Source organism: Peromyscus californicus, unplaced genomic scaffold (genome assembly GCF_007827085.1).
Source record: "Peromyscus californicus insignis strain IS unplaced genomic scaffold, ASM782708v3 Scaffold_3__1_contigs__length_106647218, whole genome shotgun sequence".
In the NCBI taxonomy this organism is placed as follows: Eukaryota; Metazoa; Chordata; class Mammalia; order Rodentia; family Cricetidae; genus Peromyscus; species Peromyscus californicus.
Genome location: NW_026294551.1, coordinates 36,829,527 through 36,899,853, shown reverse-complemented (window position 1 = coordinate 36,899,853; position 70,327 = coordinate 36,829,527). Strand labels below are relative to the sequence as shown.

At 49.8% G+C, this 70,327-nt stretch overlaps 1 protein-coding gene and 1 long non-coding RNA gene across 4 annotated transcripts; one reads left to right on the top strand and one right to left on the bottom strand.

The window, feature by feature from the left end:
* The first annotated feature begins 29,172 nt into the window (after window positions 1-29,172).
* Tbx4 (T-box transcription factor 4) lies at window positions 29,173-53,764 on the top strand. 2 transcript variants are annotated; one of them, XM_052758304.1, is made up of 8 exons: window positions 29,173-29,364; window positions 29,984-30,078; window positions 37,673-37,792; window positions 38,793-38,940; window positions 50,053-50,205; window positions 50,864-50,952; window positions 51,032-51,267; window positions 53,148-53,764. In XM_052758304.1, the coding sequence occupies exons 1-8, from the start codon at window positions 29,173-29,175 to the stop codon at window positions 53,762-53,764; spliced, it is 1,650 nt and encodes a 549-aa protein (XP_052614264.1). The 2 variants fall into 2 exon arrangements, with proteins under 2 accessions (XP_052614264.1, XP_052614263.1); XM_052758303.1 differs by having other exon boundaries at window positions 53,145-53,764.
* Window positions 51,152-56,347, bottom strand: LOC128122668 (uncharacterized). Of its 2 annotated transcripts, none has more exons than XR_008222460.1 (3): window positions 56,110-56,347; window positions 53,685-55,502; window positions 51,152-52,237 (listed from the first exon to the last, which is right to left on the bottom strand). It is a non-coding gene; the product is annotated as an uncharacterized LOC128122668 (long non-coding RNA). The 2 variants fall into 2 exon arrangements; XR_008222459.1 differs by having other exon boundaries at window positions 51,152-51,457.
* Window positions 56,348-70,327: the final 13,980 nt, after the last annotated feature.

Sequence of the window (70,327 nt, the reverse complement as noted above, 5' to 3'; positions counted from 1 at the left end):
TACGGCATCCCTTATACTGCAGGTAGCCATTTTGTTCTCATGAGTAAAGCCCGTCCGTCCACCCAGAAGATGTGTGTTGATGGTAGAGAGACAGTGAGGGAAAGAGTGAGTCATAGCCAGAAGTCACTTAGCACTGCAGAGTCAGCAGCTAAATCCTCTGTGAGGACTGGTGGAAGGCGCCCCAGATGACAGGCTTTTGGCAGGGGGACAAATATTCAGATTTTTTTCCACTAACTACCCCCAACCCTTGAGTACTGGGGATTGAATTTGGAACCTTGTGTAAGCTAGCCAAGCCTTCTACCAGGAAACTGCCCTTAGCCCAGGATTTCATGTCTTTGATGTCCTCCTCTCCCATAGAAGAGGACAACTGTCCTCTAAGTGCATGTCAGAGACCAGATTTTAAAGTCACCAGTTAGAACATCACCCGATGAAGAATTCCTGAATTGATGTGTAGTGTTTTGAAGCCTTCCATCTGTGTGGTTCCTTCAGTTACAACTTCAACCAATGGCAAATGGGAAACATTTAGGAGAAAAATGTGTCTACACCGAACATATTCTGACTTTACCCTTATCATTACTCTGTACACAGTCCAGGATAATAAAGCTGGGCATGGTGAATCACGTTTGCAGAACTTGGGAGGCTGAGGCAGGCGGAAGGTGAGTTTAAGGTCAGTCTGGGCTACATGGTAAGACCCTGTCTCAAAAAGCGAAATAAAAATAAACCAAGGGACTGGATAGATGGTGGTTAAGAGTGCTTGACGGGCCGGGCGGTGGTGGCGCACGCCTTTAATCCCAGCACTCGGGAGGCAGAGCCAGGCGGATCTCTGTGAGTTCGAGGCCAGCCTGGGCTACCAAGTGAGTTCCAGGAGAGGCGCAAAGCTACACAGAGAAACCCTGTCTCGAAAAACCAAAAAAAAAAAAAAAAAAAAAAAAAAAAAAGAGTGCTTGATGGGCGGTGGTGGCGCACGCCTTTAATCCCAGCACTGGGGAGGCAGAGGCAGGTGGATCTCTGTGAGTTCGAGGCCAGCCTGGTCTACAGAGTGAGTTCCAGGACAGGCACCAAAACAACACAGAGAAACCCTGTCTCGGAGATCCCAGCACGCGGCAGTTCACAGATGCCCGTAATTCCAGATCCAAAGGATCTAATGACCACCTCTGGACTTTGTGGTCATGTACATGTACATGTGCACATGCACACGCATACTTATAAAGTATGGAAAAAACCCCAAGCCCTCACACTAATTTACATAGTACCCACATTGTCATAGGGAGCTCAAGCAATGCAGGTGTGATTAGAGGTATACAGGAGAGATGTGTAGGATCCATGCAAATATGGCCCCATTCTATGTAAGACACTGGACGCTGTAGATCTGGGTGTCTCTGAGACCCTGGAGTAAGCCCCTATTGTAGAATACAGCTTTCCCAGCAAAACAGCTCTTGTCTCCATTAGCTGGGCTGTGCCTGCTGCTGGCAGGTGTCCGTCGTGAGGCTTCTTGACGGCTGGCATCCTCTAGAGCAGCTGAGTGTGACTCACTGGATCCACACCTGAGAGTCCAGCCACTCCTCCCAGCCACTTGTACGCAGCCTTGCCAAGACTGCACTGGCCTGCATTGGGTGGGGCGGGGTAGGTGTCTCGGGAGGTGTTAGATGCAAAGGCTGGGGAGGTTACCAGAAGGAGGCTCCATCTGTGCAGCTATGAGGAAGGCATCCGCTGAGTGGGGTGGAGACTTGCCAGTGTGGCTGCTTTGGGATCACTTACTCTTCTCTCACCCCTGCCCCGTAAGGAGTCACACTAACTCATTGATTCCCTAAAATGAACTCCGATGGAATTATACTTCGGTGGGTCATTGGAACCTTAGGAGGAGAGGGTAGACATTGTTTACACCTTCCCAGGTAAGGAGTGTCCTCAACGGTTCCCCACGGAAACCAAGGGACAGCGTGTAAATAAGTCAACTCTTAGTATGGATGGATGAAATTACATCCCTGGAAAAGAGTACAAGTAGGATAGATATCACGCCAGACCACCTAGAGCAGTGGTTGTACCCGGGGTGAGATGTGGTTCCCCAAGGGACATTTGACTGTGTTTGGAGACATACTTGGTTTTCACAACCAGGGGCAGAGGCTACTTCCGGCATCTAGAGGGTAGAGGCCAGGGATCTTGCTGAACTTCCTGGAATACACAGGACGCCCCCACCACATAGGATCAGCACCCCAAACACCTAAGTGCGTCAAGATCGACAGTGTTGCGCTTGAGAAACCCTGGCTCTTGGGTGCTGCACGGGCCCCTGGGTGTCGGTCCTGGCATGGGTGTTCGCACACTCCTACGGTGGTCTTGGCCTTGATGTTGCTGTTAGTGAGGAGGAGATCCAGTCTCCTCAGCCAGTTGTTTCTTCCTCCCCGCCCTTCCCCCTCTCCCTCCTCCTCTCCTGGCTCTTGTGTTGGGGATTGAACCCCACTTCTTGCACATGCTACACAAACCCACCAGCTGCATTTCCTTCTTTATAGACAGATGCAGAGACAACCGCCTCAGAAGAGCTTCTCGGGTCTCTCCCCAGGCCTGGAAAGAGGTCTTGAGGGAGCATCTTCCCCAGAAGAGACCGTGTACAGCCTGGTGTACGGGGAGAGTTCCGTTCAGAGGAAAGGCTGGCTGCTTCTGACTGGTCTCTTCCTCAGTTGCCTTCTTTGTATTTAGCACATAGGCTCCCAGCCTGCCTCAGAGGCCTGTTGTGCGGCTCAGGGGGGATGAAGGTTGTTGTGGTGAGGGGGCTGGAAAACAAAGATTGAAAACATCAGCTGCCAAGCCTCGATGTGGGTGCCGGCACAAGGTTCCGGGGTGGCCGGGCAGGTTGCAAGGTCATTTTGAACCAAGAGAACAGACACGATAACCCATTCTGTGCTCGCTGTCCCTGTAGTGACAGAGACCAGTTACAGGTTCCAGTGTGACCAGTCCAGAGAGGAGCAGCAGGCTGGCCACTGCTGGGCAGCAGGTGGAGCCTTATGCTTGGGGATGCTGTTCTGCTTTCTAGCCCCGGGCCCAGGGAGCTGAGGTGTGTGGTCAGGACACCTCCCCTGTGGAGGTGAGAGCTGCAGAGAAGGGCTGGAGCATTCAGGGCCACATGCTGACTGATCAGTGGGGGTGGGGGTGGGGGTGGAGGGGGAGCGGGGAAGCCATAAAGATACTTTCAGTTGTGGTTTTGGAAGTATTAGTGTTTTTTATTTTCTTGTGAAGTGGTTCTGGAACCTTCACGTGCCTCTGAACATTTCTTCTTACCTTTTTCAATGTGTTTTAAACATATTTTAACATTTAAAATATTATTTTTATTTATGTATATGCATGTCTGTGAATGTATGCTACATGTGCACAAGTTCCAGTGGAGGCCGGAAGAGGGCATCTGATACCCTGGACAGGAGCCACAGGCAGTTTTGAGCTGTCAGACATGGGTCGTAGGAACCAAACTTGGGTCCCCTAAAAGAGCAGGGAAAGCTCTTAAACACTGAGCCACCTCTCCAACACCCCTGGCCCCAGTTTGTTGTTATTGTTGGTGTTATTGTTGTTATTGTTGCTTTTTTGGGGGGGGATTGTTTGTTGTTTTTGAGTCAGGGTCTCACTATGTAGCTTGGCTGGCCTGGAACTCTCTATGTAAAGCACGCTGGCTTGAAATCACAGAGCTCCACCTGCCTCTGCCTCACGAATGCTGGGATTAAAGATGTGCCCCTTCCTTTTTATCTTTTTTTTATATTTTTATTTTACTTTTTTATTTTATGTGCATTGGTAGTTTACCTGCATGTGTGTCTGTGTGAGAGTGTCAGCTCCCCTGGAACTGGAGTTACAGCTCCAGACAGTTGTGAGCTGCCATGTGGGTGCTGGGAATTGAACCCAAGTCCTCCAGAAGAGCAGCCAGTACTCTGAACCACTGAGCCATCTCTCCAGCTCCCTGCTGTTCTATTTCTTTTTTTTTAAGATTTTATTATTTACTTATGTATGTGAGTGCTTTATCTGCATGTACAACTTTATGCCAGAAGAGGGCATCAGATCCCACTAGAGATGGTTGTGAGCCACCATGTGGTTGCTGGGAGTTGAACTCAGGACCTGTGGAAGAGCAGCCAGTGCTCTTAACCCCTGAGCCATCTCTCCAGCCCCCTTACTTTTTATCTTATAATGCTTTTGTGTAAATTAGCAAAAATTTGGATTGACTGAGAATAAAGCATGTGTCGTAACAAAATAAAATATCTACTAGTGAAGAACTGCAGGAACACAACACACACACACACACACACACACACACACACACACACACACACAGAATTTTAATACCTCAGGAGTTTGAAACTTTCTAATTATTTATGTATTCAATGAATTGCTTTGTGATTCCAGGGAGAGACAGATTCTAGGGCCTAGTGCATTTTAGGCAAGTGTTCTGTCTCTGGGCTGTATGCCTCCTGGCCTTGTTTCCTTTCTGTCTGTCTGTCTGTCTTTACCTTAGTAGCCTTATGCATGCTAAGCAAGCATTCTACCACTGAGCTGCCTCAGGTCTTCGTCATTTATTTTCACACTTAATCTTTGACTACGATTTTCTTTGCATGCCCACGTGTGTTAGAAGCCTGGAAGTCAGCAGTGTGGTCCTTGGGCTGCTTTTCAACTTTTCTTCTGCTTTAGTTTGTCATCTGTAAAGGGAGGGTAATAGTGACATTTTATACAAGGGACACAGAAGCCAGCCGGAAGAGCACTTAATGGCCAAAGACAGAATAACTCAGGTAACAAAATAAATACCAATGTACCGGACTATAAGTCAAAGGATAAAAGATTATCCAAGGCTACACTGCTATAAATTAAGTGACCACAAAGATAGTCATGACGGAGAATTCCAAATGTCTGCACAGACTTCCTTCACACGAGGCAGGGTCACTCTCTCACCTTTGGGCTGCGCACAGTGACGTCTCCCGATGACAGCGATGTTGAAGCAGGTGCAAGCCTGGCAGATGGTGGCACAGTCGGGCTCTCAGACTTTTGCTAGGAGGGGAAAATGATGCATCTCTTCCGGGATCTTCTTCCCTCAAAACACAACAGAGATCCAACAAAACCCCCAACCAAGGGACATTCTCCAAAATATGTGGCCAGCACTCTTTAAAATTGTCAAGGTCATCAAACTGTGCACTTGGGAGGTGGAGATAGGAGGAGCAGAAGTTCAAGGTCATCCTCAGTTTTATAGGGAGTTGGAGGTCAGCCTGGGCCACACGAGATCCTGCCTCAAAACAATCAAAAGAAAAAAAATCAAAGACAAGACAATCTGAGAGACTGTTTCAGGCAAGAGGAGCCCAAGGAGACATGGTTACTCAATATGTGGTCTCTTGGGCAGGAGGTTTTGGAATATTTGTGTACACTGTGCGAAGATGTGTCACTGTGATTGGTTTAATAAGGGGCTGAATAGCCAGTAGCTAGGCAGGAGAGATTAGGCAGGACTTCCAGGCAGAGAGAGGAACTTGGGATGAATCTAGGTGCTCCAGAGACACCAGCAAGACACTGAAGAAGTTGGACATACAGTATAGAGGAGAGGTAACAGAGCCACATGGCAGAGTCAAGATTAATAAAAACAGGTTAAGTTATAGGAGCTAGTTGGGGGAAAAGCCTAAGCTAAGGCCAAGCTTTCATAACTGATAATAAGCCTCTATGTCATTATTTCGGAGCTGGTGGTCCCCAAGAGAAAGTCCAACAAAAAGTTTGCTACAGTAGGATACAGAGAGAGAAGGAGCATGGCTAACTTTGTGTACCATCTACAATTTATTTTAAAATTAGATTTATCTTTAGTGTCCCCAAATCTTTATTATCATGTGATTCATTCTCTCTCTCTCTCTCTCTCTCTCTCTCTCTCTCTCTCTCTCTGTCTGTCTCTCTCTTTCTGTCTGTCTCTCTCTCTCTCTGTGTCTCTGTGTGTGTGTGTGTGTGTGTGTGTGTGTGCATGCACACATGTGCCCATGCACCATGTCACCCATAGAGGTCAGAGGACAAGTTTGTAAATCAGTTCTCTTCTTCCACATGTGTGAGTTCCAGGAATCAAACTCAGATGGTCAAGCACCTTTATATAAATAGATGTTTTTTTCCCGACTGCCAGCTCCCAAAACCACTCAGAGGCTTAATATTATTATAAATGATTGGCCAATAGTTCAGGCTTGTTACTAGCTAACTCTTATGTAGTTGGAGTTTTCTCCAGTCCTGCATGGCCCGTGGTCAAGACAAATCTCTCTCACCCACCAGTCCTGCAGCCACTCAGACCCAAATATACACACACAGGCTAATATTATCTAAAATTGCTCAGCCATTAGTTCAGGCCTACTACTGACTAGCTCTTACACTTAAATTCAGCCCATTTCTGTTAATCTATATGTTGCCATGTGTTCTGTGGCTTTACCTGTGTGCCTGTTACATGTTACTCCCTGGGTGGTGGGCTGGCGTCTCATGACTCAGCCTTCCTCTTCCCAGAATTCTCTTCTCTGCTTGTCCTGCCTATACTTCCTGCCTGGCTACTGGCCAATCAGCACTTTATTTATACAGAGTGATATCCACAGCACTCTTATACTTAAATTAACCCATAATTCTTATCTATGTTTAGCCACGTGACTTGGTACCTTTTCTCAGTACAACATTCTCATCTTGCTTCTCTGCTTTTGCCAGCAACTCTCTTACTCTTCCAAAATTCTCCTAGCATGACTCTTGAGCTCAGTCTCTTCCTGACCAGCCACTGGCCAATCAGCTTTTTATTAGTCATTGAGAGTAATACATATTCATAGTATAGAAAAAGATTGTTCCACAGTACCTTTATCTGCCATACCATCTTGCTGGCCACCCCAAAGTCTTTTAATGTAAAGTCCCTCGTTAGATTTTATAGCTGCTGCTAGCTGGATTGCCTCTCTCTAGAACTCCCAGCCCTTGAGTGGATGTACGGTTTGGCTTGGATGTGCCAAATGTCAGGGCTTTGCTGAAATGCTGGGTCATATCTGAGTTCTTTCAAGGCTCAGAGAGCAGGATGGTATTGCAGACCTTGGGCAACTCCAGGAGCAGTTAGTGGAAGGTGAGTTGTCCAGGGCTTGAATATGTTGGGTGTAGGTCTACTCTTACTGTCTGGGCTCCTCCTGAACTGTACACTGTCCCTGACCCACAGCTGTTCTCGGGGCGTTTACCCACCAACCCCACAGCTCCGCAGAGTTTTCTTGAGTGCGAGCAGCAGGAAATATAAGAAGGATTTAGATTGTGGAGATGAACAGATAGAAAATAAAGGATAGCCTCGAGAGGGCCTGGAACCTATTCCAACGGCCCCGACTGTCTCTGCCCCAGGGTTTTTATAGAGACGCCAAGGGGTGGAGCAAAAGACCTCCTCCCCCAGCACAGCCAAGTGCAGACCATCCCAGACACCTGCACTCAGGCCCATTTCAGACACCTGCACTCAGGCCCGTGGTCCTAATCATCCTCTATTCGGACCTGCTGGGTAAAGCCACAAGGAACGTGAAAACGGGCTCCCACAGTTGTTTTATTTGGGGACACAGAGTCTCTCCTTTGGGTTTTTTGGGGACAGAACTGCAGCTGGTAGGTTGATGTGACACAGACAATCTTTCCCAAACAACCTGGTTGAAGGTGGGGCTGGTTCATCTGGTTTATCACAGGCCAGAACCCTGTGCAGATCTGCCAGGCATCTAGGGGAGAGATTTGTGTCTAGTCTTCCCAGCCCTGTCCTCGCTGATGGGACTCTTCGTGATGGCGCCTTCTGCTTAGTCAGGTTCAGAAAGGGTAAACATTTCTTTTTAAGAGAGATGACACTTAGGAGGCAAAGGCAGAAGGATCACAATTTGAAGGCCAGCCTAAACTACCCAGGGAGACCCTCCCTCCGAAAACCAGATAGTGGTTTTCCCAGCAAGATTCCAGGTTCAATTCCAGGTTCCTCAAAAAAATAGAGTGTCTGCTGCATTGGGCAGGGGAGCTGGATCTAGCGTTTCATTCACTAGTGTATGTAGGGGATTAATGTTAGCTGCTGTTAGTCATTATGCTTCCTGCTTCAATTTTTCTTATCCACATAGCATCTACTCACTACAGAAAATTTACAAATGAGTCAAAGAAAAACAAAAGAACAAAAGAGAAATCAGCGAGCCTCCCGGGAAGAGACGCCTGTCAGTCACACCTCCCTATGGAGCCCTGCAGAGGTAAGATGAATTTCTCATAAAACTCCGATCATTCTGTACATTAGCTTGGTGAATGGCCATAATTTAGGTTGTTCATACATTATTTGGTTTTCTAATTGTTTCTTTTTTTTGCTCTTACAAAGAGCCAACCAGTGTGTCTAGCCTTTTGACACTGTGGCATGACCTTGTCATCTATAAAGTTCAAGCTGGAAAACCCAGCAATCCAGTTACCAAAAAAAAAACAAACCCCCATAGATATATATACATGTCCATGTATATATAAACATACATATGTATGGCTTTTCTCCTTATATGTATGTAAATTTATCATGTTGTGCTACCTGGCACACTAACTTGGAAGAAACAGGAAACAGCCCTGAAAAGTTGAAGAAGCTGCTCACCAATGCTTAATATACGCACAGAGTAGAGCCGGCACTCAGTCCAAATGACACACTTGGAAATTCGAGGGTTGGATGTAGGGAATGGAAAAAGCCCTGAGCGAGTGGGGACCCGAGTCAATGTGTGTTGTTGACATGAGCCAGGCATGTCAAGGACCACAGAGGCTCAGACCCTTGAGGAATGGCAAAGGCAAGTGTGGATGTTGAGAGTGTGTGCAGAAAATGTCCGCCATAGCTTCCTCTCCCCGGATATTTATGGCCTGAAAACTGCTCCCCTGTAGAGATGGCTCCTTCCCAAACCTGTCTCCTTGATCCACTGTACACCATAAACCCTGTGTAATATCCCCACTCCTTGTTCAGCTGTATGCACTAACCCTACCTCTCTCTTCAGCTCTATATAATAAGCAAGCTGAGCTTCTGGGATGCCGCACTCTCTCCGTCAGAAACTGAAATCCACCTGACTCCCAGCTTTCTGTCTGTGTGTCCATCTGTCTGTCTTTTCTTCATTCCCTCACTACCCCAGTCAGAGCTGGTCTCTCCCTGGACATGGTGCAAGGACACAACAGTTGGATTTTACTAATTCTGTTTTGTTTTATAGTTTAAAAAAATTTTAAAAGCAGAGAAAAAGAAATAGGATCTGTAAATTTCCCTTAGAAATATACTTATTTTGTTCACATGTGCCTGTGCACATATACAGACATGTGCGTGCCACGAGCAGTCAGAGGACAGCTTGTAGGAGTTGGTTCTTTCCTTCACCATGTGGGTCCTAGGGAACAAACTCAGGTCATCAGGCTTGGTGGCAGGTGCCTTCACCCGCTGAGTCCTTCCCCTGGCCCCGTAATTTCAGAGTATAAGCTCTCCATTTCTCTCTGGTGATGAGAATGGCAGAGAAGACATAAGACAGATCAGTGGAGTTGGTGTGGACTCTTCTTCCTACTCTGCATTCTATTTTAATGAGTTGTTTTCTTTTCTCCATTCCAGGCAAGTGCACTAACACTGGTCACATCCATAGCTATATTTATTTATTTCTAAAGTGTCGTTTTATTTTATATTTCTACGTATTTCATCATTTTGTTTATTTGTCTTTAAGGACAGATAGGGTCTGTAGCCTAAGCTGGCCTCCATCTCTCTATACAGTCCAGGCTGCCCTTGATCTCACTACGTAGCCCAGGCCAGCCTTGATCTCACAGTGTAGCCCAGGCTGGCCTTGTAGACATTTTCTTTCTTGAGTCCACTGAGTCCTGAGATTGTGTTGGTATGTGCCATCATGCCCAGCATATCGTTCTTTCTTTTGTTCTTTTAGAGATTTATTTATTTATTTAATGTATCTGAGTGTTTTACCTGCATGTATGTATGTGACATGTGTGTATGCTTTGTGCCTGCAGAGGCCAGAAGATGGCATCAGATCCCCTGGAAGTAGAATTTTATTATCACCATTTTCTCCCTCCTCCTCCTCCTCTTCTTCCTCTTTTCTTTTGGGTTTTTCTGTGTAGCCCAGGCTGTCCAGGAATTCCTCTGTAGACCAGGCTGACCTCGACAGAGATGCCTGCCAAGTGCTGGGATTAAAGGTGTGCACCACCATGTCTGGCTTTCATTCTGTCTCCTTGAATGGTGTGTATGGAAGGCATACAGTACATATAATGAAATATATATGTATATATAACGAAATACTCACTACAGTAAAGCTAATTAGCATATTTATCACCTTACATAGCCATTACTTGTGTGTGTATGAAAACCCTTAAGATCTACCTTTTTTGGGGCTGGAGAGATGCACCTACATGGCAGCTCACAACTGTCTGTAACTCCAGTTCCAGGGGATCTGATTCCTTCTTCTGGATTTGGCATGCAGGCAAAAAACCCACACACATGTTAAAAAAATTACCTTCTTTGCAAATGTCAAGCATACAATACAGTAATGTTTCCAAATCATGACACACACTAGAGCTCCAGAATATATTCATCTGGCATAGCTAAATTTTGAGCCCTTGACCAGAATCTCCCCATTTCCTCTCCTCTAGAGCCTGTTAACTGCTGTTCTCTGCTTCTGTAAGTCTGACTCAGATTCCACTCATTAGGTGAGATGATACAGTTCATCTTTCTGTCTGGCTTATTTCACTTAGCATAATGCCCTTTCAGGTCTATTCATCATGTTGTAACTGATACGGTTTCTATCTTTTTAAAGCTACTGTTTTGTTGTTTAGATATTCACGTGTACATGGTCACATCTGATTTATCCACCAGTCTGTTGATGACCAGTGAACTCAGGGGTGCAGGTGTTTTTGTCTGTTTGTGCTTCTACAACAAATACTTGAGACTGGGTGACAAAGAACAGAAAAAAAAAATTCACAGTTCCGGAGGCTGGAAGCCCCAGCTCAAGGTGCCTGCAGAGTCATTGTAAGGCCTGTGAATGGTATAAAGAACCGAAGGTGAAGGTGGAGATAGGCGAACACTGGCTCATGTGATAGAAGAGCCAGAGAGGGCCAGCCCTTTGATAGGAGCCATCTGCGAGGGCTGAACCCCTATGATTTAATCCCTTCCCCTAAGTCTCCACTTCTTTTTCTCCTGCTTCGGCTACCAGAGGGCTGGGAATTCAAGTGGGGACCCCCATGTGGAGACCCATTTCTTAGTCCTACCACGGTGGTCTCACATGGAGACCATAGCCACAGGGTTCACTTTAAGGTCTGATTTCAATCCCTTTGGATGAGTACTCAGAAGTGGATCACTGGATCTGAAGAGCATCCATACTATTTTTCATAATAGCTGAACCAATTTACATTCCCACATGGTATAAAGTTTCCCTTTCTCTGTATCCTCACCAATACTTGATATATATTTTAAAAATACCATAAACTGGGTGTGGTGGTGCATGCCTGTAATCCCAGCACTCAGCAGGCAGAGGCAGGTGGATCTCTGAGTTCAAGGCCAGCCTGGTCTACAGAACTAGTTCCAGGACAGCCAGGGCTACACAGAGAAACTCTGGCTCAAAACAAAACAAAACCAACCAACCAAACGTAGAAGTTCAAGGTCATTCTTAGTTATAATAGTGAGTTCAAGGCTAGCCTGTGCTACAGGAGTCACTGTCTCAAAACAAACAAAAAATCCTGAGCAAATAAATTAAAGCCATTCCCACAGGTGTGAGGCGATACCTCATTGTGACTTTGATTTGCATTTCTGATGATTATTCTTGCTAAGCAATGTAGTTATCCATTCATTTATCTTCTTTTTTTTAAAAGTCCCAGTACCCGAGTGTGGGGGCCAGGGGACAACTCTCTGGGAGTCTCTTGTTTTACCTTGTTTCTGAGGAAGGCACTCTCTTCTCATTTCCGCCTCTGCCGACTTGAGCTTATGGAAGATTCGCCTCTCCTCTGGCTGGGAATGCAGATGTGAGCCACCTCATCTGGACTTTTAGATGGGTTCTGCTGATGAAAGCGAGTGAGGCCCAGGGCGAGGACCTGCACCCACCGGGCTATCTCACTGGCCTTTGTGTATCTTCTTTGTAAAAGTGTCTGTTAGCTCTTTTGGCTAGGTTTAAAGCCATACACACACACACACACACACACACACACACACACACACACACACACACACACACATATATATTGATATTGGTTTTTCGAGACAGGGTTTCTCTGTGTAGCTTTGTGCCTTTTCCTGGAACTCACTTTGGAGACCAGGCTGGCCTCGAACTCACAGAGATCTGCCTGGCTCTGCCTCCCGAGTACTAAGATTAAAGGCATGTGCTACCACTGCCCAGCTTAAAGCCATATTTTTAAAAGTTTGCTATTGAGTTGTTTGACTTTATTATATATATCTATATATTTTGTATTAACTACTTATCAGATACGGTTTACATATATTTTCTCCTGTTCTTCAGGCTGCCTTTTTAATTTTTATTGTTTCATTTGTGGTGTAGAAGACTTTTAACTTTGATAGAGTTCCACTTGTTTCTTTTTGTGTTGGTTGCCTCTGTATTTGGTGATGCCTCCAAAGAAATTGGTGCCACTATTAACGATTTCCCCTGGGTTAACTTCTAGGTTATCTTTGGTCTCATATCTTACACTTATGAATTTAATCATTTCAGTTAGTTTTCAAGGTTTTTTTTATTACATTTATTGTGGGGGTACACACACTATGGTGTGCATGTGGAGGTAACTTCGGGGAGTCAGTCAGCTCTCTCCCTCTACCGTGTGGGCCCCAGGATTGAACTCAGATCACCGGTCTTGGTAGCAAGCGCTTTTACCTGTTAAACCATCCCACCAGCCCCCAAAATTAGTTTTTATACATGCTGGAGCAGAAGCATCCAGTTTCTTTTGTGTGGATGCCCAGTTTTCCTAGTAGCTTTATCTTAGCTTCTCTATTGGGTCCTGGGTTCATGACAAAACCCCTCTGGGGCCGGTGAGGACTCCAGAGATCTGCAGGGGTCTGCTGCTAAGTCTCAGCCACTGCCCATGAGGGCAGGGGAACAGTATTGTCACGACAGAGCTATAGCACTTTCCAGAAGTCCAGGAAAACCTAGAGTGCAAACCTCTCCGACGGTGGCTGATCCTAACATTTGGTGCATGAGCATTTGGTCCAGCGGTGTGGGAAGGAGATTAACTATGCTCCCCCCCCCCCCCCGCCCTCCCCCCGCAGTCTGCTGTTCATGATGCTCCTAGCGCCCACTAATGGTCCCCTCCCCTAATTGGATGCACAGCTCTCCTTGACACACCATCCACTATTTTACAGGGTTGACTTCCTCCCTCCGCAAAACTGCATTCTCTCTCTCCACCCATCTTAACGGATTCTTCTGGTTTCCTTTTCTTTTCCACGTCTCCAAAGAGCTATTCTTGGTGTCCTTTTCCTCTTTCTCCGAATTCTCCCTTAGTGGCCCCTGCATGACCAGTATAAACTCCTACCGTGTACTTAAGTGTCTTAAACCAGGACCCACAGTACCAACAGTTCTAACTTTAGTCTCGCGGTCACCGATATGAAACTTCTCTCTGCCCACACTCAGTTTTTCTCCTCACTTAATGCCGTCATGACCAGGTAGGGTTCTGTTGTCAAAGCTCTGCAGATGTCCTGGTTGACCTTAACAAGGAGGGATTTGTTGGAAGGATGAGGCTTCAGGCCTGGAAATGGAGGGAGCAGGAGCCTCAGGTACACAGTTTCTTTAGGACTCACACAGAGAAGACTACGGTAGCAGAATGCTACTGACCACACAGTATTTGCCAAGTTTAAACTGATGGGTTTAGCCAAAGGAGGATGGCTCAATTTCTGTTCTCAATTTCTGTCCTTCACTCTTTCTGTCCTAGTGAAGGAGATCAGAAATCTAGGAAGTGAACATGTGAGTCATGTGTCTTGACTGGAGGCTGGGCAGACTTCCTGCACTGATGGTCTCACCATACTGTACTCCATGGGAACACTTTTCTCCCTTAAAACTATACTAGGTGTGTCAGTGACTTTTCTATTGCTGTGACAAAGCATCATGACCAAGGCCACTTATAAAAGAAAGCATTTAATTGGGCTTATGTTTTTAGAAGTTCGTAGACTGATGTCTGAGCAGCAGGAACAGATGAGAACTCACATCTGGCTTGGTTTGGAGGCAGAGAGGGAACACTAGGAATCACAGGAGTCTTTTGAAATCTCAATGCCCTGTGACACACCTCCTCCAACAAGGCCACACCTCCTAATCCTTCCCACTGGGGACCAAGTATTCAAGCATGTGAGCCTAAGGGGGTATCCTAGTTGGGGTTACTATTATTATGATGAAACCCCATGACCAAAAGCAAGTTGGGGGGGAGAGGGTTTATTTGGCTTACACTTCCACACTGCTGTTCATCACTGAAGGAAGTCAGGACAGGAACTCAAACAGGGCAGAAACCTGGAGACAGGAGCTGATACAGAGGCTATGGAGGGGTGCTACTTGCTGGCTTGCCCCTCCTGACTTGCTCAGCCTGCTTTCTTACAGAACTCAGCACCAACCAGCCCAGGAATGGCACCACTCACAATGGGCTGGGCTCTTCCCCATGGATTACTACTTAAGAAAATGCCCTACAGACTTTCCTGTCTCTATAAGAGGCGTGTTCTCAATTGAGGTTCCCTCCTCTCAGATGACTCTAGCTTGTGTCAAGTTGACCTAAAACTAGCCAGCACAGGGGCCCATTCTCATTCAAATCACAGCAGAGGTTTGAACTGAAGAAGGGGAATAGACCCTGAATGTGCACAATTCATTACACCCCACTTCAAAATTCTTTCTGGCTGGGTAGTGATGTCGCACACCTTTAATCCCAACACTCGGGAGGCAGAGAGGCAGATGGATCTCTGTGAGTTCGAGTGCATCCTTGTGTACAGAGCAAGTTCCAGAACAGCCAGGGATATACAGAGAAACCCTATCTCAAACAAACAGACAAAAATCTTTCTGATACTTTCTCTCCTTACAACTTGAGGGCAGTTCCCATGCACACACATACCCACCTTACCAACAGAGGTTTTCTAAAGTACAAATCTAGTTTTCTGAAGGTTTTGCCTCTTCTTCCTGGCTAAAAATTCTTCATGGCTTCCTCCTGCTCCTTAATCATGCCCCTCCCTGTCTTTGTGTCCCCTTATGTCCTTGTTCTCTGTCTCAGGGGATCCCAGTCACATGACCATCTCTCAAGAAACCTTCCTCAACCAGCTATGATGAGCCGGTTCATCCTTCTTCTGGACTCTCATCAGTATGGATTTGATTTTTGCCTTGAGCTGCATAAGCTTATCAGTCTGTCTCCTCCTTGAGACCCGGAACTGCCCTAACTGTACAGCCCACCTGTTTTCCCCTGCTTCGAGTGCTCACCACTGTGAGAAGCATGAGGTGTTTGGTGGTTCTCCGGTGAGCTAGCCAGACAAGGATACTGAAGCGCTAAGAGGTCAAGTCACACACTTAGGGACCAGCAACTTCTTCCGTGGAAATGGATTCTGAGTTAGGTGGTGTCAAACCAGATTGTGTATGTAATAACCTAGGCAGCTGGTAGAGACTGGAGGTGAAGGGTGGTCACCCACCACCTTCTTAGTGGGAAAATAAGGCTCCGCTGACTCCAGCTCCGATGGGGGAGGAATTTCAGCTGAATAAGGGGAAGAACTTCTTGTTCCTGGGTCTGGTAGACAAAAGAGTGCTTGGGGACTTAGCCTCTGGAGGCTTTAAAACCCAACCAAGATGGTGTATATCAGCGTGACTTCCAAGTTCTATTAGAGGTAGGCAAATCTGGGGAGCCGCTGGCCTTTTGAGGTGGTCCACCAGAAGCAGAGGAACTGGCTGAGGACTCTGAGTTTCTAGCCATGTTCCCATGGAGCTCCACACTGCTTGGGGGAGGTGGCTCAAGCCAGGGAACCCGGCTAATTAAGCCTATCCCCACAAGCGAATGTGAGGCTAATAAGGCGGCCCCGTTTGCAGGGTCCCTCCACACCAACCAGCCGGGCTGCCTGTTTATTGCCCGTATGGAGATCATTAATGCCTCCTGACACTGGGGTCACTCTCGGGGTCAATCCCAGAGCCTGCGCTGCAAGACAAGGGGAAATGAACTTCCCAGCACATGTGGCCCAGGCGTGACAGGGAGGGGGGTTTTCAGTCACCCCCACTCTAGGACAGATCGGCACCCCCCAGTCAGTGAGACCCTCCCCGCCCCCAAAGCAATCCCTTTGCCCGACACTGGTCTGAGAGTGGGGAGTCTAAGGAAGGGAGCAATGGCGACCCTTGTCTGGCCGGGACAACCCCCACTGAGGCTGTCCCCACCAACAGACGGACACTAATCCCCTGGCGACGGGCTGGGGTGGCGTCTGGGAGCTGCAGCTGCAGCTCGACAGGGGCCAGACTACCAGCCGCAGGTGGCGGGAAGGCGCAGGCTTGGGGCCACGTGGTGGCGCACTACTGGGGCCTGGCCCCGCCCTCGCTGCGGGTTTTCTCCGGGATTGGGTCTCTGGCCCTGCCTGAAGGATCAGGGCTGTGATTGGTGAATCTCCGTCCCTTTGAACTGAAGGACAGACTCGGCAGCCACTGAGCGCACGCCTGCTGGTGGCGGTGGAGGGCGGCGGCTGCAAGCTGGCTCCCCTTCTCTTGGGTTTGAGTAAGTGAGGGCTTCCCTAGTCCGCCTTCTGAGGGCTGGGAAGAGCAAAAGGGAAAACAGGAACCCCCAGATAGTCCTCTGGGCAGACACCTTCCTTAACCCAGGATGTCTTCCGCGGTAATGATCAGAACTGGGATTCAGTCTCCCAGGCCAGGGAGAAGATGGGAAAACCTCCAACTATCTTGGAGGAAATCAATAGGATTATGAGGTTAATGCCCGAGCAGGCTGAGTGACAGTTACCAGATAAATGATCCCAGAAGGACATGGTTGAGGTTAAATGAAGCCCAATAAATAAAGGGACGTGTTCAAAGAAAGAACTTCAGAAAATGCAAAGAGGCAGAGTCCAGCCTGGGCCTCTTTGACTCTCTTGGAGAAGTCATAGTTCCCAGCCTGCAACCCAGAATCTGTATCCTTGGCAGTGCCAGCATTGACTTAGCTTCGAGGCATGGCATTCCTCGGACAGCTCCAACCCCCCACCCCCACCCCCACCCCCCAGCTTCGGGATGGCATGAGCGAATGGAAACTCTTACTGTGGAAGTCTAACCAGCTAACAGAGCTCCAGCTCGCCGCCGCTGATTCCTTAGAGAAAAGACCGACAGCAGCGAGAGGAGCTGGAGCTGCATGTTAGAAGGCATTTCCCAAACATTAGATGGATGAAACTTACGGATCTTGGAGCCAAGGACCATTTTCTCTTAGGCTTCCAGTTCAACGACTCGACATCATGCAATATGCTACAGAAAGGTGTCCACTGAACAATGAGCAAGAGCCCTTTTCGATTTCTTCCAAACCTTCCCATCAATGTTCACATCAAGCATCCTAAGGGTTCCTTCCCTTGCCTAGGATGAGGCTCAGACAGGTTCTGTAGGTGAGTAGGTCTGTCGTCTTTGTGATAGCTGGTCAGCTTAGAGCAGGGACAGGAAGGTCAGAGCTCTGAGCCCTGTGCAAACCTGAGTCCCTCCAGGTCTAGAGGTGGATTTCCTCTGGGGCAGTGGGGATATATAGGGTGTGGCCTTCAGCGGCCCATGATGAAGGATTCAGTCTTCCCTTGCTTGTGTTTAGTACAGTAAAAATTTGAATTTCTGGGTCAAGGCTGATGTCCCATCTAGAAAGAGCCCCCTCCACATCGTCTTTCCACCTGAAAGCTTGATGTAGAAGGTGTGTGTTAAGTTCTCCTGTCAACAGGGCCTGGGGAAGGAACAGCCTGTGCTTTTGAACAGCTAGCTTGCTTGGTGGCATCATCAATATATAGAACAAGACATTCACTGGGCGGTGGGGGCGCACGCCTTTAACCCCAGCATTCAGCAGGCAGATCTCTGAGTTCAAGGCCAGCCTAGTCTACGAAGTGAGTTCTAGGATGGCCCAGGCTGTCTCAAAAAACCAAAACCAAAAATAGGACATGACACTCTTGGGATTGTGAAGGATGATGGGGTGGTTCTCTCTCCTTTATTTTATGTTTCATTATTCATATGGAGGTCAGAGGGCAACTCTGTGAACTTGGCTCTCTCCTGTATTTACATGGGATCGAACTTCATACCATCAGGTTTGTGTAGCAAGCATCTTTACCTGCTGAACCACCTTGCCAGCCCCAAGAGGTGGCTCTCTTTTTTGTCTGAAAGGAGAGGAAATTAAGTTTTTGGTCTCTGGGTAGATATATTTTTTTTAATTAGAGAATTTAGCATATTCAGGTGTGAGGCTTATACCTGTAATAATAGCACTTGGGAAGCCAAGGTAGAAGATTGCTAAGTGCTTGAGGATAGCCTGGGCTACATAGTAAGTTCTGGGTCAGCCTGGGTTATAAAGTGAGACCTTGCCTCAAACTCCAAAAGAAAAGGAAGAAAAGAAAGTTTAGTATCTACAAAGGCCTGAGTTTGCTCCCCAACACTTTTAACAAAACAAGACATGTCTAGTTAAGTTAGTAGGTTAAGCTGTGGTTCTTGACTACTGTGAGTCAAGAGGCCTCTTCCCCTGAAACCTTGGGCAAATCCTACTCATAATAACGATACTGGTGCCAGAGAGCTCCTGTGTATCAGGCGCTCTTACCTTCTTTTCTTTTTAAGAGATAAAGCCTCCCTCTGCTGTCCAGATAGGCTCTGAGCTCCAGGGTTCAAATGATTCTCCTGCCTCAGCCTCCTGAGTAATCGGGACTCCTGTTACTCTGACAGCAACCGTGTGAGGAAGGTACCACTGTTTCCTGTTAGTATGATTACTGCGTTAAGTGACTGTATTAGTGTTCTGCTGCTATGACAATTCACCCGAGAGAAATGATTTGAAAAGAGGAGAGTTTTTTTTTTTTTTTTTGCTCATAGTCTTGGGGATTTTAGACCATGGTCACTGGTTCCATTGTTTTTAGACCCTTTGGCGACAAGGATATTATGGCAGAGAGGGTTTAATGGAGCAGAGCTGGTCACCTGATAGCAACCAGGCACTAGAGAGGAAGGGAGACAGAGGTGCCTGAGACAAGATAGATGTAGACCCCCAAGGACATGCCCCAGTGATCATCTCAGCCTCCTGTGACTTGACTCACTGCTGGAAGTTTTCATCACTTCCCAGTGATTCCACCAAATTATGAATTCATCAGTGATCCATCCATCGATTAGGTCAGAGCCATCCTGCTCCAATCACCTTGTAATGATTGGCTTACCAGCTGGGGATAAGCCTTCAATGTGTGGGCCATTCAGGGGGACGCTTCCCATGCAAATCATAAAAGTGAGCACAGGGCAGGCAGGATAGCTGAAAAGTATGTGCTAAAGAGAAAGGCTTATTGATTTCCAATCCTGGGTTCATTTCCTGGCTTTCTGACCTTCACAAATGATCTGACCTCAGTTTCTTTATCTGTAAAGTTGGTGACAGTGCCCACGTAATAGGACAGTGGGGGTGAACTGAGACACTGCATCCTGAGTTCTGCCTGCCATGCTGTAGGTGCCCAGGACATGTGAACTATTCGATGAGCCCTCCAAGTACTTTTGTCTGTGGGGTTACCACGGCATCCCTCTGCTGCTCTGTGACACTGTTAGCATCTAATTCATTCCATGGATGAGGAATGGCCTTAAAGATGTTCTGGGTCCAGGTCTCTCTGGAAACAGCTTGTTGAGGGCATCAAATCAGGCTGGTTTTCTTTGTTTTGAGACTGCATCTTACTCTGTGGCCCAGGCTGGCCTTGAACTCCTCAGCACAAGTGATCTGCCTGCCACAGTCTTCCTCAGCCTAAGGCTAAAGGCATGGCACCATGCCCAGCTCTAAATTCTGGTTTTTATTTACTATTTATTTATTGCATCGTTAGGAATTGAGCTCAGGGTCTTTTACTTATTGGGCAGACATTCTGTTATTGAGCTATACCCCTCAGCTCTACATTCAGGTTTTACATTTCTGAGCGCCAGGGCTTTTGAGGCTGTTCATGCTTCAAAACAATGGAAGGAAGGAAGGGAAAAAAAGAAAAAAGAGTTATGTAGCTGGCTGGCCATGGTGGGTCACGCCTTTGATCCCAGTACTCAGGAGGCAGAGGCAGACAGATCGCTGTGAGTTGGAGGCCAGCCTGGTCTACATAATGGGTTCTAGGACTGCCAGGGCTACGTAGAGAGACCCTGTCTTGAAAAAAACAAACAAAAATTACGTAAATCATTTCTCTCAGAATTTTTTAGAACTCACCCAGACTCATGTATTTCAGAGAAGTCTTTTTGGTACAAAGAGAAGGAAGTGGTATTTCAGGAAAATGTGGTGATATGGACAGGGAAGGCTGAGGTCCGCATAGCTCAGGCTCTCTACAGCCCATATTGAGCTTTGCCTCTGCGGTGCGTTTGTGGAAGATCCCAGCGTTGCTGGGGAGCCACCTCACTCCAGGGAGGACTGCCTAGCCTCACTACCCAGCTCAGGGATCCAGCAGTGCAGACCTCCATTTCTTCTACCTGGAAGTTTCCTAATTCTCTCTAGTAGAAGGCCCTGGGGAGACTGGGGTGAGAGGTCAGGTGAGCAGCCCTCATCTAGGGAGCAAGGGGAAGCACCTGCAGCTCCAGCTGCTGCCACCTTCCCCACCCCCACCCCCTAGAGTGGGCTTAAATCCCTGCCCCCACACAGCTGCGGGAGTTTGCTAATCCCAATGGGATCTGGACAGGGGAACCTGGAGCCAAGACCCAGGGCTACTGGGAGAGAATAAAGCCATGGCAGACAGGTAAAGTCCCGTGGCCTCACCCATCCTTTCCTTTGGGGAGGCTTAATAAAGATCTCAGGCCTGAGCTCACAGTACATACGACAGGAACATGGCTGGGAGGAAGTGGGAGGGCTTTGGATCCCGCTGATCTGTTTAGTGATGCCACAAGTGGCCGCTCAGGTAGCTCTGACATCCTCAGCACCATAGTCTTCACGCCCCTTCCTTTAGAATCTCTGAAGTGTGGGGACTCCAAGGACCTCACTCATGAGGAATGGGGGGAGGGTTGAGGGGTGACTGTCTTCACTGTGCTCCCTTCTGTAAGGAAAACAAAATATTTTTCATAGTATTCATTCCTCCAGTCTTCTGCTTAGGTGTCACTGGCCAGTGGAGGTCAGGACTTCCACGCCTGGCTAAGAGTGACAGATCTCCATCCAGGCTTTGCTCACAGATTATGACTCAGTGGGTCCAAGTTGAGGTTGGCATTAGGCATTTACTAAATATTCCCGAAACTTTTTTTTTCTTTTTGAGATGGGGTCTCCTGTAGCCCCGATTGCCTTTAAATTCCCTGCATGGCCAAATCCTTTTGTATCAGAAGATGACCTTGAACTCCTGATTTTCCTGTCTTTACTGCCCACTGAGATTATAGAGCCCAGGGCCTCCTGCATGCTACACAAGCACTTTACTAACTGAGCTACAGCCCCAGAATGGATTTTTTTTTTTTAATTATAATGGCTAACTGGCTGTAACGGCACATATTATAATCTGAGCACTTGGGAGGTGGAGGCTAGAGGATTAGTTCAAGACCAGCCATGGCTACAAGAGAGCCTGTTTAAAAATAAATAAATAAATAAATAAATAAATAAATAAATAAATAAAGCCAAGTAAGGGGCTAGAGAGATGGCTCAGTGCATACACACAGTTGTTCACAGTCATCCGTAACTCCAGTTCTAGGGCATCTTCGGGGTTCCTCAGGCACATGCATGATTCACAGACGTACATGCAGGCAAAACACCCAGACACGTAAAATAAATCAAATGGAAAATTGCAATTGCCTCTTACTACACTACACTGTTAGCTCAAGCATTCTGCCTTGACCACATCTGCCCTAGGCTTTGGGCAGACAGTCATTGTGTGCTGGCTGGGGCTCCCCTGCCTGTCCAGGAACCTCACACTCTCTACAAGTCATGATGTAGGAATTAGTGAGCTTATAGGGTATTTTTTAATGATTTGCAGGTAATTAGTTGGTTAACTAATAGGACCGCTGGTTGGCCTTTCCTCTTATTTGTGAATCTGGCACACAGTAAGCACTGGGTAAATATTTCTTTGGATGAATAAATGCATAGAATAAAGATTAGAATGGAGTTCTAAAACAGTATCAAACAAGAGTGAAGCCACTAACCACTTTTTACCAAGCTCTGTGCAAACAGAAGAATAAACATTTACACGGGAAACAACCTCTTTCAAAACTTGGGTCTGGGAAAGTTTGTTCCTACATCCTTCCAAGCCTGCTGCTGCTGGGCTCTTCTGGGCCGGGGAGGGAGCTCTGTGGGTAAAGTGCTTGTCTTGCAAGCCTGAGGAACTGAATTTGAGATTCGGAACCCCTGCAAAAAAGCCAGGCATACTGACACAGACTTGGCATCCCAGTGATGGAGACAGGTGGATCTCCAGAGCTCGGTGGCCAAGCCTGTGTGAAGAGCCCAAGGCCAGTGAGAGAGCCTCTCTCAAACAACAGAGTGGAGAGTATTTGAGGAAAGACACCCAAGGTCACCCTTCACCCTCACTACGTATGTACATAATCCCCCTGTACACACACACACACACACACACACACACACACACACACACACACACAAACAAACAAAACAAAAGAGAAGTGTTGCTTATACATTTCTTAAGTGGACTAACACCATCCTTCCCCAATCTTCCCTGAGGCTGGTAAGACAGACTTGGTGTCAACTACAGCTCTCCTGCCAGTGAGAGAACACACACTCACTCTCTCCTCTGCCTTGGCCCTAACCTGTCTTCCTGTTTGTGTTTGCACTAGCTTAGGTTTATCATAAAACACCTTGGGCTTTGGGGGAGGAGGGAATAAAGTAAACTTCAGAACTACTGGGAGCTTTAGTAAGCACCCACCATGTCGGGCATTTACATGCCGCATCTCAGCCAGTCCTTACCATAGCCAGTAGGTAGGCTCTGGTCAGTTGATGTGGGTGTTAAGAGACTTGCCTAAGGTCACACAGCTGCTAATTGGTGAATCAAGATTCAGAACCTGGCTGCAAAACCAAGGCCAGCCTAACACCAAACCTGGGGACTTTCCCCTAAAGCCAGCCCAAACCAGCCTGCTAATGCTTGCTGGATACGGTGATATTGTTTAGCTAGTTGAGGTGTAGGGGACGTGTGTGTGTGTGTGTGTGTGTGTGTGTGTGTGTGTGTGTGTGCGTGCGCGCGCGCGCGTGCATGTGTGTGCTTGTGTGCATGCTCATGTGCATGTATTTGGAACTTCTGAAAGTTGTTTTAAAGGAAAAGGGAAGGTAAAGACATTTCTTGTACAGCCATCACAGAGGGCTGTACTTCACCCACTATAAGCTACTAAATTTATGTGCCCACTCTGTTCACTAAACTACAATACAATATTGATGTTGACTATCAGGTACATACCAGTTTCAGAGCAATATAAAAAATATGTGTGTTAGAATTAGTCCATTCTTGTGATGGTGTGCGCGCGCACGTATCATCCTCCTTTTCTCTCTCACTTACTTACTGGCTGGTTTGCAGTTTTATTTTCACTGCCAAAACCTTGCCTGTCCCTTCCATATCTCATGTCTCCACATCATCATGAACCAGTTGATACTGATTTAGAGCATCTCCTGTGAGTCTCCAGAAAGACGTGCACTTGTAGGCAGACCACAGTCTAATTTTTTAAGAGCCGCACTACATGGTGTCATTATGAACTTCCTCCAGTGACTGTCAACAAATGCTTTCCAGGGGCTGGCCTAACTCTAGTCTTCACATGGTACCTGCTAATTCACTCCCGGGGCGGCTCTGTTTGCCAGTTCCACACAGTTGTTTGGTCAGTCTGCCCACTGTGTGGGAAAGATTTCCCTACAGGCTGCTGAAGAAGACAAGGGAGGGGGCTGGGGGCAGGAGCTGAGGTCTGTCATCCAGCTTTCTCCAGCACAGGAAACATGGCTCCCCAGACATTCTCTGAAACACCAGGGTCTTCCCTTTCTTCACTCCAGAAGGAGGCAGGACCGGGGGAACTAAGCCCTTCTACCCCTCTTAGACGGCTTCCTCTCCTCAGTTTGGGACTCTGTGGGAGGACTCTTTAAGGGAAGACGGGGTTGGAGGACTCATCAACACTAGGCATGATAGGGACTCTGGGTGGCAGACCACTGCTGAGCTGGCTGGCTGGCTCCCACAGCAGCTTTTTTTCCTTCTTCTTCTTCTGAGACTCTTGTTTCACCGCCTCCTCTGAGGATATGGAATCCGGAGGCGCTGCTGGCTCTCAGCTTTAAAAGGGGGGCAGACCCCTTCAAGAAAGGATCTTGGTAGTATGCCTTCCCTCCGTGGGTAAAACCTGAAGAGGAGCTGAGGCTGACTGGGGAGACTGATCACTCCAGTGTGGGAGGGATACAGCCCACGCTGAAAACTGAGGACTGATGCCGAGATCCCCCTTGTTATAACAAGGGATTTGGGGACCATTGAAGATGGGTGGGCAGGCATGTTCTTGACCAAGTTTCCTGGGCATGTGGCAGGCTGGGGAGCCCCGACATGCATGGTGTGAAGAGTCTATATACCTGTGAGAGGTCCAAGAGAAAGAAAGGTAAGTGGACCCAGTGGAGACAGGCAGTCTTGAGGTCTAGGCCACTAAGCAGGCCTCACCTTCAGAGCAAAAGGTACAGCCATCTCAGCTTTGCGGGCTGGAGTACGGGCATTGGGTTGGATCTTGGGGACCTGCTGGCCCAAGCCTGTTCCTCGGCTGCAGTTTCCTCAAAGGGTTCAGCCAATCCTGGTACTCCCAAGTCCAGCTGAGGCTAGGTTAGGGCCCAAGCTCCAGTTGAGCATCTCCCTGCGGCCACCAGGCCCAGCCCGGCCACCCGGCCTCCTTCCTACCCTCCTCAGTGACTCCTGGGGCGCTAGGCCAGTGGGGCTCCAGGGCCCACAGCTGCAGGTGCGAGCATGGGGTGGTCAGGGTCAGTACAGGGCAAGTGTGTGCCCTGGGCCCCGAGGACACCGGCTCCCAAGTCCATCGCGGGCAGGCGGGGCTGTGGGAGAGTCCGTGCGGGGAGGTGACCCGGCCAGTGGTCAGGCCCAGCCGTGGGCGCCGGGGAGCGGGCCCGGCTGTCCAGTCTCAGTGGGAACAGGGCACCGCGACCCGGCCGCCCGTCCCCTCTTCCCGCCTCTCTAATCTAAACCATGCGGGGCTCCAGGACTGAGGGAAGGGCACCCAGCTACACTGCCGAGGAGCCCGCGGCCCGATCGAGGCTTGGAGTCGGAGAGGACCGAGGAGTCCCAGGACCCTAGAATCCCCCTCTCCGGGGGGCGGCGGGCGAGAACTGATTGACAGCTGCAACGTCAGCACGGGGGGGGGGGGTGCGGCCCCGGAGGGAGGGAGGACTAGGAGGAGAGAGCAGAGGCCCCAAAGTGCAGCCTCGGAGATCAAGGGCCCGCTCTACACCCGGGATGTGCCGGGCCCCGAGGACGCAGAGGGCAGCGGGACGGTGACCCAGAGGCCCGGGCAGAGCCCCTACGGTCCCACGCCTCTCGGACCTGAGCTGGTTGCGGACCTGGGGCCGCAGGCGCCTCCGCATGCTGCTGTGCAGTTAGGGTGAGTGTGGGCTCCAGCCCGTCGCGGGTGAGCGGGGCGCGGGCCTGGGGTCACCCAGCTCAGGGTTAAGCAGCAGGATCCAGGGGGATGAGCTGAACAGGGGGCCACGGGAGTAAGAGCCTCGGGTTGTCAAAGCCGCAGGAGGACCGCGACCGTGCCTCAGTAGTCCGATCACTGACTCGGCCCCATACCCAGTGGCAAGGGCACAAGTCCCCAGTCTGGAGTATGGGACCAAATGGGTCTAGGGATAAAGTATTGTTGTTTAAGGGGCAGTTTTGTCGGGACAAGAGTGGTGGCCTTGAAACTCGAATTTGCAGAATAAGAAAGGCCAAAGAAGAGGGGTCCAGACTGACGGTGAAAACTGAAAATCCATAAAAAAATGTAGGCAATGAGAACCTTGATGCCACGGACTAGTCAGATTTAAATCAGTGACCGTTACAAAAGTAACAATAGCTCAAAACTGCCAGAATGGGAGCAATTACCAAAGAAACAGAACGAAACGGTTAACTGATATAATATTTAGGATTTTTTTTTTGCCAACACAATAGTCTTTTTCAGGATCGAATGAAAATAGTAATAACAATTTGAAAAGAACTGAAGAAACAATTTGAAAAGTACTTTCAAATACAGAGACAAAGCAACCACCATTGTACCAAAGTCACTATCCATAGAATATAAGGAATAATACTGATTTAGCAAATTACTAAACTGAGGTACTGTAGGAAACATGCTAGGGACAAGATGAACGACTCAAATATTAAGGAAAATTCCTTCAGTACCAATGTGAGACTATTATACGATGCATTGTTGATACCATATCAATATTAAATATCAACCAGAATATTAACAAGTAATTGTAATACATGTAGAGACACAGTGATGAGGATTGCTGGAGTAATGAGGATTTATGAGCAAGTATTAATAGTCACAACAGTATAAATAATGTCTGAGCAATAAGTATTATACCAACGTGCTGAAAAATAATCAGAGTAATAAGGGCTACAGCAATATTACAAATGATGACAAAGTAACAAGCAGCCGTGAAGTGATGAAAAATAACAGGTAAATTAAGATCCATACCGTTGCAAATAATGACAGAGTAACGAGCGAAATATTAGAGGGAGGTGTTGAGTAATAATGCCTAGAGTAACATGAACAACCCTAGCAAAACAAATCATGGCAAGATAGTAAGAAATATTATAATGATGTAAAGAAAATTAACCCGAATATCGGGGCAATACTATTACAATTATGCTAAATAACAAGCTACGAAAATTTAGATAGAATGAAGAGCTCAAGTGGGAACATGGATGCCCAGTACAAGTAAAATAATGATAGATTAATCGGACCAATTGAACACTGTATTTAATGACCGAAATATTGGTAACAGTATTACTATTGTGCCTGGGGAGCCCTGAAGGGTGAAACAGTAACACAAAAGCAACAACGTATTCCATAAGGATACTAAACTCCTGCTTTACCCTTACAGTGTTAAAATCACGAATAATTCCAGAGCTAGGGATAAATATTTTTAATGTTGCCGAACTGACCAGAATTTTACTTCGACAATAACAATTAAAACATTAAAAAATAGTAAATATTTTTTAAAAGCCCCCTAGTGTAAGGAAAATTTTTATTAGTAAGAAAGATGAAAAGAAAAATGCTATCCTCTCCCCAGAAAAATGAGGGAGCCCAAAGCAACCATCCCAGGCGCAGGGACAGCGCAGCCCGCGGGCCATCCCGCGGAGGGTCCATGTGATGGACCCTGGCGCTGAGGCTGGGGCGAGCGCGGGACCCAGGATTCCAGCATCCGAGCGCACTGGGACCGAGAGGAGCGCACAAAAGGGGAAGAGAAAAAAGGGAGTCTTGGGGGCGTCTGGAGAGGTGGCTTAGAGGCAGAGGAAAGCGATCCGCAACCCACTGGAGGGGAAGGAGAGCACAGCCTAACTCCGCCGGCCGCGGCCGCGGCCCTAAGAGGACAGCCCGCGTTAGCGCAGGCAGGGCGAAGAGCCGCAAGGCCGCTGCTCGGCTCTGGGTGACAAGGGACCTCCGCAGGCAGCCCCTGCTCCAACCCTGCGAGCCTCCTCCGCACCTCGGGCGGGCGAGGCCGTTGGTGGGCTCCCACCCTGGTTGGTGCCCAAACAGAATGGAAGCCAATGACCCTGCGGTTTGCGGGAATCCTAGATTTTCGAAGCTCGACCGGGGAACCGGCACGTGGCTCAAGGCAGGGTGCAGGGGCAGGCCATGTCCAGGCAGCCTTGCTTGTTCCCGGCGGGCTGTAGCCGAGACCGGCTGGGCTGTCAGCCTTATCTTTATGGGCTTTTCCCAGCCTCGGCTGGCCCTGGCCCCCTTTTATCTCCTCGGTTGCACTTGGCTTGTTTACTTTGGAGGCCCTGGGAGCCGAAGTCTCAGCCCGGGTGCAGAGGTTGGTGAGCTGGGTAGGTGAAGGGCTTGAGCCTGGGGATGGCCAAAGAGATTCGGGGTAGAACAGAAAGGGTCTGGGAGGGAGGAGAAAAGGGAGAGATTTCCGCCAAGACACACAGAAAGCCCACGAAAACTTGGACAGATCCTGAAGGAAGAGGAGGCTGGTAGGAAGGGAAGCCTAGAACAGTATATGGCTGCACCCCGAGGGATGCAGGACAGGCTGGTCCTTGCAAGCTAGATTTTTCCTTTTGGTGTCTCCAAGACCACAACGTGCACTGGGGCAGGCAGGTGAATAGGCCTAGATACTTAAATTTAGCTGTGCCCGGAGGCAAGGCCAGACTGATTGTGAAATGGACCCGCCCTACTGGCCTAGTGTTTAGCTAAGAAGGCTTTGAATCCTTTGGCCCAAAGATTCCTTTTTGGAACTAAAGAGCGAGTGTGTGCGCCAGCTTGTGTGAATGTGAGGACAGTTTGAGGAGGCCCCTGGCAGAGTTCGGGGTCTGGATCAGAGGGACCCCAAGAGAGAGTGTGCTCCTCGGGTGAGGAGGATGCGGTGTGGGGTTTGGAAGCTTTTGGTTCAGAATGTCTTCACTTGGAGTACCTGGACTGGGGTGCTGGGTGAGGGCAGAAAGCTGAGCACTGGCCTGAAGCGCCCCAGCTCTGGGCGCTTCTGAGGTGTGGGGCTGCAGGAATCTGGGCCTAGCTCTCCTCTCCCGCCAGCCCCGGTAGTGTCCTGAGTATCCTGGACCAAAAATGAGACCCTAGTTATTTCCAAGTGGTCAAGAAGACCCAGGCCTTGTGCTCTAGTTGAGCTGGAGGGAGGAACACAGGGTGTAGCTGAGACTCTGCGGGAAGGCGGTCCTTCCTTAAGACCTACTCATCATACAGCCCCAAGTCTTGGGGGCAGGCAGACCTTAAACTGCACGTAGACCCTCCCAGGTCCAGAACCTGAAGGGAGGAGGCTAGGGTCCTGCCCTCCCTCATGCTCCCTCCCCCAGCTCAGAAGGGGGCGGGGTCCACGTGTGCCTGGGCACCCACTAGAAGCCCCGGGGGCTCAACTCCACAGGGCCGCGGGGCCTCTGGCCAGTGTAGATCTGGCTGTGTAACTCCGCGTGTGCTGTGCCCGCAGGAGATGCTGCAGGATAAGGGCCTGTCGGAGAGCGAGGAGGCCTTCCGGGCCCCGGGCCCAGCGCTCGGGGAGGCCAGCACCACCAACGCCACCAACGCCCCCGAGCCCGCGCTGGCCGCGCCTGGACTTAGCGGAGCAACTCTCGGCAGCCCCCCGGGCCAGGGTGCCGACGTCGCCGCTGCAGCCGCGGAGCAGGTAGGGGCGTCGAGTTGTCTGTGCGGGTCCTCCCGTGGGTAGTAGACAGGACTCCTGGGGTCAGATACTGTCAGCCCTTTGGTTCTCTGCTGGGCATGGCTGGTGCACTCTGCTTTCCAGGGAGGGTCCTTCTCCACTTCGAACCCCTCGGAGCTGACTCTGATCCCTGATTCAGGGGACAAGCCCAAACCCATGTCCATCTCCGAGGACTCCAAGAGGGTGGAAGCTAGAGAGTGGGACAGATTAGGAAGGCCACAGAATAGTTATCGAGAAGGCCGCTACTGCTACCGTACACATCACCACAACCCGCATCCCCAGAGCCTTTCTCGATGTCCCTAGGTCCATCCACAAGCGGTGACTAAGGCCAGCTGTGGAGTGTCGTCTATTCCGGCTCCATCACTATGTGTCCTCTGTAGGGTCATCAGTGGAGGGAGCTTGAATCTCTGATTCAAAGTTTCAAATTCTCCAGTGGTTCAAAAATAATTCTGTGAAACGAAATCTCGAGGAGTGGGCTCTGGGGCTGGCATGTTCTCCGTAGGTCTGCACTCTATGCAGGCTCCGCGTGGAGCCCAGCTGTGGGCCAGCCAGGCAGACCAGTTCTCCTTCCTCCCATCCCCAGACCATCGAGAACATCAAGGTGGGGCTGCATGAGAAGGAGCTGTGGAAGAAGTTCCACGAAGCAGGCACCGAGATGATCATCACCAAGGCCGGCAGGTTAGCGGGGGGAGAGTGACGCGGGGAGAGCGGCAGGTGGGAGTCAGGAGGATGTGTTGGCCTGGAAGTCCAGCAGGGAGTGGACTCTGCAGTCTTCTGGGTTCCTGGTCTGGGGCTAGTGGGAAATTCATCAGTCACTGAGGTCCCAGCATCACATTCTACAGCAGCCGGCTGGACTGACAGCATTTACACCTTCCAAGGACCTGAGGGGGTCGGAAGGCTCTGTCGGAGGGGACAGCTTTATGCTGATGACATGCAAACCAGTGCAGCCACACCCGGAGGCCACCTGCAGGGATGCTTGGCCCTTGGGGCAATCTCTCTGGCCTGATCTGCCGAAGGAACCTTCAGGCGACAGAAGCGATGAGGTTGTGTTTCTCAATTGCCCTAACTTTTGGGGAGTAGCATGAACCCCAAGTTACTTATCCTAGGGCAACACTCTCCTCAGCCTAGGGGAAGGCACCCCTGGGGCCGTGTGTTGTTGGGGAGCCTCCCTAGCTCTCAGTGGCTGCCAGAGAAGGGTGATTTATAAAGTGGAAACATCTTTAAAATGCACCGGTGTCTATGGGAGAGTAGAGGGAGGAGAGAGTGGGAAGAGAAAGACACAAAGCTGTGTGTGTGTGTTCTTGAGAGGTCACATGCCTGTGAGTATGTGTAAAGCAGACATTGCTGTGATGGGCTGGCATAGGACAGGAGTGGCCCGAGAGAGCAGTTGGCAAGCGATAGACTCTGAGAACTCACAGTTTAGGGAGCTGTTGTGGATACTCTGTCCTTCTGCATCCATACACTTGGTTTTGGTCCCTGGGAGCAAACTAGGTAAGATGTCCATTTCCCTGGTGATGAGCCTGAAAAGTGTTGTTTGGAGAAATCAGATCGTAAGCCGCCAGCCGCCGTCAAGGGCCAGGGACGTGGAGTCAGACTACAGGGAGGAGTGTTCTCTTAGCAACTCAACTGTTTCCATCTGTGCAGCCCTCAGACGAGGGCCATGCGGGTCCTCTACCTGCTTCCACTTCACCCACAAGAGAAAAGGTCCTGCTTCCTTCAGCTGTCCACAAAGCATAGGCCAGAGTTTCGTTTCAAAAGAAACAAAAGTCAGTGGGGTGCTGTGTGCAGTGCGTGGATACTGGGGTCCTTCCTGTCGGCTCCCAGGCAGGCATTGTGCAGTTTTTTTTTTTTAAATTTTGTTGAAGATGGAAATATGGATACTTGGCCACCCTCTCAGAAAGATGGCATGGAAGGCTTATCAGGGAAGGAGGAAAGTTGGTTTTAGGGCCCTGAGTTGGTTGCATTTGGGGCATAGAAAAAGAGGACACTTTAGTGTTCTTGGCAGAGGGTGGCCTGGGTTGAATGGGCATGGAGAATAGAGAAAGGGGCTTTACACGTGGGCGAGTAACTACCGTCCTGTGGCTCCTTGGTGCGAGGTGTTTAAAAATGGTAGCTGTATGTATGTCCTTCCTAACTATGGGACTCAAACAGGGGTTCCTGTGAAAGGCACTGGTAAAACATCAGGTGCATTATAGGTGTGGAGACAGGGGGATTGGTCTCTTGTGCCTGCTGACATGGAGGGAAGAACACTCCGGACTTTGTGTTTGTAGATTTAACCTCTTGGAAATACATGATGGGGATGTTCTCTGGATGTATGAGTTTGTGGTTTTCACTGGCTTTCTGTACCTACCTGTGTGGGTCCTCCTTCCTCCCTGCTCCCAGCAGAAGTCCTCACATCCACAAGGCTACCCTCCTCTAAGTCAGAAGCCTGTGCCCTATCCTAGTGATTCTCCCTAGGGGTCTGTCTCGGGGATGGTGCTGATGTCTAAAAATGGCTGTGAGGATGCTGGTCGATTATGTGGCCCTCACATTCTTTCATTTCTCTGGTGGAAAGTTATGCGAAATCTAATTGGAAAAACTCATTAGCCTTATCCACTCCTGCTTCAGAGCTTATGGACCCCATTTCTTCCTGCTCACCTTCCTACTATCTTTTTGGGGGGGAGTTGCTAGGATCCATCCCATCTTACACATGCTAAGCGTGCTGCTAAAGCACTGAGCTACACCCCCAGAACCCCACTGTCTTCAGAGACCACCTTCATTGGCTGGCTCACTGTGCCTAGGCAGTCTGTGGATGCAGCCTGCTTGCTCTGTGTGGGCTTGTGGCTGGCTCTCCCACACCCACCCAGTCAGTGTTTTCCCAAACTGCAAGTGTACCAGTAACCTTCCTGGGACATGTTCCTTTCTCAGCAGATGGCCTGGTACTTTTTCCTGCACCCTGGATCATAAATAACAAGATGTAAAAATCTCCTTGATGGCTTTTTTCTTTCTTTTTTTCTTTTTTTCCCCCCGGATGCCCTGTAAAGTAAAGGATTGATTGGTCCTTGGTCCTAGAGAATCTGGCTGCTTAGGGGCATGATAACTGCTGTCTGTCTGTCTGGGGAAGGATGGGGCCCTGGAGAAGAGAATCAGAATGTTCTCAAGAGCGTTTGAGCTCAAGGTTTCACAAGTCTTCTGCCCATTGGGTTCTTGAAAATCTGAAGGCCAAACGAAAAAGAGAATCAGCCTCATTGGATAGTGCTTTTGACTAAATGCTCAAGATCCCTGGATGCCAGGTATTGCATGAGAGCCAAACCCTCCCTAGTCAGTCTGGACTCCTCAGCCCCAGAGTGCTCTTGTTGGTAATGGCAGGGAACAGATTTCTCTCTTGGCTTCATTTTCCTTCCAAGCTTGATACATGTGAGAAACTGCATTTTTTTCCTCCCAAACACAGATAAAAGTGAGCTCCACAAAAATTTAAATATAAACCTTCCAAAAATGAACATTTCCTACCCATCTGACTGCCCTTCCCCTAGGCCATGGTTTTGCCACCAGATAAATCTCCGCTATCAGACTGCGTAGCCTGTTGAGTTCAATGTTGCTTGTGTTAGTGACAGTGAATTTGCGTTTGAAAAATGAACTACCGATGAGAACTCCTGTTGAACCTGCATTGTTTGTTATTCTGAGGCAAGGATTTGGCCGGGCTTAATCCCGGGCTTCAAAGCCAATTGCCCTCGCTCTGTATACAGAGCGTCAGAGCCCAGTGGCGTGGATGATAAGAGAAATAAGGGTTGAAGACCCTGGGAAAAGCGGGTTGGGGAGAGAGCGCTTTGATCTCGTCTTAAAGTATTTTCTGAAAGCAAAAGTCTATCAGAAGGAAGTGCCTTAAAAAAAAAAAATCCGAGCAAAGCAACTGACCTTCCCAAACAGCATCCATTCCACACACCCTCCCTTCAACCCTCCTCCCCTCAGGGAAAATATGTCTTTAAAAATGCTTTGGGTGTATTAGAACGGCAGGCTCGCTCTCTCTCTCTCTCTCTCTCTCTCTCTCTCTCTCTCTCTCTCTCTCTCTCTCTCTCTGGGTTTCAGAAATCATTTGGCTCCAAAAGGTCTGGCCAGAATATAGGCAGCCCTCACTGCCCCCCCTTGGCTGCTGCCCACCCCTTCCCAATAAGACCCCAGAATTTTAAGGATAAAATGATGTGCGGGCTTTCCAGTGATCCCTGCCTTTCCCTACAGTTCATTTTGCATTTTGTTTCCCTTTAAGGTTCTAAGATAGGAACCGTGTGTGTGTGTGTGTGTGTGTGTGTGTGTGTGTGTGTGTGTGTGTGTGTGTGTGTGTGTACGTGTACATCATTTAAATGTAGATTTCTTCTTTGAAGTGGAATATTTCTGCAAGATAATGTGGGCGCATCTGAAGTTTACAGCCCTATAGAATTAAAAACAAAACAAAAACATGAACCCAGCATGTAACCACCATCCAGATAAGGGAGAACCTCCCTAGTCCCCGTATTCCTCCTCCGTGCCCTCCGGGTCACCACCGCTGCCACCTTGAAAACCACTTTCCACACTTCTCGCCTGCTCCGGGGTTTTAATGCCTGCATTGAAGGGAAGGCACGTGTAGCTGCTGCAGATCTCCACCCTCAGGGAAGTCGGGGACTGCGGTGGGTTGGGTTTGGGGGATTCAGCTAGGTAGGGAGAGTCTGATGAGGTTCCAAGGACTTGACTTCCACTTTGTCACTGGGATGGGGGAGTGTGCGCTAATTCGGCGCCTTGCATTTGACAACTGTAAGACCCAGGAGCCCAGCCATCCCCGAGGCGTCCTCTCCCGGCAGGGAGTTCGCATTTACAGATCTGTAGCCAAAAGCACAACGCCCCCCAGCCTGGGGTCTGCACACAGAGGAAGCTTATCCTAGCAGCTCATTCTAAAGCCATTTCCTAGTATGAAGCAGATAAAGGCTCGGGTCCGGTACCCTTTCAGAGCGGGCTGCTGATCAGAGGGGAGGTCCCGGCTTTCATCTGCTCCCGGCGGGCGGCCAGGCGGCCAGCGTGTTTATTCCCCTGGCGGAGCCGCTTCCGCGCGTGCTGGCCGCCGCAGCTGTCTGGGGACAGCGCGGGTGCGGGGACCCGGGGTGGCGGGGAGAGAGAAGGCACGGGGGCACGCGCGAAGGGGGCGGAAGGGTGCGGGCGGCGTGGGGCGCAGCGACAGTCAAAGCTAGTGACCGTCTCCGCTCCTGCTCCGCCCTCCCCAGCCCTGAGCCTCCAACCTCAGTGTAGGGTGTTGGTTTTCAGGTACGTTTAATGTCGTAAATCAGAAATAACTTATAGCTCACACGATCATTTCGTGTGTTTCGTTAGCGAGGACCTTTACTTTGCCAGTAGAGCGCGGAGGAAGTCACAGCTCCCCAAACTGAGTCTGGCCTCTGCATGGAGGCCTGCTCACCTGATGAACAGCCCTGCAATTTGGGCCTTCAGGTTCCAGCACTAGGGGGAAATGTCTGTGCGGTTGTGGGTGGTACACCCCGTCTTTCCAGGCAGCTGCCCTTCCACCCTGGACAGACAACTGGGTGTTGGGCATGGGATGGGTGACAGCACTTGGGGTCCCCACAGTGTGGTCTGCAGGCCCCTGAAGCATGCCCTCAACAAGCTTGGCTAAGACCTGGCCATCTGTTTCTAAGAGGGTAGTTCATCCTGCTGCAGGGGACCCACACCAAATATTCTGGCTACCCTCTCTGCTTGTGAAGGCTGATGCCCTCAGAAAATGGGAATTGGCGGATAGAAGAAGCTGAGGCCAGGAGGTACTCTCCTTCCATAACACCAGTGTCCCAAGACCTCCTCGAAATGACTCTGGAAGGGGGCAGACCCTGGCCCTAAGCCTTGGGCAGCAGAGTTCAGGAATCTCAGGGGTTTCTGAGGAGCACTCAGTGTCTGCCAGGCCCTCTGAGCTGCTGGGGCACAGTGCAACATGGGCAGGTCAGGGTCCCTCAGTCCCCTTTCATTCCAGGCTGTACACACTGTTGTAGTGGCAGTCAGGCCTTTCTTCCTGGCCTATTGTATGTGGGCCCTGGCCCTGGAAGGAGGCTATGGATGTCCTCTGCTGTTACCACCTGCAGCGACTGACTACCTGGGCCTAGCTAGCCCAACACAGCCAGGGCTGCCCCATTTTGTTGCTGTTTCTGTAGCAGTTACGAAATGGTGGCCTGGAGGGGACAGGGTTCTTGGCTTAACCCCAGGGAGGGCGAGGCAAGGCAGCTGCTGCCCTCCTCTTTTAGCTTTAGACCCACCAGGAGTGAGGCAGGGCCAGGAAACAGGGTGGCACCCACTCCAGCTGTGCCCCTATGCCGGGCAGGGGCCTGGTTCGAAGGAGGAGGCTGGAGTGGGTTCCTGAGTCCTCCGGCTTCCTCCATTCTTGCAGAGGGGGTGGGGTGGGTATTTGAAAATGCTTTCAATTGACATCTGAGACAAATTCTTCCACACAGTTTATAAGTCCCTAGACTTGCAGCTAGACCTGCCCCCCGCCCCCGCCCTCCAGGCACGCATACAGGCACACATGCGCACTTGCCCCACATGCTCATGCACATGCGCCTGGGCCGCCATAGCCGCCCTTTCCCTCTGCAGTGTGTGTACCAGTCTTTCCTGTAGCAGGGAGGTGCGTGGGCTGGGCTAGGCAGGTCCTGGAGGGGAACCAACTCTTCCGGAACCCTTCTGCTCAGGGTCCCAGTTTTCTGCGGGGTCTGCCAGCTTGTGGAGACCAGGTGAGCTAGTACTGATGACAGTAGAGGTGGGGTGTATCCAATCTGTTTGAGGTGTTCAGGGCAGCTTCTTGTGAGGTTCTCGGGCTTAGTGAATGGCTTCCTGGTGTTGATTTGAGCCTCAGTACCACAGTGCAGGGTGGGTTGAGGCTTCAGTCAGGTTTGGACCCTACTTCTCTTCTGGGGAACCCCTTAGTGATGCGGTTTGTTTGTTTTTGTTTTTGTTTTTGTTTTTCGAGATAGGGTTTCTCTGTGTACCTTTGTTTGTCTTGGAACTCACTTTGTAGACCAGGCTGGCCTCAGAAATCCACCTGCCTCTGCCTCCCGAGTGCTGGGGTTAAAGGTGTGCACCACCACCTCCCTGCTGACTTTTTTTTTTTTTCTGTTTTTGAGAAGGTTTTGGTATGTAGTCCAGATTGAGCCCAACCAGAAGTCCTCCTGCCTCAGCCTCCCTGAGCACTGGAATTATAGGTCAGGATAAATGGCCATGCAGATTTTAAATGGAGTATGTGACTTGTATGATGTAGTGATGGTCATCTAACCCAGTAGATTCTAAACAAGTGGTCTAACCTGAGTTCCATCTCCTGCCCTCATTTGTGGAAAGTCAGCTGGGGAAAGACTGGAGGCCCCTGTGTGGGGAGGTCTGCCCTGTTCTGGTTAAGTAACAGCAGAGGGATCTGTGCTCTTGCAGGTTCGTGTGTACGTCCTGAGGGCCCTAGGGAAGCTCTTCTCAGAATAGTTTCCTGGGCTACAGGAACTGGAAGACTCATTTCTGTTGGGTCCATTTTCACAGAAACAGACCGTAGCACTGGCCCGTGGGAGGTGGAACAGAGCAGGGGCTGGAGGACATAGTAATGTTACCCTCACTTGAGAGGTAGGAAAATCAAGGCATGGGAGATCCAGGCCTGACTGAGGCTTAGCTGGTTAGTGGTGGGCCTGGCTGTGATCAATGGCAGGCTGATTCTAGCTTCCATGTTTTTACCTATGAGGCTTCTCCAGTGACTTCCTGGGTTCCTAGTCAAGGTGCTATGTATGGCCTTGGCGAAGCATCTACCATGAGAAACACCCCTCAGCACACACAGGAAGAACCAGGCTTAGCAGGGTTTTCCCAGAGTTCCCTTTCCTGTGAGAAAGGCATCTCATTGCTTATGGGAACGGCCCAGAGTAGCTTCCAGGTCAGCTGCCCTTGATGTCACCTCAGAACTTTAGCTGTATGTAAGCTGGCGAAGGACAGGGACAATTAGCCAGATGGCTATTAAAATGCCCCCTCACTATCCCAACCCGGGTCTCTATGCTGCTGCGGCTCACAGCTTACTGGGTCCTAATCTTGGGGGATTTCCAGGGTGAGAGATTTGGGGAAAGGTGTAAATTGTCTTTCTGGATGTAGATTGACAGCTGGGGGGGCGGTCTGGTGTAGTTTGGACAGCTCTGTCTTTGGCACAGGGAGGGCAAGAGAGAAGGGGGTCATGATCTTTGGTTAGAAGGGCTCCAGGTCTGTCCTTACATTTACTCTGCCATTTCTCCTCTACCCTTGACCCCCTCAGGAGGATGTTTCCCAGCTACAAGGTAAAGGTCACAGGCATGAACCCCAAGACCAAGTACATCCTGCTCATCGACATTGTCCCCGCGGATGACCATCGCTACAAGTTCTGTGACAACAAATGGTAAGAGGCCCAGGGCTCATCTTTCCTCAGCTGCTCTTTCTGCTCCTGATGCCAGCCAGTCCGTTACCGCCCAGAGTTGTTTTGCCGGTCCACTGCCTGCACCTGGATGGGAGTTGAGGCAGGCCCGAATGCTGCACGTGTTTTCAGTACCAGCACTACCAAGGGCACGTGTGTAGGCTTTGCTGGACCTTGAGGGGCCATTCTCCCCCACAGTCATGGACAGGCTGGTGCTGTCTGGCAGGAAAACTGCTAATACCTGGTGGATTCAGGCACTGCTAATGCCCCGCTGAGGTGGAGCATGGGGACCATTTTTCTTGAGAAACTTTAATTGTTTAGTGACATTACTTGGTTTGAAGCTTTCACGTTTCTGTCTGTCAGACTGAGGGGTCTGCTGCCTCGGGTCAGAGAGCAGGGTCCTTGCTAAAGGGCCCTGGGGGAAAGATGGGCAGGTTGGAGAGCCAAGTGAGTACCACACCTTGGCACTGTCCTTGTCCCTAGACCATCTGGCTGGGGCCCTGGGGTCTGTGACAGTGGAGGTCATGGAAGCAAAAGCTAGATTAGAACTCAGAACAGGCTCTGGATTTGAAAGTTCCTTGGAGAAGTTCCAGCTGACATATTTATAACATTGAAAAAGAAAAAAATATTTAAGGGAGTGCCAGGGGAGGGGGTGGGGGGGTCAGTAGTTCAGGGGTTAAAGTGTTGCCAGTAAATAAATACAACGTATAAATAAAACACACAGAAGTGCCTGACTCGCCCTGAAGTATCTTTATAAACAGCCCCAGTCTTTGAAGTAAATGCTGCTGCCTTCCTTCATCCCCCTCTTCCTACTGCAGTGAGTAAGGAGCTGGGAAGTACTGCCCCCCTCCCCCCCTGCATCAGCACTGGATAGAAAAACAGCTGTTGTTCCTCTGGGCCTTGCTCTGCTCCAAGTGGGAATGGGGAGTTGGGCGTCACCAGACCCCAGGGAACCCATCTGTTCCTGCTGTCTGCTGTCCTGCAGGATGGTCGCAGGCAAGGCGGAGCCGGCCATGCCAGGGAGGCTTTATGTCCACCCAGATTCTCCTGCCACGGGGGCCCACTGGATGCGGCAGCTGGTCTCCTTCCAGAAGCTGAAGTTGACAAACAACCACCTGGACCCCTTTGGCCATGTAAGAAGAGGGATGATCTGTCTGTCTTGGGAGAGAGAGCAGCCGTAGGGGCGGCGGAGGAGGGGCGGGTGTCTTACGGGTTTGAGAAAGGAGAGACTCCACTTTGTGTCAGGCCTCTCTCTGACCCTGCAGATCAGCTGTATGTATCCCTCTCCTCCTCACTAGCTCTGGAGAGAATATGCAGGAAGTACCGTACAGAGATGAGCTAAGTGAATGGAGTATGGCAGTGGAGATGATGCTGAGGCTGCTGGTGGTAGTGGTGATGGTGATGGAAGATGATGTTGGTGCTGATGCTGCGGGCGGTAGTGGTGATAGGGATGGAGGATGCTGCTGATGATGTGTGATGATGATGTCAATGGTCATGAAAACGGGGATAGTGAGGATGATGATGATGATGACCACGCTGGCGATGGTGACCATCGTGGGGGTGGTGAGGAAGAGGATGGGGATGACAGACCAAATCTCTCAGGTTTGGTTTTTCCAAAACCTATTCCTGTTAGACTCTTCAGATGTGAGTTCTGAAGTCGCTCTTTGAATGTTCCATCCTTCTGACCTCTGGAAGGGGAGGATCATCTCTGGCTCCTGCCTCCACCTCTGCCTGGCTTCCTGGCGTCTAGTTCATGGGTCAGGACAGTGGCACTGGTAGTAGGAGTGGCAGTGGTGGCTGTCTGCAAACGCCCTAATCCCAGTTGCTCAGGCTCATTCTTTCCCCATCTGGCCCTGGCAGGCCCACAGAAAGGAGCTTTTTATGTGGAAATCTTTAGCTCAAATGTGTTTAGCTCAAACAGAAGCCTAGCAGCTGGTATCATCTTCCAGGGCTTCAGACCCTGCCTCCGTGGACTCCTGTGGTTCTCTGGTAGTGTAGTACAGGGGTGTGGGAGAACCTCGGCGGTGGAGGCCGCTAGGTCCTTGCCATGCTGCACACCTAACCCCAGAGGTGGAGATGCAGGGGGACAAGAGCACAGATCTCTTGCACAGTGCAGTCTCTGGGGAGCTGTGTGCCAGTCAGGATACTGCGAAGTCTATTCTGGAAAATGCTGGAAGTGCTTCATCCTGATTGACAGGAAGCAGCTCCTGACTTCAGTTTCTGAATCAGTTCAGCTTTCTTCTTGGGGATGTAAATACACACCTCGAGTGCTGATTCACCACATTAACCTTCTCTATTTTACAAGTCTCTAGACTGGGTTTCCCATGCAGGGCACAAAGATCCCAGTGGGGAGGGTCAGCCAAGCCCCAACTCCCAGAGCAAATCCTGCCCGGGTCTGTGCCCACACGACTCCTGCTGGACCTTGTCTGCTTGGCTGGACTGAGGTATCAGGCTCACAAGATGGAGGGGGTGGGGCTCTGGTGCCAGCAGGGAGTGTAGAGACGGGCCCCCCAACTACACCTGCAGGCTCATGCAGCACTGGCAGGATGGGTGAGTCTGGAGTTTGGCGGGTGTGGTCTCCTTGGACAGCTGAAAAGATCTGGAGATTAAGGGTTTGGATGGGATCCTAGGTGCCCCTGCTTGTTACCATGGCTCCCAGCTGCAAGGGTGCTTCCCAAGACACTCTCAACTTCCCTGGCCCTACAGAAGGTGAGAGGAGAGGGTCGATAGGCTTGGAGCCGGCTCTAATTTAGAAGCCGGAGAAAATACTGTTTTCTCAGCCCATCCTCCATCCTTGGTGGCTCTTCATGTTCTGGAACCCTGCTGTGTTCTTAAGTTTGGCCAGTGAGGACTACACCTTGCAGGGTTATAAGGCTGTGGGTGCCCTGGCAGCACTGGCCCTGCCCATGCGGGGCTCATCTCTTTGGCGATAGAGATTTTACCTCAGCTTTCATCCCCGAGGGATGGGATGAAGGCATCTGTCTGCCTTCTGTCTTGTACTCAGCACTTGGCATTTATTGCCCACCATACCCCGTAGGTTATTACCATTGAGTCTTGAGGGTAGAGAAGTAAAGAGGGCAGATACTTGGACCCACATCTCCTTTTTTTTTTCTTCGAGACAGGGTTTCTCTGTGTAGTTTTTTGGTGCCTGTCCTGGATCTCGCTCTGTAGCCCAGGCTGGCCTTGAACTCACTGAGATCCACCTGGCTCTGCCTCCAGAGTGCTGGGATTAAAGGCGTGCGCTACCGCTGTCCGGCTCATCTCCTGCTTCTTAGTCTCAGGCTCTTGTACCCCTCCACTCGTCTCTCTGGACCCTGCACTCGGGCTGTCTTGTCTTTGGGATTGGTAGTATCCCTGTAGAGAGGGAGCAGCCTGTGGCCATGTAGACAAGGACTGTGGTACACACGTTCACTTCTTGGCCTTACCAGGGCAGAGCAGCCCTTTGGGACTCTAGCTTTCCACTCTTGACTTGTGTTAGAGGGAGTTGTAAGCTTGAAGGGAAAGGGGAAGAAGTGCCCTTCTTGGCTCAGTCTAGGAACCTGGGAAAAAGCCATCTTGTGCTATGAATTTGCCTCAGACATGCCCTTCCTTCTGCATAACTCACCCACACAAAGAGCTTCCAGACCTGAAGGAATTTCCCCCAGCCCAGTGGACATGGGACTTATCACTGGGATTTTCAGAGCATCTGAGGTGCTCTAGAAGCTGCTACCCAATGGTGACTTTTCTTCATTACGTCCCCAAAAGTGGCTGGAACCTCTCCGTGGGAAAGGACCAGCTCGGAGATGAGATGGGACTGTTCCATCTTAGAGAAGGCCACAGCTAGTTCCAGTGGTGTGAATTACCCTGGGGTTTTCCACATGGGCTTAGGGGACCCTAGTTTAGAGATCCTCCAAGCCAGCCTACCTGTCTCCTCACTGTAGAAGTGGCCACCCGGCCATGTGTCTGCCATTGCATAAAAGCAAGAAGAGGGCTTTGAGTGTGGGAAGAGTACAGCAGCCATTTGGATTATCTGTTTTATTTAGGTTCTTTATCTTCAGGACTTCTCCCTCCATGAATGCTCTTTTTGGTGTCTTCTTCTCTCCCCCAACTCCTCTTCTTCCTGCCTCTTTTTTTCTTTGCCTCCTCATCTCCCTTTCTTCTTTTCCTCTCCTTCCCTCCCTTTCCTCACCTTCCCATCCACTTCCTCCTCCTCGCATGAGATGCAGGGCTTTGTAATGGGTCCAGATATTGCTAGCAATCCATGGAGTCTGCTTAAGGGGCAAAGGAATTTATTAGAGAAGGAAATCTCACAATACAGAACAGAGGAATCATTGCAGGGTCCTGGAAGGCTGAGGCACAGTCCCACGCTGTTCTTTTGCCTGGTCTGTCTCTAGCATCCAAAACCACGAGGGAGTGAAGAGAGTGCTGTGTGTGTGTACATCCCAGGTCTTAAGGGTCCCGAGCGGCCATGCCCCAGGGGCATGTACTTTAAGGTCACAGGCAGGTGTAATGGTTACCTGCTACCTCACTAGGGGTGGTGCTTCAGGTCATAGCTAGAACAGCTACATCCACTACATCTTTGTATATGGTGAGCAAGCCTTGCCTGCTCTCAGCCTGACGTTTTTCTTAATTTTCTGGGGACCAGGAAAGGGGGTTAGGTATGAGGGTTTGAGCAGTCAGTCTTTCATGGCAGATGGAATCTAGAGCAGGGACTTCTCAGACCACATGGCTAGACACTTCCAAAGTCAGGGTTGAATTCTGACTGGGAAACCTGTGGAGTTGAAAAAAAAAACAAAACAAAAACTTTAAAAAAATATAATGTATGTTGGTGTTTTGCATGCATGCCTGGTGCCAGAGGAGGTCAGAAAAGGGCATTAAATCTCCTGGAACTGGTGTTACAAATCCTTGTAAGCTGCTATGTGGGTTCTGGGATTGAACCCAGGTCTTCTGGAAGAGCAGCAAGTGCTGTATTAATTGCTAAGCCATCTCTCTGGCCTCAACTTGTGGGGCTTTGCAGCAAATGCCCACAAGGAAATTTCTACTAAAAACAGTGGAGGTGGCGGCTCAGGAGGGCAGGACAGGTGCAGTGTATGAACCTGGGTTTTGTTAGAGGAGGGCAGGCAGCAGGAACAGAAAGGATCATGGGAGTGAAGCAGGACAGCCACTGCCTCAGTGTGGCACACCTTCAGCTCCACTCTATCGTTCCGCTGCTGCAGACTGTCTATCATCTCTTGCTACTTCCTACCCCGTCCTTCCAGGAGGCCCCAGTGTTTGGTGGCCGTGTGATGGAGATAGGGTGCATCCCCTCTCTCTCTCCTAGTTGTCTAGCAATACTTGGGCTTCAAGAAGTCAAGTGGGGCTGAAGTGGATCCATAGTGACTGGCACGGAGGTCTTTTCTGCCAATCTGGAGCCAGGAAAGAGAGATGTGCAGTAGGCTGTGCATACTATGTGTGCAGGGAGATGGCCGCCAGCATCTGTACCAGGCCTTTCAGCTGGCTGAGGAGAAAGGGCCATCTCACAGGGCAAATCTAACTGGTTGAGGAGAAAGGACCATCTCACAGGGCGAATCTGACTGGGAAGGACTGGGTTAGCCCTCATTGAAGTTTCTTTATTTTTGACTTTTTTTTGTTTGTTTTGAGACAAAGTTTCTCTGTGTAGCCCTGGCTGTCCTGGAACTTGCTCTGTAGACTAGGTTGGCCCCATACTTACAGAGATTTATCTGAATTTCTTAACAAGACATAGGATACTCCGGAGGTGGGGGGGCATCAATAATGTAATCAATAATGTAATAATCTCCCTTCCCAGCATCCCAATGACATCCTAGTGTCCAATTCCATCCAAGTTCACCCTGAGGAACAGTGAATTTACTGGTGTACTCACAGAGCATGAGATGTGGGGTTACTGACAGAGTGTGGGTGCTTCCCCTGCAAGAGGATCCACTGAAAGTCTTTACCCAGTGTGGATAATGGCTTCCCCGTTCGCTGCACAGGTGGAGCCTCTTCTGCCAACCTCTCCCTTGAGGCCACATGCACGAGGGCAGAATTGCACACAGCTGGCTGGGGGAGGTGGCTGCTTACTCTGGTGAGGGTCCCAGGACCCAGCAGTCACCAACAGCTGGCATCTTTTGCAAGTAGGTACAGCTGAGCTCACGAAGATGGTGGCAGTTTGGCTCAGAGGGCAGCCTTGTACAACATTGTTCCTATCTGACATCCACGCCACCCTGGGTGTGGATGATTTTCCTGTCCCATTTACCTTTTTTCATTCCTTATCCGTGGTTCTGAGTTCAAAGCACAGGTTCTCTGTGTGCTCAGAGCATGTGCACCTTTTCATCCCTGTACTTAGAAAGTTGTATATCAGGACTTGTGTATCTCTACAGTTGATTTTTGAATAGGAAATACGGTCACATAGATTTAAAAATAAGTCACCAAGGAGACTGGGGAGATGGCTCAATTGGTCCCCATAAGCCTGAGGGCAGCACTCATTGTGAAAAAGCCCCGCACAGTGGCATGCGTCAGCCCCAGTACTATGGATGTGGGGACAGGTGAACCCCTGGAACTCACTGCCTAGTTAATCAGATTAATGAACTCTAGATGCTAGAGCCTGTCTCAAAAAGTTAGGTGGGGAGTACCTAAGGACAACACTGGATGTTGACGTCTGGCCTCCAAGTGCACACGTGTGCATAAACACATACAAAATTAGTAAAATTTGTCACTGAATAGGTAAAAGTGTTTTTGCTGTGACGTGGTTAGCCACTGTGACTACCTTGAGCATTGTTTGACACATACAGGCGGAATAGGCTACCATAGCAACACCTTCTGCACTTTGCTCTGAGAAGAACGGATCCTGGGGAGCCTTCCATTCAGAGAGTCTTCCTCTGGTGCAGCTGCCTTCCATTTTTCTGTCCCATGAACCACGTTGTTTTGTTACCAGGTGCTTTCGTTTTGTTTTTTGTTTGTTTTTTTTGGTTTTTTGAGGTATGATAGCCCAGGCTAGTTTTGAACTTGTGATCCTTCTGCCTTAGTTTCCCGAGTGCTAGAATTACAGGTGTTGGCACCAGCCCAGGCTGTCTTTACTTTTTGTTTTCTGAGGATAGGGTCTCAGAGCTTTCGACACGTGTCCTGGGGATCAGACGTGGGTCCTCAGGGTTGTACTGATGGAGCCGTTCCTGACGGTTTGATAGGCGACCTATAGGTACCAACTCTAGTTTTAATTTACGTCTCCTTCCCTTCTCCTCGGGCATCTTTTACACGGATCTCCTTTGCTGTGAACTCTTGTGCTTCTTCCTCCACTTTCCTCTCAATTTTCGAGCTCATCAGTTTTCGGAGCTTTTATAAATGGAAGATTTAGGTCCTGTCTAATGCCTCTGCCAGCTCGTCACTCGATCCGGTCCCCAGTGGTAGTGGTTTTCCCTGGCAGTCGTTTTTGATTGAATTTATCCTTTCTTCCTTTATAGGTTCTGGAAAGGCCTCAGTCATTTCTTCTTTACGAGGGAACTTTCCTTCAGTACTTTTTAGAATCTTTCTGTGTAGCACAGGTTGGCCTCCAGCTTAGGATCTTCGGCCTTGGCCTTTCGAGTGCTTTGGGGGCCTGCTCCATCCACTGTGTGGGTTCTCATGATCAGACTCCAGCGGCCAGGCTTGGCAGCAGAGGTCTTTAACCACTGAGCCATCTTGCCAGCTCTGGATTTATTTTTTAAGTATAAAATAGGGATCCTTTTAGAAGTATGCTAGCATTTGATGGGAGGTGTCAGTCCCGACTTTTCTGCCTTTGGAGAGAGCTACCCGGCTGTTCCAGCATCAGTAGAGGAGGGTCCTCTTTCCCTGGGTAGGATGTCTTCTGCCCTCTTGGTCCCCATATGAATTTGTTTGTTCATGTGCCTTAACCGCTGAGACATTTAGTGTTGGCCAGGCTTGTCCCTTGGCTCTGCTTTTTTTGTGTGTGTGTGTGCGTTTCATATGAACTGTAGGATCAGCATGTGGAACTGGAAAAGAAACTTACGTTTCTACTGTAATTCCTTTAAATTACACACTAGCATTGGGAAGATTGCGAGGAATGCCCTTTCCTTGGCTGGAGTGCCCTCCTTGTCCTCGGGAGTGCATTCCAGTGCCCTCCCGAAGGGTCCACACGTTCTCGGGAGGCATCATCTCAGGTGCCGCCCTTGTAAATGCAGACTCTTCCACCGTGTTTTCTCACCGCTTGATTCTTGGCGATGGCATGTCCCACATTATGTCTGTCAAGCCAGTGGGGGCTGGTAGACAGCGCGTGAGTAACGACCCCACAGAATGGCGTGGTGTTCAGACAGGTGGCCTTTCCTGTGCCGGGGGCTGCTGTCCCCCAATAGATCTGTCCTGCCTTCCCTCTTGGTCACCGTTTCCTGATTGATAGTATGCCAACCCCCTGCCCGTGCCTCGGGAGCTCCAGAAACCTCCAGACTCCTGAGCAGGCCATGCCTCCACAGCTAGGTAAAAGGAAGTGCAGCCTAAGAGTTCGGCCTGATTCTGCCTCAGCCTCAGATTGCTGTCTGAGGCTGTCCAAATGTCTTCTGACACTCAGCCCATGGTAGCCGTGATGTTGACCCTGTAGAGACACTGTGAAGATTGTGATATATGTAAAATACCTAGCCCAGGGCCTGGCACGAAGGCTGCATCCTCCCGACCCTTGACTGTCGTTGCTGTGAGAGAAGGTAAAACCGGTTCCTGGCTGTGTGTGAGAACTCCAGATTGCCGCCCTGGGAGTGAGACCCAAGGCTCCTCAGGCAAAGCTTCTTGAATGAGCTGAAGGTCTGCCTGAATCCTTTCCGTTTTCTCTCTTCCACCCTCCTATTTCTCTTCCCTTTCTTTTCTGACAAATACTTCATTCCACAGCCTAGGCTGGCATTGATCTCTTACCTCAGTCTCCCAAGTCCTGGGATCACAGGTATGAGCCACTACATCCGCTCTCCTGCAGATCCTATCCCTGTCCTAATCTGGGCAGGGTGGAGGAAGTAACCTTAGTAAGCACATGATGCTGGGTAAATCCGGTTTTCTATGTGACAGAGTGCACGTCAGCCTGCTGTTGTGTGGCTGGTATCCTAACAGCTGCGTTGGGGTCCATGTCCCTTTCAGTGTCTAGCAGACACCTTATTAGTCATGAAGTCCATCGAGAGCAGGTTGTACTTTTTCCAAGGCCATCTGGAATCGACTGGACCGCCTGTCTTCATCCAGCTGCGTGTCCTTGGGCGAGTCATGTTCCCACTCCAGGCCTTCTGTTCCTCATTGTAAACCTAGGGGGCTGGTTAGAACACCCTCTGCACCCCATCCTTCCAGGCTCTCAAGTTCTTGGATTCTAATGGGGGTGAACGTAGACCTCGGTGGCAAAGCACGTCATGGTAAGCTCTCGAGATGGCTGTCTGGCGCTATTGCAGTTGTTAATAGAACAGGCCTCTGAATTGTAGCCAGAACATAATGAATCCCATTTCTGTAGAACAATGGTGATGATGGGACTAGTCATGTAGTAGGGTGGTTGACGTGGCTAGCCCGTTTGGCCCGGTACCATTCTACAACAGCTATGAAAGTGAGACTCTGGCAAACGAGTTGAACATGGCGCCTGAGGAGCTTCTGACGGGAGCTAGGTGTGTGCGTCCCTCAGTTGCTTTCGGATTCTCTCAGGCTGGCAGGACTGGGATTTAGATCTACAGGTGCATTGCTTTGAAGGGTGGGGTCCTCCCACAGGTTCCAGATGGTTAGGAGCTTGAAGGGTGTTTGGGGCCACCTGGTTGAGGGCTCTACTCTGACAGGTGGGGACCCTAGTGTCTGGAGAAGAGCTTGCTCAGGACTTAGAGCTGGTGGAGAGACAACAGGTGGGCTTCTCTGTGCCAAGGTTGTACCCTCTGGTGAGTGTTCTCAACCTCCTAACACTGTGACTCTTTAATACAGTTCATGCTGTGGTGACCTCCAACCATACAATTATTTTGTTGGTACTTCATGACCATAATTTTGCTACTGTTATGAATCATAACATGTAAATATCTGTGTTTTCTGGTGGTCTTAGGTGACCCCTATGAAAGGGTCGTTCGACCCCCCCGATACTCTAGTGGATCCTACCTGCCTCTGCAGGTCCAGCAGTTTCTGTTCTCTGGAAGGTGTGTTTGGCAATCTCTCAACCCAAGTCATCAGGAACACTGTCTCCTAGGCTAAAGTGGTGGCCTTCTGAACATAGGACTTTTTATGGACCTGGTGGGAGTGGCCATGGGAGCAGGGATGCTTTGTGGCTGCTGCAGAATGTCCCTAAGACTTGGGCACAATGGCTGTGGTTTGGGGTTCTGTCTGGTCTGCCTTTGTGTTGCCAGTCTAGGAGAACCAGAGAGACTGGGGGAGCTGCAGCGTGTGAGGGCCCGTAGAAAGACTGTATTAGATACATGTTCATTTTCAAATTCTGACTGGAACAAAAATGCCAAGATTAACTTGTCTCTGGTGAGGAACGTAAAATCTAGAGGTTTGTAGGCCTGGGCCGGCTCTACACTCACTCGGCCGAGAAGGCTGAGGCGCAAAAGAACAAAGGATGGGGCCCTTGCTCTGGGGAAGTTTATTTTAGTGGGATTGGGAGCTGAGCCCCCATTTCCAGCCCTGGGTGAGTTTGTAGTTTGAAGAGTCAAGGATTAGGAAGCGACATGGTGTGGGCAAGTCAGAGCGAGAAGCTTCAGATCTGGGAGGTTCAGTACAGGCCCTGGGTCCTTGTAGAAGGGAGAGAAGACGGGACTAGAGGTGAGAGAATGGGAATGTGGCAGGAACTGCCGTGCTGAGGTGGGAACCCAGCGCTCCTGGGGATGCCCAGGCTGCCAGGAAGCCACTTGCTGGCTTCCGGGAACAGAGGTCCTTCGTGAGTACCCGTGCCTTGACAACTTGTACAAGGTAACAGAATCCCTTCCAGAATCTCGAGGTGCTTCGTAAGGCCCAGCTCTACCGTATCAGGACATGCCTGGTTGCTAGGAAAGGACGTGCTCTTCCGCCTCGTTTTGAGTTGGGCAGTAGTTCAAGGCTACCAGGGAGCTCTGCACTTAACCCCAAGAGGGTAATGGCTGGTGGACAAGACAGAAAGGCTGACCAGAGCCGCCTAGGTTAGACTAATGTCCACAGCTAGCCCCTGGCCTGCACCAGCCCTCCAGAGATAGGATGAGTATGGAACCTTCTGGGACTCAGAATTCAGCAAGGCTTTCCAGGAAAGAGCCCAACTCTGGGCTTTTTCTCTTGGCACTGTGGCCACCCAAGGGTTAAATATTTCTTTCCACAGAAGCAGCAGCAAGCCCAACCTGGAAGGGGGCACCCCCAGGCAGAGGAAAGCCTTTGGAAGGGAGGAGGAGCTGAGGGCCAGTGGCTGAGATAGAAAGCAAAGGGTTAACAGATGGAGCAGTGCTGATAAAATGCCCCAAATTCCTGGTCCTGCCTTCAATGGGAGGACGTCTGGCAAATGTCAACGATAAAAAATGCATTTTAATGGCACCTGATGTAGCCGCTACCGTGGGGGCACAGCCATATGAAGCAGGTTTGGGGCAGTTAACTACTGTGTGTCTCTGCCTGGGCTCAGGGGACCAAGCATCTTGGGCTCTTCCCTAAGCTTCAGTCAGCTAGGCTGACCTCTGTCCCCAAGCCTCGTCCCCTGCTCTTGGGTGCTCAAGGTCCCCTGCAGGCCCAGGCAGCAGTTCAGGAACAGTGCTTTCACAGGATAAGTGTTCCTCAGGCTAGGAACTGCCTTGAGCGGCTTGGAGGGCGGCAAGCAACTGGTCTCCCATGGTGCCGAGCTAGAGCAGGAGATCTTCAGCTTCTTCTCTCCTCTCTCCTGTCCTGCAGACGCTTACCATAGTGTTGACAGATGTGGCTGAGCACGTACAGGGGGCAGTCCCGGGAAAGGCAGGGCTCCTGTAGGTTGAGGGGAGGGAGGAGGCTGTGGACTAGGATCTCACAGATGAGGTCCAGAGAAGGTGAGGGACATAAGGTCAGTGCGTCAGCAGCACCCTGGATTTCTGCCTGTAGTTCAGACAAGTCATTCAGCTGTACAGACTTCTCCTAGGCCCTTAATGGTCCCAGTGAAACAATCCCACACCACAAAAGCTGGGCTAAGGTGCTCCTAGGACAGAGAGGCTGTGAGGATGGAGTTGGGAACCCAGTTTCTTTACTCAGGAGCTTTGAGACATTTCTGGGTTCAAGCCTGGGTCCTAGGCTCTCAGGAAGAGGCTAGCCAGGGCCCAGGGAGTGGGGCCCGGGGCTCAGATCAAGATCTTCTCTCACAGATCATCCTCAACTCCATGCATAAGTACCAGCCGCGGCTGCACATCGTTAAGGCCGATGAGAACAATGCTTTTGGCTCAAAGAACACAGCCTTTTGCACCCACGTGTTCCCAGAGACCGCCTTCATCTCCGTGACCTCCTACCAGAACCACAAGGTATAATAACCACAACCCGCACTGAAACACCATCCAACCTGCCTGCTGCACCTGAGGTGAAGTGAGCTGATGCCAACCCCAGGCAGGGCTCGTGGAGTGTTGGATAGAAAAGCAGAGTGGGACAGACAGTGAGATTGCCCTCCTAGGAAGCAGGGCCCTGGAGAGGGCAGAGCCATGGCCAGCAACTGAAAACTAGAGGCATGGAGTCTGCCTTGGGGTTTGAGGGTTGGACTCTTCTTTTAGAATCTTCCTGTAGGTATAGTTCTGGGCTAGCAGGGAGAGGAACCTGGGTCCTGTCAGCTAGCTGGCTGGCATGTGCCAATCACCTCCCCATCCCTTTCCCCTGGTCATAGGCTGAGGTGGATTTCAGAAGTGTGGCTGAGTCAGATTCGCAGTCACGCAGGAAGCTGTCACAGGGATCAGGAGAAAGTACCATCAGGACTGAAGCAAATAGAGTAGAGAGCCTGGGGCAAGCTCCCGGTGAGCAGCCAGGTCAAGGAAGACCCAGTTGGTCCTGGACCCTGAGCTGTCTTAGGCTGGGGTTCAGCTTCTCCAGGCCATACCGAGGTTCTCATTGGGCCTGAGTTGGGGGGAGGAGGGCTACCAAGCCAGCCTGTCCTCTCTCCTCCCAGCGACTCTGTGTGTCCTTTTCTGACAGATCACACAGCTGAAAATTGAGAACAACCCTTTTGCCAAGGGATTCCGGGGCAGTGACGACAGTGACCTGCGTGTGGCCCGGTTGCAGAGGTGGGGCTGCCCTGGCCAGGGGTGGGACGGGAAGACCCAGGAACCCTAAAGCATCTTCACTCTCTCCCTGCTCCTCCAGCAAGGAGTACCCGGTGATCTCAAAAAGCATCATGAGGCAGAGGCTCGTCCCCAGCCAGCTCTCGGCGAAGCCCGACGTCAGTCCCCTGCACAGCGCACACCAGGCACTGCAGCACTACCAGTATGAGAACGGGGCCCACGTGCCGTTTGCTGCTGCAGAGCCCCAGGACCTGCCCCTCAACACCTTCCCCACGCAAAGGGACTCCAGCCTCTTCTACCACTGCCTGAAGCGCAGAGGTAGGGTTCCGGAAGAGCCTGAGGGCGGGGCTGGGACAGAGCAGCCACCTTCCCACATGCTGGCATGTGGGCCCTCACTCTTGTGTGGCCTTGGGAATCCTCAGACAGTTCTTGGTGTTCCAAGTATGCTGGCCGGAGCCCCAGGTGTTGGTTTGGGAGTCTCGATGGGGTTCCTCCTGCTCGGCTCTGCCTAGAAGGAAGCAGGAAGCTGGATTGTTGGTAGTCTCAGCCACAGAGCAGGGAGAACCCAAAGTTCTGGGTCTGGTGCTCTCCATCCAGCCCTTAAAGATGCACACAGGCGTCTTGGGCACTGAAATGAGTGACTGGGCACTTGGCTTCTGTATAACACTGGCTTGGAAATCAGCAGGTCGAGACAGAGTCAGCTGTGAATAGTGTTACCTTGCTTGCCAAGGGACTTTTGTAGGTCCCCAAAATTCTCTTGGGAGTGAGTCTGGGGACTTTTGCTTATTATAATCTAGAACATTCTGTCAGCCCACTCCTGGAGATGAGCCTGGCAGAATGCCAAGTGTCCTAGATGCAAGTCCCATTATAATCCAGTCCCCTGGAGGTCAGAAGAATGGCCTTTGGGTCATTTTAAAAAGGTGGGTTTTTTTTCCATGTTATTATATAATAGTCAAATTTTAGTATCCATAAATAAAACTTGGTTGGAGCTCAGCCATACCTGTATTTGGTCTACAGTTGCTTTCATAGGTCAGCAACAAAATTGATAATCGTGGTACATACTGATGGCCTTAAAGCCTATACCACCTGTCTGGTCCTCTGCTCCTTCCTGACCCAGAGTGACTGGGTCATCTGCCAAATCACAGGAATTTAGTGCAGGGGAAGGAGTGGGAGAAAGATTTGTAAGTATCCCTGGGTAGCCAGGCATTAGTCTGCAGAGGGGCTAGGAGCCCCACCCCTCTTCCTCCAGGCTGCCCAGCTCTGTATCCATGGCTCCCAGCATGGATCCCTAGAGAAGAAAGCACAGGACAGAGGCCAAGATCAGCCACAGGGAAGTGTTCCTAAATTTGTTGAGAGGGCTGCTGCCCTAGCCCTCAAGCCTCAGTTATCCCTGGATCCCAGGGGAAGACATATTACTCCAGAGGGTTGAGCCCACACAGTGGGGGGCGGGTGGTGGGGTGTTGGAAGATGCAGAAATGTGGTTTGTGGTGGCTGATGGCATCTTTCCAGGGGCTATCAAAGTAGCCTGAACGTTCAGCCTTTTCTCTTGTCACTGGGGCAGCTGCTTCGAAGAGACTGTTAGATGGGGATTGGCGGGACAACGGCAGCTGTGTCTTTTTTGAACCCAGTAGGGTTAAACTAGTCTCAAAACAGCAAAAAGTTGCCTACGAGCCTTTTGGCCCACTGCCTCCTTCCTGAGGCTCTCCGCAGGCACTGAGGGTTGAGGCAGTAACATCATGGCCTTAATTTGCTGGCTAGTTCTGACAGATGTGGTCTCTGGGCCTGGTTCGGCCTGGCAGTTGCCTTCACTTTCCTGGGCCAAGGCTGGGCTAGCCCGAGAATGCCAGTGTGCACAAGGGCCTCTTAGCATCCCGAGAGTCAGGCTGGCAAAGGATCAGAGCTCTGCGTTGCCTGATGCAGCGCATCCCTCCGTGTCCAGTGATGTGGTATCCCCCGTGGCCTTTGACGGGGGTCCACAATCTGACCGCTTCTTGGCCATTGCCACCTTATAAAAGCTGCAGCTGATGTAAACGGTTCTGGGAGTACCAGGCAACATGGGGCCAGGGCGGGTGCTGAGTGAAAAGGGCAGGCTGTCCTGGCATGAGGGGGTGGGGGGGGTGGGGGGGTGGCGGCTGGGTGCACCAGGCCCTGGGCCGCTGGGAACGCCCCTTCCTGAGCGCTTCTTTGTCTTCCAGCAGACAGTGCCCGCCACCTGGACTTACCCTGCAAACGATCCTATCTGGAAACTCCCTCTTCGGTAGGGGACGATCACTATTTCCGTTCTCCCCCTCCCTACGACCAGCAGATGCTGAGTCCTTCCTACTGCAGTGAGGTGACCCCCAGAGAGGCCTGTATGTACTCGAGCTCAGGGCCTGAGATTGCGGGGGTGTCTGCCGTGGACGACTTGCCCCCACCTCCCCTGAGCTGTAACATGTGGACCTCGGTCTCGCCGTATACCAGCTACAGCGTTCAGACCATGGAGACTGTGCCTTACCAGCCCTTCCCTACACACTTCACCACCACCACGATGATGCCTCGGCTGCCCACCATCTCGGCCCAGAGCGCCCAGCCACCAGGAAATGCCCACTTCAGTGTGTATAATCAGCTCTCCCAGTCTCAGGTCCGAGAGCGGGGGCCCTCCGCTTCCTTCCCCAGAGAGCGTGGCCTCCCCAGTGTGTGTGAGAGGAAGCCGCCCTCACCGCACCTGAACGCTGCCAACGAGTTCCTCTACTCACAGAGCTTCTCCTTGACCCGAGAGTCTTCCTTACAGTATCATTCAGGAGTGGGAACTGTGGAGAACTGGACTGATGGGTGATGTGACTGCTGGATTCTTGACAGCCCCAGGACCATGTTAATCCAGTGTTAACCTCTGTGGGTGGCCGGCACTGCCAAGAGACATGGAAAGGTATTTCAGAAGGGGTGTGTGTGTGTGTGTGTGTGTGTGTGCATGCTTGTATGCGTGTGCTTCTACAAGCCTGTATGTGATTGGAGAGCATCTGTCTTCTGACATGCAGCTAAGGCCAAAACAAGAAAAAAAAATACAATTATCTAAGAAGTAATTTTGGCTTCAGGAGCCAAGCCCACTGTTACCTGGCATCTCTTGACATGCCCTGGGTGGGACAGAAGTAGAGGGCTCGTGAGTTATCTAGAGGTTTCTGAACTATACTCTGATTTTACTCAGGGGCCGGCTGAGGCCTCTGGCACAGGGAGGGCCTTTCTTTGCTGGGATTGGGGGTATCTGTGCTTACTTAGGGTTCTTGGCCTTCTACCTGTAAGGGGAGCCGCCCGCCACTCTTGGGAACAGGAGTACCCCCCTCCTTTGGCTTCTGGAGATTGTATGAGACTACCTGAGCCTTAGAGAGCTGTGAGAGTGGAGTTGGCCATGCATCAGCCTGGACATGGAGTCCTGAAGCTCCAGGGTCTGAGGCATGACTTTCAGAAAGGGTCATGTGCCAAATGTCACCTCATGGTGCTTGCTTTTCCCCCGAGAGGAAGAAAAATGCCACCAGTAGTTATCTCTGTAATCAAGTTTCGTCATCATAAAGTCCAGAGCTGCTCCCCCCAGTCACAGCATGCGGCCTCTCAGATCCCTCTGCAGCCTGTGATGGGCAGTCAAACACACCTTACCTGGCAGCATCCCGTGGAGGTCTCATCAGAACTGATGTTACACATCTGCTAGACCCGCTCTGCCCCCAGGAAATCTGCATCCCTGGAGCAAGGAAGCCGGCAGAAGGAAATGGACAGCTCAGAAAAAGTACGTCAGCGTTCCCGCTCAGAGGAGCAGAGAATTCTTTCAGAATGGGCAATGAGGAGAGCACATACTCAGTCCATTAGCATTGAATGTCACCAGAATGGCAGGGTGGCTGGTGTGAACTCTAAATCAGGATTTGGAAATCACTACACTCTTTGCATGCTGAATAGCTATTTATATATTATATAAATAAATATATAAATAAATATATCTATATCTCACAAATGCGGGCCACACGTCAGATTCAGCTTTGCTTTTTTACAAATAGACTTACTGAAAAAGGATGCTGGAGGGAGTATTTGGAAAGACATCTATTTAAATTTTTATTACATTTGATGTTATCTAAGAATGGTTTAGATTATATATAAATATATAATTATAAATGCACACACTACAGATAAAGCTTTATTAGAAAACACATTAGCTGACAGGTGGTATGAAACTTCCAAGTGTTTTGGTATATAGCATGGACATTTTATTTTGCATATTGGAACATAAAGCCATCTTACAACTGTGAAGTGTGTGTGTGTCCTTTATTACTGTCTTGCCATTGCTTGGCAGTGGTGTCTACCCCCCCTTTTCACTCATTTTTTCTTCAAGTGTCTGGTGGGGCCCTCAGTGCCCCTAAGCATTTGTACGTACCATGGGCCCTCAGAGTGAAGGAAGAAGTTCCAAGTCCCTTCAATCTCATGTTACTCCCCAGGTTATGGGGCTACGTTCCAGGGCTCACAAAGACCCAAGAAGGATAGAGTGGGCAGGCAGCGAGGATCTCCTCTCTCTTAGCAGTTAGCACAACCCTGCACTTTGGGGGAAGAAGAGACTCCTTGGTAGCATTTGGGCAGTTATTTCAGAAAAGTAACTACAGAGCACGTTTGAACCAGAGTCTGGGGTTTTCTGGAGCGGCTGGCAGTGTGAGTCTCTCAGCTGCCGTCACACTAGTGGGTATGAAGCAAGAGCCTGGCCTCAAGGTAGACAGTTTTGGGGAGATGAAACCCAGCCTGGGCTTCTCTCATTAGGTGAAGAAAAGTGGTTAGAGGAAGGTGCTGCTGGAAATGGACCCACAGCTCTCACCCTCACAGCTTCTCCACCCCCAAGATACTTTCTCCATCACCATGGTCTCCATTTAAGATGGTCTCAAAACCCAGGAGACAGAGGCGACTGTAGCGATGCTTTTAAAGCCTCTTCCTCAGGACCACGATCTGCTCAGCAACTTGTCTGGGCTCTTCCTTGTGGCTCTCCAGGGCCCTCTGACTAGGCAACTTCCCACTGCCTTACCTGTTGGTGGCCACCAGGACTTAGTCACAGAGAAAGCCTTGATTTAGCTCAGGGACAGGGAAGGTGGTTCTTAACTCTCAAGTGCTCTGCTCATTCCTTTCCAAAGATAGTACCCTATCCAGGACACTCCTTACCTGGAGGGCTTGGGTGTATGTTTCTCGAATCTCTCCAAGTACTTCCTTAGCCGAGTATGGGAAAGTCATTCCCAAAGATGTGCTCAACCTGAGGCAGCACACAGAGTCTTGACTTTCTGGGAAGCATGAGTTTGCCTGGCTGCCCCACCTGGGCATAGCAAGAGCCAGGCCTGCAGTGGGATTTGTGAAACTTTTCCTGCCCCTCTGAATCAACAACTCGATAAAAAGGGGGCACATGGGATCTTGTAGAACAAAGGGCACCATTCAGTAGCGCCAGCAGGTCATACATCATCGGCCCAGAAGCCTGCCACATGACCATGCCTGCTTCTACTGTGCCCTGCTTGGGAAGAAAAAAGAGCTGATTATCACTCAGTTACGTGGCCATGATCGGGTGGCCCCCTGAGTTCTGCTCCAGCCAAGGGCTACAGGTCTTGCAGCCTTGAAGATCAGCCACCCGACTACCCTCAGTGACAGCAGGTCCTGGAATCACAAAAGAGAAGCTGGGTCAAACTGACAAATTGTTAAAAAACCAAAGCGATTTCTAGCTTCATCGGGGCCTCAGGGGGTCAAGAGGCCTCTGCTGGCCCCTCTAATGGAGCCTGCTAGAAGAGAAGCAGCCTGGCCTTGCAGTGCCTTATCTTACAACATAAAATTAAAACCCACTTAAAAGGCCGGAGGGCATGTTGACATTCAGCCTGCTGTCTAATTGAAGTAGTTCCCAGTGCAAAGGATTTTACTTGAAAGATGTCTCCCTCCAAGCCAGGCTCTCCTGCCTGCTGGGGCAGGGGTGGTGGGGAGGGAGAGACTGTCATTTCAAAGACCTGCGTGAGCTCAGGCCAGAAAAGCACACAGTTTCTGCTTGTGGCCCCCAGTGGTGGAGGGGCGTGGGCAGGTGGTGACAGCCAAGGTTAGAACAGGCTAAGTTTTCTAGTTTGGCAAAATTTACAAATTCATTAGCAGTTATGTCAGCAGAGGCCAGACTCATTCAGGTAATGATTCAAATATGGCGAGCCCCACAGCAAAAACCTGGCAGCGTCTGTGGCCCAGAGGTTTCTCTTCCACCCCCCAAGCAAGCCCTATGCAAATCTCTCACGGGTCTCCAAGGCATACGGAATCAATCAGGGACATCCTGTAAAGGGTGGTGAACTTGCACTGGCCATCCCGAGTAATGGGAACCAGTCAGCCCAAAGCTGGCTGGGACTGAAAGCCAAGGTGACAGCTATTAAGCAATCGTGCGCAGAACAAAATGGCAGAGGGCCGGATAATCAATTCAATTTCAGTGGGCAGCCCACGCAACGGCCGCGTCTGTCGCAGCCGATTAGAGGGGGCCAGCCTGGAACTTTCAATGCGAGCCCATCGCAGATCAGAAACAGGCCCCGGGATGAAAAGGGAATGACCGTCTCCTGAGGAGCGGGCGATGAAGGACTCTGTTTTATGTGACCGTGTTCTTCCTCTTCTCCTTGAAGAAAGAGAAGGGGAAAAAAAGCCAGCAGTTTGGAGATTAGATAGTTCTTTTCAGCCATTCATCATTATGAAGGAAAGTAGACAGGGCAAGAGCCAAGAAAGCTCCAGCGGGATTTCTGTGAAGTCTCACGGCGAAGGACCGGCTTTATGCCGCAGCCACCAGCCCCTGCCTATTACCACAGTCTGATGGGGCCTGCAGAGCATCCAGGGTCCCTCTTCTCCAACAATGGCAAACAGGCCCCAGGGCTCAGAGGATCACAGGCCTTCTCCTGCAGAAACTCCAAAAACCTCCAAATTGTATCATTTGTGAAAATTAAAAGCCTGAGCTAGACTAACGAGGAGAGAAGGAAAATGGAAGAGGAAAAGACGAGAGGGCTGTGTCTCTTCCTGGACCAAGGTCAGAGCAGCAAAGGCTCCTTTGGCATCTGCTGCCTGTCAGCACTAATCCAAGCCTGATGGCAGCCCCCGACAAAATTCTAGGCTCAGACTTGGTTGCTCTAGTCTCTGGTATTGGGGCCTCTGGACACAGAGCAAGGGATGCCCCTTAGGTACAGAAGCCAGGGGAGAGCAGCTAGAGAGAGATGGGTGATGCTGGTGAGCAGAGATGTAGGAACAGGAGGGAAGGGGCCATGTTGGAGCGGGAGGGCACAGGGCCGTGCTGGGCCGGGCATGCGGGGGAAAGGGCTGACTCAGAGAACCAGAGTGAGGGGTGCATGTGCTTGGGTGGCTCTTACGACAAGAACTACAAAGATGATTAAACCAACCTCATAATAACATAAAATGCAAGCCGAGGGGCAGTGTGCCACTCCCGTCAACCATGAAGTAGGAAAAGAAAAGGGAGCCTTTAATGGTTATTGCTGGTGGGAACAGACTGCTAGTTTTTCTGGAAAAAGCAATTTGGTAGCCTGGACAATGACTCTACAAGTTTTCACATCCTTGAGAGAAAGAATAGCCAGAGATGAAGACGCAGCTGGACACTGTGCAAGGCTCACTGTATTATTATTTTTAAAGTCCCCACTGGCAGAAAGCAAATTGGTAAATGATGATTTCCTCATATTCTGGGACATGATGCAGCCAATGGAATTATGATTACAAAGAGCCTTTAATGGCATGGGAACCGATTAAAAATTAAGTAAAAAGGAAAGGCATAATAGAACATGATCTCAAGAACATTTAGATTAAAAACTGGAGTAACCAAACTAAGTACCATTAAGTAACAATAAGTGAATCAAATACATACCCATGACTTCTTATGTGAACAAAGAAGAGTAATAGTCTAGTCTCCCAATTTTGTACAACACAGAACTAAAATCAAACCTATGTGTGTGTGCAAGCACGTATACGTACATGGTGTGCACATGCATGTGCACATATTAGGGGAGGTGATTCAGAAGGACTGGTCTGAGGCTTCTCACCCACATCTCTGTATTGTTTACCTTCTTACAATAAGCATAGGATCACTCCTGCAATTAAAAGATATAATTAAAAAACAAAAGAAAAATAAGGTGTCGTTATGGAATCCCTTGAACTAAAAGAAACTACCCAAATACTAAGAACAGTAACTGCGGGAAGAGGCTGAAGCCGCTGCTTAGGGACTCAACTGGACAGACTGCCTTGGGAGCTGCCGTACCTTGTCTGTTTCCTTTGGACTCTCCCAGGCCTTCAGTGCTGCTGGTGGGTGATGTCTCGGGCTGCAACCTTCTAGCTCATAGAGTATTCTGTCTGACACCATCTACATGTGTGGTTCCTCCTACAAAACATGCCCACGAACCTTAAAAGTCCAGCCACGCTTTCCTCTCCTGATACCACTGTGGGAGCCCGTTCTCGGGTTCCTCGTGGCTTTACCCAGCAGGTCCGCATAGAGGATGATTAGGACCACGGGCCTGAGTGCAGGTGTCTGAGATGGTCTGCACTTGGCTGTGCTGGGGGAGCAGGTCTTTTGCTCCACCCCTTGGCGTCTCTATAAAAACCCTGGGGCAGAGACAGTCGGGGCCCGTTGGAATAGGTTCCAGGCCCTCTCGAGGCTATCCTTTATTTTCTATCTGTTTATCTCCACAAGATTCTCCGCAATAAATCCTTCTATCTAATATTTCCTGCTGCTCGCACTCAAGAAAACTCTGGGGAACTGTGGGGTTGGTGGGTAAACGCCCCCCACACCACCTCCTGGGTTATTTCTACTAAAGATATGAAGGTCATCCCACCCTGCCTGTTCTGACCCAAGCCAACACTGCCTCTCTGCCTTCCTCTCACTGTTATGGGCTTAGGGCTGACTCCTTGTGCTCCCTACCAGCTCACTTCAAACCCATGCCAAACGATGCAGATTCTGCCTCCCAAAACTCTCCTAGCTGAGCCTTTCTCTCATCCCTCAGGCCTGGCAGTGTCTACATCATCTGGTAAATCCCTGGGTCTGGGCTACTGTCTCCCTTCAGTCAGAGATTTGGGATACTGTGAGTGGTACTTAGGTGTCACCCATGTGTGATGGCCACTGAGACCTGTAGAACCCAAGAGCTATGTTTGACAGAGAGAGGAGTGCTGCCTTTATGGGGGTCCCTGCCTTCAGCCTGGGGTAGCACCCCCACAGGTGTGGCATGGAAGCAAGGCAGATTAGCTTCCAGGTCACAGGCTACTCCTAGGGTAATGGGCTATTTGAGCATCCTTCTGCCCAACGGGCCTGCACTGGAATGTGATGTTTACAGTGACAGCTGTCTACTTTTCTTCCTGTGTCCTAGAGGCATGTAGGCACAGGAAGACTAGATCAGGGATAAATCCAGCATTCAGCCTTGACAACTATCATCCCTGGGACATTTCAAATTGTCTGCTTTCTTAGAGGTGGCAATTCCATGGGAACCGCACTCAATCCATGCCGACAGTCAACTGACTTTGTCTCAAGAAAACAAAACTAAAGACACATCCAAGCATGGCTCCCTATGTAAGGGAACTTAGGACACGGTCCTGATGGAGGGAGCATGCTCAGGAAATTCCCCCCTTCATCCCTTCACAGCCTGACCTCTTTCTCAACCCTAGCACCTTGTACCTGTGTGGGTAGAGGAGGTGGCAGCCCAAAGCATCACTGGCCATCCTCCCTGCAGACAAGCTGGCGGCTAGGTGTATCCCCAGGATGCGCCAGTCTAGACCTTCTGGATTTAAGGAATTAGACTTTTTCCAACAAAATCTCATGGCACTGAACGTCACTGCCATTTGGAAGGTGCAAAGTGTGGTTCTGATTTTTGACTGGACTTGCTGCAGAAATATGGCAGTTGGGGCTGAGATCTCCTAGGTCTGGGGATTCCAGCAGGTTGTTCCAAGCTGGGCTGCATCTAGGTGGAGCTTGTTGGAACTGAGCTGGTCAGGAATTAGAAGGCCCAGAGCCAAAGGCTCTTGGTTTGTTGTTGTTGTTGTTGCTTTGTTTTTCTGTTTGTTTTTTGTTGAGGTGGGGGTCTCAGTAGCCCCGGGGGGCCTGGGACTTACTATGTAGTCCAGGCTCAAAGCTTCCCAACTATTGTGATTACAGGCCTGAGCCATCAAAGCTCAGTGTAGCAGAGGGTCTCCGTTGGCTCTGCTGGTGAATCTGTGGAAGGTCCCTTCCAGCATCCAATTTTTGGACCACTGAGCCAGGTGGTTTTTGAGCCTTTCTTCCTGACCAGGGGAGGACTCCACTCCCTTCTGTTTCTATTCTAAAGATACCACAGCCTTCCAAACAGTGCCGCCCCTGAGTCAGACCCAGCCCCTTGCCTTCTGGCTTGTGTTTTTAAGCCACAAGGTCATTTCTTGGTTTCTGTTGGGGACTTGGAGACAATGTTTAAGCACACCTGACTCTTGAGATTGTGGAGGGTTTCTTCCCTTCCTCTCCCTTCCTCTTCCTTTTTCTTTTGAAAGAGTTTCACCATGTAGCTCAGAGAAGCCTTGAACTCACGATCCTCCCTCCCACTGGGCTTCCTGGGTGCCACAGTCACAGGTGTGCCACTGCTTGACTGTGTGCGAAAGCGCCCTGCGCAGCCTCTGACCCCCACCGTTCCTGGTATAAGGAGGTGAAACAGCCGGGTCCCCCTTCACCTCGTCCCTTAGGGGCCATCCCGAAGGGGCCATTGCTTTCGCTTTGCCGAGTCGGACAATGAAGAGTGAGTCTGGGGATTTTTCTCATTCTCATGTGTATCATGAGAAAAGAAAACTGAAATTTCCACTTAGTTTGTTCATCATCAGCCCTCAGGCACTGGGCTTGGTGCCCCACACAGCCACCTCCCAGGAGAGCAACCCGAGGTCAGGGAGATGAAGAAATGTCTCCAGGCCCTGGTCTAAGCCCACAGCTGGCTTCTAACTCAGGTCTCTCTGGAAGGAAGCATCTGCTCTTTTCTCTAAGCTGTTGCTTCGGCCCTCAGTGGGACTGCCACTGTCCCCCTCCACCCTCTTTCTTCAGAGGCTTCTGGAGACAAGAGATGTATACTTCCACGACTTTGGGATTAGCTAACAGAGAAATAAACATGCTTAACTAATTTTATGATTTGAAGTATCCAAAAATGGCAGAGACTTGCCCTCTCAGAGACTGGGTCAGCTCTTCCAACCCCAGCTATCAACTGTACCTGGGCTATGGGGTTACCTATTCTGGTAAGCCCCCAGTCTTCACATACAGGTGGCTGATGCTAGACTACCCTCTCTAGAGATGTCGCTGGCAGACTCGACAAATTGTTGAGACACCTCCAAAACAACTGGGTGTTCTTTGGGGAAAGGCTTCAAAGCCACGTGACTTAGGTAGCCAGGCAAGGGCTGCTGTCTCTTGCCGTTCCAAAGCCTGGGCACAGCATAGTATATCCTTGGAATGACCTGGAAGAGATTGGTTTGAAAATTGCTTCTCTTAAATACCCATAATTCCTAGCCGGATGCCTGAAGCAAGGGCTGGGTCTGTAAAATGACATGGCTCCATTAGGGATGGTGGAAACTATGTGAGCTGCTTTTAATAGCATTAAATGCAGCCTGGCAGCCTCTTCCTTCTCCCTAGGCTCCACATGCTCGGCTGCCTGGACCGAGAGTTCTGGTGTCTCCTCAGGGCAGCAGATGGACCTCAGTCTACTCCAGACTCAGTATGGCTGTCTCAGGCAGTAAGCGCTGGCTTGTTACATTGCAGACCCGAACGTAACTTTCTGGCCCAAGAAAATGAACCTTTGCCATCCTTTTTATTATGTCACCAGGACAGGGCAGTCAAGAGAGTTTGGGACTGGGGGTGAGTCCACATGGGCCTGGTCCTGGGACCATCATCCGCTGGCTGCAGGACTTGTCCATTTCCCCAGCCATCTTTCCTTCCTCTGGGCCGCTGCTTACTTCCCTTCTAGCAGCAGTTCAGGGGTTCGAAGTCTATGAGGAACATCCGCAATGATGTATTTCTTTGTCACAACAGGACTCTGTCGGCATCGACAGCACGGCTTTCCAAAGTAAGGGGAACCGACTACTCACCTTATTTTTTGAATTTTACTTCATTCTTTTCAAATAGCTAATGTTTGCTAGGATGGCTGTATACCTTATAAATTTGCTTTTTAAATTTTTTAATTAATTAATTAATTAATTAAAATTAATTAATTATTTTGGAGACTGCCTTCCTGTGCTGCCCAGGCTGCCCTGGAATTCCTGTTCCTTTTGCTTTGCCTCCGGAGTGCTGGTGCTTACAGGTGTTCACTACCACATCTGGACTGGCAAGTTAATTTATAAATAATATATTGATAGGAGGCATTTTTTCCCTCCTGAGGGGAGCTGAGATAAAAAATGGAGACTCTGTAGGGACAGGCAAGTGAAGTCGGGGCTCTGTGCAAAGGCTGGGCTCTCTGCCACTCTTGGGATGCTCTGGGCTCTACGCCATCCTCCCAGGGATGGTTTTCCAGAGCTTTGGGTGGAGAGGCCTGGACAGGCAGTGGAGGAAGGATGAGCTAAAATCCACCACTTATTAGACACACGCCTGATCTCTGTGAGCTTCTTGCCAGGTGTGTTAATTAGCAGTAACAAAGGACAGCCTGTCTCTTAAGCATATAGTGAAATAATACAGATAAAACCCGTATTCAGTTCAAGTCGCTGCCCTCCCCACAGCCTGGGATGTCAGTCTGCATAGGTTTCATTTTAGATGCTTAAAAGATGTGAGACTTTTTTTTTCTTCAGGGAAATTCTATTCATTGCTTTTGGGGGCTTTTATTGCTTCTCCTGTCTCAGAGTTAAGCCTCTGCTGCCAGATGCCAAAGCTTGGACCCATGTGTAGTTAGGCGTACAATGCCAACTGAGGGCAGCAGGGAGGGAGTCTGCGAAGAGTCACACCTGGTCTTCCCATACCCTCATCACCCCTCACGACCAAGGCCTTGGGGCTCAGTGTCACAGGGCATTGAGGGGAGGGTCTACTTCCTTTCTGTTGTTGTTTACATGCTGTTCCATCCCATGCTCCCTCCCCACTCCTCCTCCTCCTCCTCCTTCTCCCCTCCTCCTCCTCCTCCTCCTCCTCCTCCTCCTCCTCTTCCTCCTCCTCCATTTCTCTTCAGAAAAAGGTGGGCCTCCCATGGATATCAAGGGTCAGGCATAGTTTATCAAGTTGCAGTGAGACTAGGCACCTCCTCTTCTATTAAGGCTGGATGGGGCAATTTAGTATGAGGAAGGTGTTCCAAAAGCAGGAAACAGAGTCAGAGACAGCCCCTGCTCCCTCTGTTAGGAGTCCCACAAGAAGACCTAGTTACACAACTGTAACATACATGCAGAGGGCCTAAGTCAGTCCCGTGTAGGTCCCCCGGTTGTTCGTTCAGTCTCTGTGAGCCCCTATGCACCCAAGGTTAGATGGTTTTATGGGTTTTCTTGTGGTGCCCTTGACCCCACTGGGCCCTATAATCCTTTCTCCCCCTCTTCCGCAGGATTCCCTGAGCTCCGCCTAAAGTTTGGCTGTGTGTCTCTGCATCTGTTTCCATCAGTTGCTAGATGAAGCCTCTCTGCCAACTGTTGGGCTAGGCACCAATCTGTTCTGGCTTGGGGGCAGGGTATACCAATCATCTTCACCACTGCTGTGAGGAAGGGCCAGCTTGAAAGTTTGCCTGTCATTCAAACTCAGTGACATTGGGAATAAATCAGTTGTTGAAGTAAGGCTGGGTGTGGTGGCACACAACTGTAACCCCAGAATTCTGGAGGGAGAGGGAAGAGGATCAGGAAGTCAAGGCTAGTCTTGACCACATGTCAAGTTGGAGATCAGCCTACTACATGTGACCCTGTATCAAAACAAACAAAACTCCCCAAAGCCTCCCCACTTTGCCGTGGTGTGATCAGAGAGACCTTGGGCAAGTCTATCTTGTTTTCAGTTTCTTCCATTTTAAAAAGCCAACCTTCTAGACTTGACTTAAGAACCCACTGAGATGCTTCTAAAGAAAACAACAATAATAAGCAAAAGAGCTGTAACCATGGTGCTTCCTGGTCCGTTGGTCTGTTAGTCCATGCTTATTTCTGCATTTCCATGGGAGAAAAACTAAATTAAAACCAAAATGTGGCTTTTTATAAGCTTAGGGCGGGGAATGATTACCAAAGTGTGGGCCAGTGTCATAGGCTCTAAGACACGGATGATTTAGCAGCATCACCTGCCTTATCGTTATCCTTGGGCCGCCTGCATCCTTGGCTTCTGAGGAGGTCAATTTCCGGCACACACAGGAAAGCCCATGGCTGTGGCTGGGAACAATCGGCCACAGTGCTCTCTGCCTGCTGCTGATCCTTTCATTTCCTCCAGCGGGCTCCTGCCGGGGCCCTGGGCTCTGAGTTCTCTGCTGCCCTTTTAGACCAATCATTCACCACAGCCTGGAGCACCCAGCCACTCTCTCAAGTCTGCTGTCCAGCTACTGACTCCGCATGGCAAGATGGCTAATTGGGACGTGAGCCCAGCCAAATGGCAAGAAAGATTTCAAGGAGCCTGTTCAGTGGACCTTAAATATCCTGACCACAACTTTACAGCCCAGGCTGCCACGGAGGAAGCGTGAGTCAGAGGCGGAGGCGCGGCTGCTGTGAGCGAAGGCCTCTGCAATGACATTTTTCACGCTTTTAATAAACCACCATATTATTGGAACTCACTAAAGCTGAATTTAATGAAAGTCTTGGGCCCTAAGGCCTGAATTTTTCTTTTGTATTGCAAAATGAAACCAACTGGTCCAATTCAAATTAACCCCGGGGAAAAAAACATAGATTTTAATTATGTTTCTTTCTTCTCTCTCTCTCTCTCTCTCTCTCTCTCTCTTCTCTCTCTCTCTCTCTCTCTCTCTCTCTCTCTCTCTCTCCCCCTTTCCATGTTCTCATTTTCAAATTTCACTGGATTACAGCCTCTCTCAGAAGAAAAAGGGATGGTACACGATGAAGTAAGATACAGACTCGTCCTCCGATTGATCGACAGAGGTTTCCCTGTGGGATTCCTTGAGGAAAGTTACTGATCACAGATACAGATTTGTAGGCGACTTTTAAGAGAGAGAAGATAACAGCGAGCACAAAACTGCACCTGAGACGCAATCCGAATTCAAATTCAAATTTATGAGCGCACTTGTCAATCAGGCCTGCCAACCAGCCACGCCTACACGACGATGGTGATCCTTAACCGAAAGAATGAGGAGACATTTCTAATTGTTCAAACCTTTGGAGTTGAGCCCCTTGGAAACTACCCCGGGGGAGGGGGTGGTTAGGGGAGGGAGTGAAACTGGGCTGCCATGCCCCGGGCCTCCCAAGGTTCAGCAGCCGGCAGGAAATCGCTCCACAGAAGCTTCCGTACCTGTAGGAGCTTGTGAAAAGACACCTTTCCCAGCCTGCAGCTATGTTCATAAACAAAACAAACGCGCACTTTCCAACCCTGACCCATTTTGGCATCTATTCGCCCAACTACGGTTGGCTTTCAAATGCCTCCCTGTCCTTGAGCCTACCGGAGCAGGGGCCACCCTTGAGTTCTGAGTTCTCCGGATTCCCTACTGTAGGGCCATCCACCCCTGGGCTCTGGAACTTCCACCTGAGTCCCCAGACTGCTCGGCAACCAAAGGTGGGCAAGCGGATCTGTTTCAAACACAGCCTGCAGCACAGACAGGCAGGCAGGGAGGGGGCTGGGAGGGGCCTGCCTGAGCGGCCTTTGTCTTGGCCTATTTCTCCTTTTGGGATCAGACTGGGCTGATTCCTGCAGGGGAGTCCCTGCTTGGCATCGAGGCTGGCCTCAGGCATAAGATCCTAATTATTTGAATGGTATTTGTTTTCATAGCTCTCTTTCTCTCTCTCTCTTTTTTTAATGTGTCCAGGTCGATGGCATTTTAATGCCTTATTAAACAGCGGTTTTACAGCAGTCTGTCTGTGCAGTCCCTGGGACTATGCCTGCACTTTGTGTGCAGGGATTTTATCTTTCCTGCTGGCCAAAAATATTTTCCGAATTCCCTATAAAAGTTTTCGAGATTTCCTAAGACAAATAGAGCCCCACCAGCTCCGAAATGACCCCGATGCCTTTGGAATTACAGACACAGGCCCTCTCTCTTGTTTACACTAAGAACTGAACTGAACTGTATTCATTAACTGCCCTTCTCAGTGCAACCGATTTGCTCCACAAATGTACCGGCACATAAAAGCATAGCCTACCTGGGATGGCTCCCCAGAACCCCATCTTTTACTGGTTTCTTCCAGCCTCTCAGATGGTCACCTAGGTTTTGAAGACAACACCTATGAAGAATATCTGGGCTGTGGGGTTTACATAAGAGCCCTGTGGAGGCAGCAACTAGGCCGGCTGTAGGAAGGTGAACGTCAAGAGATCATGGAAACTTCAAGAAGGAAATCAGCTGAGTTCTTATGTTTATGTGACAGTGTTTAAGAGTTGATGAAAATGAAGCCGGGCAGTGGTGGCACACGCCTTTAATCCCAGCACTCGGGAGGCAGAGCCAGGCGGATCTCTGTGAGTTCGAGGCCAGCCTGGGCTACCAAGTGAGTTCCAGGAAAAGGCGCAAAGCTACACAGAGAAGCTACACAGAGAAACCCTGTCTCGAAAAAAAAAAAAAACCAAAAAGAAAAAAAAGAGTTGATGAAAATGCATTGTTGTTTTGCACGTAGAAGATTAATTTAGACAGTAAATTAATTTAGACAGTACAGGAAGTTGAAGGTCAGGCTGCTCAGAATAAAAGAGAATGCATGCATGTATACAGGTGCATGAGGGCGCATGCACGCACGCACGCACGCGCACGCACACACACACACACACACACACAAACACACGTACGCATGCTCCCCCCCAACACATGGACATATGTACAAACCTCAAGACAGACAATGGCAACAAAACCCAATCTCAGTTTCTTCATTCAAAAATGGAGAAAAAATTACAGTGTTGGGGATGTAGCTGGCCTGGAATGCATAAAGCTTCGGGTTTAATCCCTAGCATCACATAAATTGGGTGTGAGAGCTCATGCCCATAATCCTAGTGCTCAGGTGGTGAGGGCAGGAGGATCAGAAGTTTAAGGTCATTCTCTGCCACATAGTGAGTTCAAGGCCAGCCTGGGCTACGTGAAACCCTGTCTCAACAAATCTTTATGGAGAAAATTGCAATGGGGGCAAATATGAACAGAGTAAAGTGATTATATATAGATGGAAATGTTGGAGTGAAATCCTTTATTTTGTATAGTTAACAAAAAATACTAAAAAATAAAATAAGATAAAACATGGAAAAAAATTACACATGTATATATTGCAGGGTTGTTATTGAGATCTTCGGGACATATTTGATGTATATAAACATCTGGTGCAGAGGCCCAGTGCTAGAGCACTTGCCTAGCATGAGCAGGGCCTTGGTTTGATCTGTTGGCTGGACACAAATACACACACAAACCTTAATGATTGGCATGAGTGTTTATACATCACAGTGACCTCACTATTTCAGGAGGTACTTTAAGACTCTGATGAGTAGAAGTATAGCCATCATGAGACGTAGCTTCTGGATAGGGGCTGGGAAATGGGAGGCCTGAGCACTGAGTCAGGATGTGGGTCATGTACAACTGTAAGCTTTAAAACCAGCATGGGAGTTTGGATCTACTCAAAACCTAGGCCAGGTTCTGCTATCCATACCAGGAACATGCCGGATGCCATTTCACGATGAACTCAACTGCGTGGGCTCTGTTTAGGTGGCATCACGAAGCCTTCCCACGCCAACTGCTTAACCACTAGAAAGCACCCTTTCACTTTGGACTTCACTGGGTCATTTTTTGAGCTTTATCGTCTTGGCAGTGCTTCATTAAAAATACCACTTTTAACATTCGAGACAAATATCCCAGGGGAAAGATTAGTAGAGATGTGTAGCCCATGAGCGTGCTCCTCGCGTCTTCCATGTCTGCCGGCACTGGGCAGGTCACAACCAAAGATGGAAGGAAAGGGCACTAATGAGGGCTTACGTCCATGCTTTTGTGGATGAAGCCAGCATTTATTTAACCAGGACTTTCCATTTTCATGGACTCAATGGTTACTTTCATTTCAAGAAAGATTGTTTCAACCCCTGAAACTCAGTTTGATTCTTTTTTTTTTTTTTTTTTTTTTGGTTTTTCGAGACAGGGTTTCTCTGTGCAGCTTTGCGCCTTTCCTGGATCTCGCGCTGTAGACCAGGCTGGCCTCGAACTCACAGAGATCCGCCTGCCTCTGCCTCCCGAGTGCTGGGATTAAAGGCGTGCACCACCACCGCCCGGCCAGTTTGATTCTTTTTAAAGTCAGCTCAGCCTTTTAAAAAATATCTCTCTTTCTGATGTTCACAAACTCTTTTAATGTATTTAATTAGTCTTAAACACACCTTAAAATAATCTGTAGATGATAATCTTACTATGTGAGATTCAGGGGTGGGGACCAAGTTTGCCATTTTCCTGGGTCCACTGATACCAGGCAACAAAATATTTTCTTCTGTTATTTCATAATTTTGTAGGGACTCATCCTAAACAGGACTTTACTCACAACTAGTTTCCTTCAGAACAATTTAATGTGCATAGAACACTAACAGTTTAGTCACGTGTGGTGGCACCTGCCTGTAACCCCACCTCTTGGGAGGCAGAGGAAAGATGATCAGAGTTGGGGGCCAGCCTGGGCTACATTAGTGAGACAGCTTAGAATAGTAATAATAACAAAGGCAGGACACAGACCTTTTCTGTTGGTTTTTCAGCTTGGAGATTAGACCATTCAGGCAGCAGAAAACATAAATATAATGGAGAGGACATTTCTTTGTCCAGAGGTGACAATATGGCTCAGTAGGTAAAGATACTTGTGCCCCAGCCTGACGACCTGAGCACAGTCCTCAGACCCACACGGCGGTAGGAGAGGACTAAGTCCTGCCCATTGTCCTCTGGCCTGTCACCTGCCCCCTGACATGACACAAATAAATAAATCTAATAAAATTTCAAAAAAAAAATTTCTTTTCCTAGCTTTGGATGGGAGTTTTGGTTTGTTTGCTTGTTTTTGTTTGAGCCATTTATGATGATGAGCCTCGGTATTGATTCCTCTACTCTGCTTACATTTCAGTTAAAATTCAAGCTCCTGGCAACCTTGAAGAACAAACGTGGAGGGACTTACACAGAAAATAAGAGAACCTATCATGAATCTGCAGGGACAGGTGGCACAGTACCGGTTCAAGGTGACGAACGGGGCAGACTCGGAACAGAGCCCCACCACAGCGGTCTCTGCGTTATGAGAGGCTCAGTGGGAAAGGCCGGTGCTTGGCCCACGGATAGTCATGTGAGACACAATGAAGTGTGCTGCCTGACTCACACCATATGCA

Excerpts from the sequence above, each read along its gene's own strand:
- Tbx4 (XM_052758303.1), top strand. The coding sequence starts at position 29,173 with ATGCTGCAGGATAAGGGCCTGTCGGAGAGCGAGGAGGCCTTCCGGGCC. Across the intron at positions 29,365-29,983 it reads CCGCTGCAGCCGCGGAGCAG|ACCATCGAGAACATCAAGGT; the intron begins GTAGGGGCGTCG and ends TCCCATCCCCAG. Across the intron at positions 50,953-51,031 it reads CGTGTGGCCCGGTTGCAGAG|CAAGGAGTACCCGGTGATCT; the intron begins GTGGGGCTGCCC and ends CTGCTCCTCCAG.